At 34.8% G+C, this 72,089-nt stretch overlaps 3 protein-coding genes across 4 annotated transcripts in view; 1 reads left to right on the top strand and 2 right to left on the bottom strand.

The window, feature by feature from the left end:
* Positions 1–4,409, bottom strand: part of LOC129889332 (uncharacterized) — a 10,618-nt gene extending 6,209 nt beyond the window's left edge. For both annotated transcript variants that reach the window (XM_055964590.1, XM_055964591.1), the window contains exon 1: positions 3,906–4,409. In XM_055964590.1, coding sequence (XP_055820565.1) covers positions 3,906–4,317 — 412 coding nt within the window. In that variant the 5' untranslated portion in view covers positions 4,318–4,409. The remainder of the gene's footprint in view (positions 1–3,905) is intronic.
* Positions 4,410–45,401: 40,992 nt separating this feature from the next.
* LOC129888375 (potassium channel AKT1-like) lies at positions 45,402–50,781 on the top strand. Its single transcript, XM_055963361.1, has 12 exons — positions 45,402–45,660; positions 45,762–46,127; positions 46,458–46,515; positions 46,603–46,920; positions 47,338–47,583; positions 47,757–47,855; positions 47,964–47,996; positions 48,076–48,261; positions 48,677–48,871; positions 48,962–49,037; positions 49,418–50,008; positions 50,249–50,781. The coding sequence occupies exons 1-12, from the start codon at positions 45,509–45,511 to the stop codon at positions 50,515–50,517; spliced, it is 2,589 nt and encodes an 862-aa protein (XP_055819336.1). The 5' UTR covers positions 45,402–45,508; the 3' UTR covers positions 50,518–50,781.
* Positions 50,782–51,932: 1,151 nt separating this feature from the next.
* On the bottom strand, positions 51,933–63,326 carry LOC129889331 (UDP-N-acetylglucosamine transporter UGNT1). Its single transcript, XM_055964589.1, has 10 exons — positions 62,954–63,326; positions 60,873–60,949; positions 60,250–60,411; positions 60,010–60,143; positions 56,339–56,469; positions 56,216–56,260; positions 56,024–56,121; positions 55,242–55,349; positions 52,573–52,629; positions 51,933–52,493 (listed from the first exon to the last, which is right to left on the bottom strand). Exons 1-10 carry the CDS (start codon positions 63,102–63,104, stop codon positions 52,419–52,421), a joined length of 1,038 nt encoding a protein of 345 aa, XP_055820564.1. The 5' UTR covers positions 63,105–63,326; the 3' UTR covers positions 51,933–52,418.
* Between the last annotated feature and the right edge of the window lie 8,763 nt (positions 63,327–72,089).

Raw genomic sequence — 72,089 nt, 5'->3', positions numbered from 1 at the left:
AGTAATCAGTGATTGAACAAAAATAATAAATTAAAGTACAAAGACAATAAATAATAGGACAAAAATAATAAATTGAAGTACAAAGATAATAAATAAAAAAAGAAGAAAAGAAGAACAAAAGGAGCACTGATCCGTGCAAACTAAAGGGCATCTTGGATAAATAATTTTGGTCGTCTAGACATTTTCGAAATTAATATGGGAGGGGACAATTTCGCATAAATAGTTTAATTTTGATGTGTATTTGGTGTACTCTTTCCATAGATTTATCCATAGGGTCTTACCATCATGTCCAAAAATGCATTTATGTACTATGAATGTAAACTTGTACTTTATCTTATATATCACTTCACCTTTCTTTCCCTTTTCGGTTGGATTTTGTTTAAAATTTTCTCCATAGATTATACTAGTCTTAAGCATTGAAGGAAAATATTTTATTTATATACTCAAAAGTTTTTGAATCTTACTTCAAGATTTCTATATTTTTTTTATTCTGTATTTTTTATATTTTTCTATGTATAGTCTATATATTTCTATGTATTCTTGTGTATTTAAAATAACCTAACAACATTCCTATTTATAATAGTAAGAAATCAAATTAAACTAGGACTAGAAAATCTATTCAATATAAATTACGATAAATAAATTCTAACTAGGACTTAATTAAATAAATAGCAAATAACAAATCATAAACAGTTTAGAATTCCTACTCCAACTTTGAATGCACTATGGCATGTCCTTATGGGTATATTTTTTGAAAAATAAATCGAATGCATTTGAAGTTTTTAAAGGATTTAAAGTTTATGTGGAGAGGTAAAGTGGATATTTTGTTAAAATATTAAGATCCGATAGGGTAACTGAATTTCTTGTTTGTGATGACTATTTGAAGAAGTTTGGCATTAAACATCAATTGACTGCTAGATATACTCCTCAACAAAATGGTGTAACTGAAAGAAAAAATAGAACAGTAATGGATATGGTCAGATCAATGATGCATTCTGAAAATATTTCCAATTGGACAAAAGCTGTCGCCTGTGCCATTTATGTTTTAAATAGGTGTCCTACTCGATCTAATTTTAAAAAAACTCCACAAGAGGCTTGGACAAGTAAGAAACCAAATATTTCTCATCTAAAAGTATTTGGTTGTCTTGCTTATGCTCATGTTCTTGATGTTTTGAGAAAGAAATTGAACGATAAAGCATAAAAGTGTATTTTTATTGGATATAGTCATAAGACAAAAGATTACAAGTTATTTAATCCAGATACAGGAAAGATAATTGTTAGTAGAGATGTAACTTTTGATGAGCAAAGTACTTGGGAATGGTCAAAGAAAAATCCTGAATCATCTGGGTCTCAACCAATAATTCCAATTATGGAGGAAGGAAGTTCTAGCAGACATCAAGAGGAACAAGTTGCTCATCCCGTTCAAACAGAGACATCCATCTTAAACAACTTAGAATTCCTACTCCAACTTTGAATTAGAGAATTTTTTTTACCTCTTGTGTGTTTGTGCGCACTTCTTTAACTCTGCAATATTTTTGTAAGTCCTTCCTTCTAGCATGATGTTTTCATGCATATATCATTCGTCCGATGTTTGTCATCATAATCATTGCCCAGACGGACGGCATATATGGGTCATAACCGCCCGCCGATAGTGGAAACTCTATGATTCTCTACCAGGATCGTAAAAGTTCTGATACCAATTTGAATGGAAATGTTTTATTTATATATACTCAAAAGTTCTTGAATCTTACTTCAATATTTCTATATTTCTTTCTATTCTGTATTATCTATATTTTTTAATGTATTTCTGTATATTTCTATGTATTTTTGTGTATTGAAAATAACCTAACAACATCCCTATTTATAATAGTAAGAAATCAAATTAAACTATGACTATAAAATTTATTCCTATATAAATTACGACAAACAAATCCTAACTATAAATGAATTAAATAAATAGCAAATAACAAATCCTAAACAAGTTTGAATTCCTACCCCAACTTTGAATTATTATTATTCTTCCGTAATTCAAAGTTGTATGCTCTTGTTTTTTTTCTTGTTATTATTGTTGTATTGGAAAACACTTTTCTTCAATCTTCAATTTCATTCTTGTCGTTGTTGTTGTTTTGGAGAACTTTTCTTCAATCTTCAATTCTTTCTGTCCGTCTCATAAGTACGGTCTGCCCGATCTGTAGGATCAGTCTATCCAGCCCATAGGCTCGGTCTACACGATCTGAAGGTTCGGTGTAGCCGGCCCGAAGACTCGATCTACCCGACCCGAGACTTGGTCTATTCAGTCCATAGGCTCGGTCTAGTGTTCGAACACCTTGTCTCCAACTCTGTTGATGTCCTTCTCACCAATATCTAGCTACCCCACCTTTGCTTTTAATCTACTAACAATACGATATAGTAAAATTTATCAAATAGCATTGCTCCTTAATTAGTCTAGTCGGTAGCGGGATACAACGATCTATGTCTCAAAGAGTAGTTATTATACCCCCAAATCTCATCTTACCACAAATCATGTTATTGATAAACATAATTAAACATGAAAAAAAAGAGTGTAGATAGTGGAAAGTGTACCTATAAGTTGTGGGAAAAGCGTTACCGTTTATTACACATTTGCTTTACTTTTATATTTTTGGGTAGAATGTCTTTTTCATATTTTCACTTTTTCATCATTTTTTGACCAAATCATGACTAATTATTACTTCATTCATTTGTTATATTTTATTTTTTGAAAGTTAATTTGATTAATTTTTAATGTTAAATTATATTATTTTAATTCAATATTATAAAGTAAAAAATTAGATATTCAAAAACTATACGAAAAGTACTATAAGTTATAATTTTTTTCATATCAATATAATAAAAAAACATATCTTAAAATGTTAGTCAAAGTTCATATAATTTTACTCCTCCAAAAAAATCATGACAACTAAAATGAAACGGAATACTTATTATTATGCGGAGGCAAACAATTTGAAGCTTTCAACAAAAGAGTCCATGGATCGATCTAGAGACCGTTGTCAAAAGATTCAATTTTTTGTTTTGTTTCTTTGGTTAATTTTTTTGGTAAGTAAGATGCAATTAAATAATTGAACAAAGTTTTTCAATAATATATATAATGTATATTGTAATAATAAAATAATCGTTAGTTTAACTTTTTTTTTCTTTTTTCTGATTGAAGAGGAGTGAAAGCTTCCTTTGAATGCCAAAAGTAATACTAGTAATGATGAAATGGTCCATGCTTGTCCTGATATCATTATTCATTCCATTACTTTAACACTTTAAGATCTACAACAACGTTAAACATGATAGCAATTAATTGTCTCCACTTTAAAAGTAATTGTTATTTTATTAAAGGTAATTTCATTCTCATGATCAATTTTTAAATTCGAAACATTTAATAATTGATATTTAAAATAAATAAATACTTACCATGCACCCTATCATCACAATCCTGGCGCGGTAAATCTCAATTGTTTTTAGTTTCTATGTTATTCCGTTAATAATCCCCCAAAGTAGTTATTATTATCAATCACTCAAGGGTTATTTGCTTTTGCATATAACAAATTTATACTTTATTCCTAATTTTATAGTTGTCCTATCACATCGACCAATTAGCTAAAACATACGGAAGAAATCAACTTGCGTTGAAAATTTATAGTGCTCAATCCAATTCATTGAAGATTATTTTACATATTAAAAGAATATATAATATTGAATTTGATGATCAAATTTAATTATATCATATGAAGATACTCGAGTTCACATATTATTTTTTAACAAAACAAAGATATTTTCATGGATTAGAAAGCGAGATAATAATGGAAATATGGCCAAAAAATAAATGAGAGGGAAATATTTTGTAGAGCAAGTAAAAATGGAAGAAGAAAACTGACCATTATGTTTAGATTTGGCGAATTCGTTGGGGCTCTTTTTAATATCGCTAATTTTAAGGGAGTTTAGAATGTTCCTGATGGACTGTAAATCGTCATTGCACTTTTCCAATGCTTCTAGAAGCTTCCTTCTCTTTACCTCTGTACTTGACGGAGGGCAACTTATTTCCTCCAGTGGATCTTTTTTATCTTGTTGCATTTTGAAGCTTCTTGCTGCAGATACCTTTAGCTCATCATTTTCCCCAACTACTACTGCTGCTTTACCTTGTTTTCTAATGCCAGAGGTAAGGCGTTTGGTCTTTTTTTGATATTTGGAGATTAGTTGAATGATGCCTGACATGCAACCAATAGACTTATTCACAAAATGTTGTTGATTTTCTGGCCGGCGAGCTAAAGAATCTTGCCTCTTTAGCATTATGTCTACTTTCTTTTTCTTCGTAAGAGTATTTTTACAATAACACAAATGATGAAAGGAATTCTACAACTCCTTGTGTTATAAAGGCTAGTGGAAGAAATAGATATATATATATATTTTGTTACTTTGGGTGAGACAACCAACATGTTATAGGTCCGTCCCATCAGTAAATTTTGCTTTACCCACCTTTTATTCTTTCCTTTCTAATTTTTTGTAATATAAATTCTGTATACGTAAAATTTAATAGAGAGTTTTATCCATGAGGATAGATATAAATATGAAAAAAATTGACAAAATGTTAATTGGGTCAATTTGTTTTTTACTTGAAATAATATAAATTACAATTATTGCTTAAAATGGTCATTCTACCACATTTTCCTAAGGCGAATTGCATTTTTGGTACTTCTCCGTTCTTATTTTCTTTAAAATATACTCCTCTCTCCTAATGAAATAGAGAGGAGCATGTTTTGAGGAAAATAAGAAAAATATTTTAAAAATATCCCCCATCCATCTATTGATCTAAAAATACCCTTCTACTTTTCTTTTAGTTTAAAAATACTTCTTCATTCACTTTTTTGGCTTACTATAACCTTTGAAACTAAAAATCCTCTTTTTATTTTTTTAATTTTTAAAAATATTTATCATGTGTCATTTTCTAATTGGATAAAATAAAAATCCACCTCCACTAATTTTTTTCATAATTTATTTAAGCCAAAAATAATATACCACTCCAAAAAAATTTTAAAAAAATCTAATAGTTTTTTGTTGTTGTAGCTTTTTCTTCTTATTTTTTTTTCAAGTTTGTTTTGGGATCATGAAGAAGGATATTTTTTTGATTTGAATAAATTATGGGGGAAAATATAAAATATAGTTTTTTTTTTAATTTGCTGTAGTTTTTTTTAATTTATTTTTTTGTGGTCATCAAACATGTATATTATCTTGGTTTGTATAAATTATGAGAAAAAAATATTTTTTTAAAATCTTTTAGTTATATGTATTATTACAAGATAGTTTTACAATACTATCTTGTAATAACTAAAAAAAAAGATATTTATTTATTTTTAACTATCTTGTAATAACTAATTTAGTTTAAAATAATTTTTCACTATCTTGTAATAACTAAAAAATAATTTAGTTATGCGTATAACTAAAATCTTTTGGTTATTTTATTTATACGTGTTGTAAAAAATCAGTATTATTAAACAGAAAAGAAAAATCAAGCGAACTAAAACAATCTAGTCTTTCTTTTCTGGTTAACCGTATAAAAAAATTTCTAGTCTTATTTATCAATGTAGTTTATTTTAAAAAAAAAGTTGGAGGGGGGGGGGTGAAGAAATAATTTGTTTTTGGCTTAGATAAATTATGAATCTTTTTTAGTGGAGGTGAAATTTTTATTTCATCCCATAGGAAAATGACACATGATAAATATTTTTAAAAAATAAAAAATAAAGAGAGAGTTGTTTGTTTCAAGGGTTATAGTGAGCCAAAAAGGTAAATGAAAGGGTATTGTTAGACCAAAAACTGAGTGAAATATATTTTTAGACCAAAAGATGGATGGAGAGTATTTTTAAACCTTTTTCTATACTTCAAGGATATTTTTGGCCCTTTTCTGAAATAAAAATAGTTTGGTGATATTGTGGTTTAAAAGAAACAAAAGTGATATTACAGGGCAAATTTCCAAATATGGGTAAGGAATTTACTCCCTCAAAGATTGTGATTTTTTTTCTTCCAGATTTTAGGATGCAGGATTATCTGAATATTGATTTTGAAATGTGGATTAATGAATTGAAAAAATATAAATATTTTGGAATTGAAATCAAGTCAATGAAGAGGAGAAGGAAACTAAGAGAGCTCAAGCTCTCACTGTTGAGAAGCTTCTCAATCAAATGAACTTCAGAGACAACATTGGATCTATATCTCAGTTGGTTCAAGTACAAAGTTTTCAACCCAAAGTTAATGTCTCACCCCAACAAATGAAGGCCCCAAATTCATATTCTGGACAACCTTATTTGAGAGATGATTTGGACAAATAAATGAGGACAGATGGATGAAAAATTAGGGCAACAAATATCTAGATTCCTATATAACAGATTTGTGTATTTCTTGTTAAAACTAGTACACACAAAGTTGTATATTTTCTTCTTCTAGATATTCTGTATATATATGTCACGATCCAAGTCTAGGGCCTAGACGTGACACAGCAAATGAAACACTCGGAGGCATCTCACCCATGCCTCTTAGCATTCACATAGCTTTTCATAGGTAATGACATTCAAGAATAAGCGAAAGTAAATAGGAAATAATGAGACTCAGGGAAACACATAACATAAGGGTAATTAATAACATTAACATCATCTATTTGTCCAACAATACCTCTATTTTTTTTAGATTTGGTGGGGGCTAAGACATGTCCCTAACTCACCCTCAAATAAGTGGAAATAAGTGTCGTGATAAGTATCCCAAAAGACTTTACATGACCAAGCTAGAAAGAAAAAGGATGTTGTTCCTGAAACATAGGAACGCACCAACAAGTAGCCTTCAACATAATCAACTAGCCATGTGGAGGTGAGTGTGGAGCAACGCTGGTCCCTACATGTTAATATCATTTAGGCAAATAGAGTATGCGTTACTACTTTGAATGTACTAAGTATGTAGGCATTTATGGACATTTAAGAAACGTTAGAACATTAGATAGTAGAAACCATAATGCAATGCATGCATGATCCATCATATAAATAACATTTAAAACATTGAAGATGACCTTAACCGACATTTAAGACCATACGAGCTATTACGTGAAATCTAACATACCCCCACATTGTCACAGAGAGACTACTTGCCAGGTAGAACTCCGTCAACTTCATTCATTTTTTAACTTTAACTTTAAAGGCTTTTGTGGATCTACTAGCCTAAGCCAACAAGGGCTCCTATGTTGGCGTATAGTTAATGCAATATGAGACTTTACTTAAGGACCCCTTAGGTCGAGTCCCATATATATGCTATATTCGGTGCTAAGTAAAATACCACGAAATAGCTATATATCATAAAATACAATCATTTGCATACCTTTAGATCATCAAAACATCATTCGGTAGAATAGCCCATTAAAACCTTTCATTTGATTGCCCTTTCATCATCATTCATATCATTTCATCGTTCAGTTCATTTCATAAGACTCCCTTTTCATCATAAACATTCATTTTGGAGTCAAATCTTTCAATTCAAACTTCATTGAAACATAGTAAAACTAGGTGGGTTCATTTCATTCAACTTTCAATTTATTTAAACAATGCTAGCATGCATGATAGTAATGGAATGCATCACTTAATACATCTTTAAAACAACCCACCACTATTATTTAAAACTACTTTCATGCCTTCATATAAGACCCTTGATAAATCATCCATTTCATGTAAATAAGAGTCAATATAAGACAATATGGGTAAATAAACTTCAAATATTCAAGAATCTATGCATTTGAAATCATATCATGAAAACCCATAAAATTCATCTCTTGAAATTGAAATATTGAATTTAAAAATCATTTGGGCTCCATGGGTGGAATAACCCAAGAATGAGACCCATATACCTTGGGGAATGAAACCCTAATGCAAGTTTTAAGAAAATGGAGACTTGATCTTCTTGGAATGAACTGTAGCTTTCTTGATGAAGAGGAAGACTTGAGGGAACTTGAGAGGTTAGGGTTTTTGTTTGAGGGAGTAAATGTGAGGAATGAGGGCTTTGGAAGGTTTATGGCCTTTAGATAGGTGAATTATCCCCCAAAACGATCTCACTTTGTCTTAAAACACAGAAAAAGACTAAAATGCCCCTTTTTAAAATCTGGTCGGACTGGGCTTTACGGGGACCCGTTACGACCCATGGTGCTCACCATGGTCTATGGTGGTGTCCCATGATGATTGACTTGGAGGAAAAAAATTTGGGGTTGCAGGGAAAGTCTCTGAACTTTTTCCACAGAGACCTTCAAGGTCTGTGGAGGGCATCACGGTCCATGGACTGCGGCCGTGGTGTAGCTCCTGGAGGAGGGCCTGCAGAAGTGAACACCACGGATCATACCAAGGTTCGTGAAGATCTCCATGCCCGTGGTGGTCGGCTGTGGTCCTTGCCTTGGAATGTTTTCTATGGTCTTAGGGGAGGGGTCACCACGGAGGTCACTACGGTCTATGGTGCTCACCATGGTCCGTGATCCCTCGTTGTGGTCTCTTCCTTGTAGGTTTAAGTATCTGAATTAACACTATGGTGGTTCACCATGAGGCGTGGTGCTTACCATGGCTCGTGATGGACTTCAGTGGTCATCAATGGTGCCATTTTTTGCATTTCTTCTGAGATTTCATCCTTTGTTCCTTGTTTTAGGACTTTCCAAATTTCCAGGGTCTTATAATATATCCCCCTTAGAAACATTCATCGTCGAATGAGAATCATTAGCATAGAAGAGGACTCGGTACGAGGACTAGCAACCAAAAATAAATACAATGACACTTTAAAATGCATAGAATATGAGCTCTTTAAACTTAGCATAAAACATTACTTTAAAACTCACTTCATTAACATGCATACATATGAAGACTTAGAAAAATCTGAAACATAGGAATCTTAAACAATTCATGAATAGCTTAGTACCTTAGGCTTGAGTAGAGTGAAAGAGATGAGGGTAGCGTTTTATCATATCAGCTTCTGCTTTCCATAAAGCGCTTTCAACTTGTTGATTCCTCCAAAGTACTTTAACAGATGCAACTTATTTGTTCCTCAATGTCTTAACTTGTCGGTCCAAAATTTCAACCGAGACCTCTTCATAGGTCAAGTTTCCTTCGACATTCACTACTTCCAAAGGCACAATGAAATTTGGATCACCCACACATTTCCTCAACATAGACACATGGAACACCGGATGAACCATGACCCTTTCCAATGGCAACTCTAACTCATAAGCAACCTTACCAACACGTTTCAAGATTTTATAAGGCCCTATATACCTAGGGCTCAATTTACCTTTCTTACCAAATCGAACCACACCCTTCATGGGTGAAACCTTCAAGTACACTCGATCATCCACATTGAACTCAAGATCTTTTCTCCTTGTATCAGAATAGGACTTTAGGAGACTTTGAGCCATCTTCAAACTCTCTCTAATGACTCTTACCTTTTCTAAAGCATCGAGCACCAACTCGAGACCCAATAAGGTCATCTCACCTACTTCGAACCAACCAACCGGTGACCTACATCGTATTCCATACAAAGCCTCAAACGATGCCATTTCAATACTTGAGTGGTAGCTATTATTGTAGGCGAACTGAATAAGTGGTAGATGATCATCACAACTTCTCTTGAAATCCAACACACAAGCCCTTAACATATCCTTTAGTGTTTGAATTATCCGTTCGGCTTGCCCATCGGTTTGAGGATGGAACGCAGTGCTTAGCTTCACCTTGGTACCAAGACCTTTTTAAAATGATCTATAAAAGTAAGAAGTGAATTGGGTACCACGATCCAAAATAATTGACAAAGGCACGCCATGCAACCTTACCAATTCTCCAATATACAACTTACCATAATCTTCGATAATATAAGTGTCATGACCCAACCCGTAGGCCGTGACGGGTGCCCGAACTGGACACTCCCGTACACCCCTGCTAACTATAAGTAAACATGTCCCCTATTTGAGTCATGGCGTACCAACAGGAAAGATAATATATAAGCCGACAAGGCTATCATAACATATAGGCACAACCTTACACGCATACATATACAACCCACATACATGTCTACAGACCTCTAAGAGAATGAACAGTAACATAAGGCGGGACAGGGCCCCCACCGTATCCGTAATCAAATAAATATATACATAAAAGGTTTAGTACCAAAACTCGGCTCCGATTCAATGGAGCTTCTTCCAACTTTACTGAGTGGAATTCTAAGCTAGCGGATCCCCAAAGCGTGCGTCTGTACCTGCGGGAATGAAACGCAGCCCCTCCGAAAAGAAGGGGTCAGTACGACATATGTACTGAGTATGTAAAGTATAAAACATCAAAAGGAGGGCACAACTAACATAGGGATGCAGGAGCAAGTATAACATTCAACAAACCACTGTACCTGCATCTCATAAAATAAAATCATACATACTATCATCGCATACTATACCCGGCCCATTCGGGGACCCGGTGTAACAACCACATCACTCTGTTATCATAAGCATCTATGTGCTATTAGTGCTATCTCATATAATAATGCCGAGGAACGTACGACCCGATTCATTTATCATATAGTAATGCCGAGGAACGTTCGGCCCGATCCATATATCATATAGTAATACCGAGGAATGTTCGGCTCGATCCATATATCATATAGTAATACCGAGGAACGTTCGGCCCGATCCATATATTATATAGTAATTCCGAGGAACGTTCGGCCTGATCCATATATTATATAGTAATGCCGAGGAACGTTCAGCCCGATCCATATATTATATAGTAATGCCGAGGAACGTTCGGCCCGATCCATATATTATATAGTAATACCGAGGAACGTTCGGCCCGATCCATATATTATATAGTAATACCGAGGAACGTTCGGCCTGATCTATATATTATATAGTAATGATAGCCGGCTCGGGACTCGGTGAAAGATGTATCACAGTATACATGAATAGAGTAGTGAGTAATCCTATGCAATTTAAACCATCATTAGAGACTTGTTGAACTAATCAAAATGAACTATCACTCAAAAATTAAGACAATAGCCATAACAAGTACCTTTGGAGTATCCTTATGGTTTGCATTAAAATAGCCCTTTTGGAGTCATCTACTCGTATCAAGGTGTAATAAAATATCTTTTGGAAGTCAAGAAAATGACCATCTTAGTGGCCTTGAGAATGGGGCTTCCTTGGGATCACCCATACTTCATCTATTTGTTTCATAAAGTTCATATAAAAAAAAGATTAACTTTACCTACTTACTACTTCCCAAGGTATAGAAAAAAACTTGAGAGGCCATAGTTCAATTATTGGAAGAGTTCTAGCTTAAAAGAGTGAATAGGAGTCATGATTTATACCACAACCTAAATTATACCAACTTAGGATGGTTGGATACTTTCACATGAATCGAGGCAAAAGGAGATAAGTTCTAGGAAATTAAAAACGTTAGCCATCTTAGTGTACTTAAGAATAAGAGCTTTTTGTAGACTTTGTGCATTCCTCATCCGTGGCTTTCTATGGGCCATGCCAAAAGAAGAAAGAGAATAGGGTTTACATACCCTCTACTTTCCCTCATAAAGTCATTATATACATATGTGCCATGGAACGTACGACCCGATCCTTAGATAGTAACATATATCATACTTGGCCCATCAAGAGACTCGGTACCATAAAAATTTCATCATAACATCATAACTTACGTCAAAGGCATATCAAGAGAGAAGAAGGGTAGCTTTACATACTTATGCCAAAACATGCCAAAAGAAGGAAAGGTAGCTTCACATACTTGCTACTCTCCATCGTATATAAGCCTTAAGAGGCAATAACTCAACTAGTATAGGAATTCTACCATCGAGAAGTAAATAAGACTTATGAGTCATACTTGGAGTTCTATGAATGGAATTATCCCCACATTTCGTATATCAATCACTTAAGGCTAAGACATGCCAAAAGAAAAGAAGATAGCTTTACATACCTTTTTCGGGATTAATAGAAATCCGGCTTGCCTTGATACCTCCTTAACCTATTGACAAGAAAGTAATACTAAGATTAATAGCCTTTCACTTTCCAATAGCCCACTCCACAACCAAATACTAATAGGAGTCATTTCCTTATCCATTACCCCCGACTAGTTTGTTACTAGTTCCGATGCTATGAAACATCGGGCAGCATTTCCCCTACAACTTCAACATTCCCGAGATTCCAACTCGGCCACAATATCAACAACCATACCAACAACAACAACTAGAAGCATATTTACAATTAAATAACTTCAACCTTACACAATACAAGCTCCAAACAACTAGCTCCAAACTATGATACAAAAATAGAGTTTCTAGTTTTCATTTTGCAAACCTTTAACCGTACGAAGAGGGGGTCGTGTGGATGCAACCAGAAGCTCCCCCACCTACTTTATAACACTTTTAGGCCCTGAAATACCCCACCACACGACCAGCAGCAGCCCCCACCCGCACAATGCCTCCTTTCGACTACAATTTAACTATAACGATTTCAATTTAGATTGTTTCTACCGTCGAGCATTTCTACGATGTTCTTCCAATTCAAGCAGCATAAAAGATGTGCAATACACCCTATAACAACACCATAAACTTCAAATTGAAAGGAAATACCTTACCTTTCCCGAAATTGGCCAAAACCCGCCAAAACTCGCCTCGGAACTTCTCTAGACGCGCTGAAATTGCGTGGACTGCTTGCTGTCCATTTTGGGCTGCACCAAGCCATGATTTTATACTACCAATACCTCTATATCATCGTGGTTCACCCTAAATAATTAATTCACGGAAAAAAATTGAGGAACTCACTTTTTTTCTCTCCAAATCCGTGGCCTTCTCCCTCTCTAGTTTCTTCTCTTCTCTTCTTTCTTGTTCTAGAATATTTGGATGAAGTTGTACTTAAAGGATAAAGATGACTAAAAGTCATCAACATATATATATATATAGGCTACTTTAAGGGGGACACGTGTCACCCCCTAAGTGGTGACACATGTCAAGCCCTAAGTGGTGACACGTGTCAAGCCCTCATTGGCCAACACACCCCTTTCCTCCGATCATGGGCTGCCACATGGAATGTGGGGTCCACCACCCTTGCTACAGCTGCTGCCATATGGCACTCTCTCATGCTGCCACGTGTCACTCTCTTTCCCCCTCGTGGGTTCATAATCTCGTCTTCTTTTACGAATCTATGTAATCCTTGCTACGTAAGCTTGGTACATACTCAAGTAGCTTAAGAATATAAGATTTTCAAGTTGGTAGCTTACGTACATAAGTCGACTCCCATGACTCATTATTCGGTCTCCAACTTCTTCCGGATTCTTATAACTTTATTTCCAATCTTCCCTGCCATGGTGTATCACATTCTCCTTTCTCAACTTTTCTTGAAAGTTCCACAGAATTGATGACTAAGCCCTTTTATTCATTTATCACATGGATAAATTACATGGGCTTGGGTCCTTCTTTATGGACCATGGCATGGTTGGGCCTTTTTTTTTTTTCCAAGCCCAATCACTTGGTTTCTATTTTTTTTGTAATTCATGAAACATTTTTTTGAAATTCCAATTTCGCCCTTAGCCTCTTTCAATATTTCCAAATTCCAAAATTTTCATAACCAACTTATGTGTAAAACAAGGTCAAGACATAGCATGGTCATTAACTCATTATAATTATCCCAAAATGTCCAAATGCACAAAATATGGGTTATAACAATAAGAATTCTTGACCGGTAGAAAGTGATCTAACTTAGTCAGTCTATCAACAATCACCCAAATCGAATCATGACATTTCCGAGTATGAGGCAAACCCACTACAAAGTCCATGTTTACCTCTTCCCACTTCCAAGTGGAGATTTCAATGTCTTGGGCTAGGCCACTTGGCCTTTGACGTTCGGCCTTAACTTTCTGGTAATTTGGACATTCGGCAGTGAACCTTGCTATGTCCTTCTTTATGCCACCCCACCAATAAAACTCCTTTAAGTCTCGATACATTTTAGTCTAACCGGAATGAATAGAGTATGAAGAATTATGAGCCTCCCATTGACACCCAATTTTGACCAATCCATAATTACTTTTCGGATTGCTATCTTAATAGATAGATATTTCTCAAAAATATTTCTTTGTTAAGTAAGTGAGTTTATATTTAGTTTAACCAATAAATCGTATGTTTTGACATTCATAATTTATAATATTTTTTGCCATTTATTAATTTACTATTGTCTTTATTATTTTATTTTTTAACAAGCTTCATATGTTCAAATATTTTTACATGTTTATTTAGTATATGTTATGTATATGTGTTTATTTTCTTTATATGGAAACTATTACTTAATTAAGTTTATTTTATAATTACTTATTCATATAAATATATACATATTACACACACACACACACACACATATATATATATACCAGCTTCGAAAAAATCTTTTTTTTTTCAAAATATTTATTCCAAGGCCAGTTCAAATTTTGGATCGGGAACAATCCTTTCTTATTCTAAGATGTCCGTCTAAAAATCCGTACTTGTTGACTAAAAGGCTTTCCAAGAGTCTCCGCTAGTTGAACCGCGTCCAGTAGACTCCCTTCAAAGAGCGCAAACTAGCCACGGAGCTTGGATACGGGTCAAAAGCCAGTTGAGTTTTACTCTTCAGTAAGAATGATAAAGCTCCCTTGATGGAAATCTAACTTCCTTTATTCAACAACTCAACCAGAACGGTTTACTTTATGGACAAAAATATTACTAGTTGATAAAGTGTATGATTTTACTTATTCAATATATATATTATGTTATTAATTAGATGACTACCTATTTAATTTTTTCTCCATTTTATTTAAAGCATAGTCCTTTTCATTTCAATTCTAGCCTAATTGAATTCAATATGGTCTATTTTTAAATCTCAATTTCAATCTCATCCATTCATTTGATTGATCAAACAGACCCCATTCATTCTTATCTCTTTCCTATTTTTAAATACAAAACACCCCAAACCTAAACTAGAGATTTTCTTTCAGAGATCTTCTTCTCCAAAGAGATGAACAAATCCGCCACAAACCTCCCCCGCTCTCCTTTGTTTCTTCTCCGGCGAGATCTCGTTGGCAAAACGAGTATGAAACAGAAGCCACAACGAACGTCTCTGGTGAGCTGCTGTTCGGAGAAGACGGTCACACCACCTCACGCTGCACAGCTCTTTCCCCCTCTTCTCTTTCCTTTGTTGCCCGTGCCGCTTCTCCTTTCTGTCTTCACGTCGCTGCTGCTTCCACCGGACAATAACAACCTGCAACCAACAACTGCTTCCACTAGAGAAGACAACAGCAACAACAACTGCAACAACCGGCGATTCAGCAGCAACCACCAGCTGCATCTTCAGTAGCGACCATTAGCTACACCTTCAGCAGCAACCACCAGTGAGAGACCCCTGTGTAGTAGCATCTGCGACCCCTCCCAGCCGCCATCCTCGCTCACCTCCATCTCTCCTTGCCACCGGCAAACCACCGAAGCAAACGAAACTACCTGCACTCCATTCTTCAACACAAAGAAGAAAAAATAAAAAGAGATATATCCAATAGAATGTAGTTAAACATTCAGCTCCTATGTTGGTAAAACTGGATCTCTACAGATCCTCTTCGGTATTATCATTCTAAATCCTTTGTTTAAACTTTATTTGTTAAGATTGACTTACCTAAAGATGTAACATAAATTTTACGGTGTAGCTTGTTATATAAAAATCATAAGTTGTTAAGTTTAATTTTGCCTACAGATCTAATATGAATTTCGTGATGATGTTTGCTATGTGAAAATGATAAAGTTGATGAATTTTGCCTTAAATTTAAGTTTAGTGATTTTATTTCATCTGTGATATAGATCTGTGAAAATATGACATAGAATTTATTTTAAACATTTATGTTAAAATTGTAATATTTTTACATTATGTTTGGATCCACACATTGATTTTGTTTGCTTGTGAAATCTAAAATATTATGACACTGTTGAAAGTTTGAAATTTTATTTGAATACCTGAACACTTCTTCTAATTAAGTTACATAGCTTCTTATCAATTATTAATAAACCCCTTTAGCATGAATTTTGAGACTTTTTGGCAGTATTGTTTGTCTTTTAGCTTGATTTTTCATCATTTTGAATTGATTTGTTTGTTGAAAATTTTCGATCTTAGTTGATTTTATTGTTGAAAATTTTGTCACTTCCCTTTGAAATATATGGCTTTCTTATGACTTTTGAAAAAAGAAAGTCTGACTAAAATGGGGATGAGCCATTATTTTCTAGATTTGCTGGATTTTCTTGTCTTTTTGGATTGTCTTTTTTATCACTATAAAGGGAGAAGACACAGACGGAAAGAGGGAGAGACACGTACACACACAGAAGAACAAAAAACACAGAGAGTAGAGAAAGAAGAGAAAAGAAAACATTTTTACTTCACAATTTTTAAAAACACCTCAAAGAAAAACAAAAGAAAAGCGTTTCTAGCATACTTTAATATTCTGTTTCTAGCTTGGCATCACGATTCAAATTTTTATTTATTTATTTTTTCTAACTAAAGTATGCAGGTTAGTCCCAAACTTTCTTTATAAATTAGTTTATTATTTTTTTAAAATATGTTCTTATCGTGTTTGTTTGCTTTGTTGAAGTAAATTTATATAGTCAAGATATAACTCCATGTTCTTTGTATACTGCTAGTATTTTCTTTATGATTTAGCAGGTTTTGAACTTCAAAGTTCGAGACATGAAGAGTTGCGAGGAAAAGTTGGGATGCCATTATTTAATTTTATATTTTTATATTATTTTATTCACTTACCTTTTATTTAGTTTGTAATAATATTGTAAACTCTACTCTATATAATAATGAAATAAATTGGGAACAGTCTAAGGAGAGGGGAATTGTGTGCTACTTATTTTTATTTTTACCTTAATTTGTGTGTATGTGTTATAAGAATTATTTGTTTGATCATAGCCATCATGTTTAGATTAATTTTAAATATGATTTTAAGTTCATTTCTACGGATATTTATTTGATTAAAATCGGCCTAAAATTAGTAAAACTAGTTCAATCTTAATATTGCCCATTGTAATGTGTAGCCTAACTTTTATGCGTTTATCCTTATCTAGTTTAAAGAAAAGTCACCTCTGCATATCTTTAAAACAAATGTTTAATGATTAGTTTATATTAGAACATATCTTTAATTAGAAATCATGCCAATAGAATTTAATTATATTTTAGCATGTTGAAATTATATAAATTATGCCTATTTAATTCAACTATATTTTGATCATGTTATAGAAATCATGTCCATAGATTTTTTTTTTATATATATTTTTGCATATCAATTTATATGAAAATCATGCCTATTTAATTCAATTATATTTTGATCATATTGTGTTATAGAAATCATATCTATAGGTTTTTTCATATATTTTTGAGTAGATCAATTCACATAGAAATCATGCCTATTATCTTCATAAATATTTTCAACATGTTATTTCCTAGAAATTACATTTCATAGGATTATTTAATATTCTTTTAGTATGCTAAAATTAGCTAGAAATCATGTCTGTAGGACTTGACGAATATCTCTATACTTTATAAAATCATGTGTATAGGATTTAATAATAATTCCAGCATGTCATTTAGATGTAAAAATTATAAGAATATTATTTTATGTGAGAATCATGCCTAATATCGGTGACGTTATTTACTATTTATAGAAATCATGCCTATACGAATTGATAAATAATTTCTAACACGAAGGCATGCTATTGGGGTATAGAAATCGTGTATGTAGGCTTAAATTAATATTTTGGTACATCATGTGAATGAATATCATATTCATAAAATCGCTTAATTTCAGCATGTTATTAATTAGAAATCATGTCCATAGGATTTTACTAAAGTCTTCGGTTAATAATTAAAGGCCAAACCCATCGGTGACCCCTTAAAGTTGGCACCAACTTTCTCGTAGACACCTAAACCAGGAGATGTTCATTTTAGAAACCTAATGTAAGGGTCTGATGTGTCATCTTGACACTTTTTAAATAATCTGAAGTTGGAGTCAAGAGCGTGTATTATACTTTCGTCCACATGGATTAGTTGACCAATTATATTATGCCAACACTTTCTTCTTTACACATCATATAGCTTTAAGATTTAAAGGGTCAAAAGTTGATCTTCAACTCCATTTTCTTTTCTTCAGTTCAAAAACCCATTTTCTCTTCTTCATTTCACCGATCAAAATCCTAGGTAAAAATATGACAGTTCAATTTTTCTTGATTTTCATTCAATTCTTAGTTAGTACTAACTGTTATGTTAGTTTATGTTGCCAATTTCCAGGTTTAAATGTTGAAATCAAGTATTGGAGATTGCATTTTTGTTCTCTCCGTCACCACTCTTAGTCACCATCGGTGTAGTCATCGCGATTTTCTCTGACTATTTGGTGATTACAAGGGTTGTCATGGCGATTTTTTCAAGTTTAGCATTTTGGGGAGTACCCAGTAGTCCGATGTAATTGACTAGTATCTCGAATCCGGTGTCTTTGTTGCCTTTGAACTGGGTCGGATCGTATGTGATTTGAGCTATAACAACTGCTAGGTATTTTCGGATTTCGTAATCACTTGTAGATTGAATCAATTCATATTTGGGTGTTTCAACATAGATCTTACCGAAAACCATGCCCATGTTCATAAAACTTAATTATTGCAAATGAAATTTGAGAATGTTGAGAGTAAATGTTGGCTGTGAATTGTTACTTTTAAAAAATTAATTACTAATTAACAATGGAAGAAAAATAAAAACTAGATCTAGGCAATGACAATGAAATTACAAAATCAAGGTCCAAAGCTGTAGAGGAAAATGTTTAGAAAATGAAGAAGAAGAAGAACAAGAATTTTTTTTTTAAAAAAAAGCTCTTCACGCGCTCAAAATGGGTGTAGCACATGCAATATGTCAAGTCAGCACAAAGTATCAAAATGACACATCAGGACCTTACTTGAGGTATCTAAAATGAACATCTCCTGATTTAGGTGTCTAAGTGAAAGTTGGTGCCAACTTTAGGGGGCCACCGATGGGTTTGGCCATAATTAAAGTTATCCAGAATGCTCTCATGATGTTATTTTTTTATGTTATGTTGTAGTCATGCTTATAGAGTTCAATAAGTTTTCAATATATTGTTTTTATTTAGAAAGCATGCCTAGTCTTTTAATAAATTTTCAGCATATCATTTTATTTAGAAACCATGCTCATAGTATTTCAATAAAATCTTTAGTATGCCATTAACTAGAAATCGTGTCCATAGAATTTTACAAATACTTTAGTTAATAACTAAAATTGTCAAGAATGCCTTTCTTTTATCATGTTGGAGTTTTGCATTAAGTCTCGTATATCTGATCGTATGCACACACATAATTTTTATGATTTTCTACTATTTATCTGTGTTTTCAAGCATAGCAATTAATTAATCCAAAAGCTTACTTGAGATTTTATGTGCTAACTGTTCGTCCTATTTATTTTGTTTGACTTTGTGTCCAATTAGAATGCTTATATTTTCTTTAATCTAAAACCTACCCTAATAGTAGGTCCGATGCCTCTTGGACATTAAGTTGGGACGTTAGACACCTTTTAGGATATTAGTTTTTTTTTATTTCTTTAGATTGCTTTAGGATTATAATAAAAAAAATTGAATGGTTCTTTTTCCAGGCATCACTGATTTTATTACTTTTGCTTACCTTTACTCTCATTTAATTAGTTGGTGATATTTATTTATCTTATATTAATTCTGACGTTAATTGCTTAGTCATAACTTAATTAAATTCCCTAAAGAGAAACCATACTTTATGACCCTTTGTTCCATTTAAATAATTTATTTAAATTGTCCATCTTTTATTTAGTCATTTTCATATCAAGTTTATTTTTCTTTATAAGTTACTCTAAATCTTTAAGTTTATATTGCTTTTAAATAACTTTAATGTATTAATTATTTTTAATCGTATTTTCTCAAAAAATTATTCAAATAATTTTTAAATCGCTGGATAACCGCACGTTAGCGGCTACTTTGAATGCCTAACACCTTCTTAACGTGGAAATAAGAACCTAGTACTTTTTTCTCTGAATTTTTAATACTTAAATCTGTTAATGCCTTTTAAATTAAGTTTTCTTAATTTCTTTAAAAAATTAAGTGGCGACTCTTCTTTTCTAAAATTGATTTTTCTCTATAAAGTTAAAATTAATTTTAAGCCGTCTTTTTCCGACATAACGCCTCCTTCAAGATCAACTCCCTTAGGCCATCCACATCCGAAACACATAACCGACCTTGGTAGTGAAGTACCCCATCTCCCCCTTGCGAAAAGACTTCTACCTTCTTTTCTTTCACCAACTTCTTTAACTCTACAAATGTCGGGTCAAGGTCTTTTTTTGACTTAACATCCACCATCAAGGATGATTTGGACCCATTGTGAACAAATATACCACCATCATTAGAACTACTCAAATTCACCCCTAATCTAGCCAATCGATGAACATCCTTCACCAAAAATCTTTTCCCTTCATCAACATGAGCCACACTCCCCATAGACACCCTACTAAGTGCATCTACAACCACATTGGCTTTACCCAGATGATAATGCACACTCATGTCGTAGTCTTTGAAAAGTTCTAGCTACCTCTTTTGTCTTAGATTGAGGTCTTGTTGAGTGAACACATATTTGAGACTTTTGTGATCGGTAAACATATCCACGTGTACCCCGTAGAGGTAGTGCCATCAAATCTTTAGAGAAATACAACAACCGCTAACTCAAGATCATGGGTAGGGTAATTACGCTCATGAACCTTCAATTGCCTAGAAGCATAAGCGATAACCTTACTGTTTTGAATCAAGACACAAACCAATATTTGAAGCATCAAAATAAACCACAAAACCTTCTAACCCTTTCGATAGAGTCAAGATAGGAGTGGAGGTAAGTCGATCTTTCAGAGTTTGGAAACTTTTCTCACACTCATCAATCCATAGGAATTTTTCCTTATTTTGAGTCAATTTCATCATAGAAGATGAGATAGAAGAGAACCCTTCAAAGAACCTTCTATAATATCCGGCTAGACCCAAAAAGATTCTAATGTTTGAAGGAAAAAATAGTCAAGGACAATTCCTTACCGTCTCTATTTTCTTGGGATAAGCCTTGATTCCATCACCGGATAATATGTGACCAGAAACGCCACCTCCTTCAACTAAAACTCACATTTACTAAACTTGACAAACAATTGTCTATCCCTTAAGGTTTGAAGCATAACCCTCAAATAGTTCTTATGTTCTTCCTCACCCCGAGAGTATATCAAGATGTCATCAACGAAGACCACCACAAAAGTATCAATGTAGGGTTTGAACACCCTATTCATTAAGTCCATGAACACCGCCAGTGCATTCGTTAACCCAAATAACATTACTATAAACTCAAAGTTACCATACCTTATTCAAAAGGCCGTTTTGGGAATATCACACTCCCTCACCCTTAGTTGATGATAACTAGACCGAAGATCAATATTTGAGAAATGACTTGCCCCTTGCAGTTGATCAAACAAATCATTTATTCTAGGGATCAGATATTTGTTCTTAATGGTCACCTTGTTCAATTGATGATAATCTATACACACTCGAAGCATCCCATCTTTCTTTCTCACAAATAATACAGGAGCACCTTATGGTAAAATACTTGGCCTTATGAACTCTTTCTCCAATAAGTCATTCAATTATTCCTTTAGCTCTTTTAATTCTATCGGGGTCATTTGATAGGGAGGAATAAGGATAGGTTGGGTATCAGAGAGAAGATCGATATCGAAGTTTCTTTCGGGAGGAACACCTGGGAGGTCATCAAAAAAGACATCGGAAAACTCATTAACCACGGGAATCGACTCAAGAGAAGTACTTTCTGAGTCGACATCCGTAACCCTCACAATATGGTAGATGCAACCCTTAGCAATTAACTCTCGGGCCTTTAGACAAGAGATGAACCTATTCTTTACCACTGAATTATGAACCTTCCATTCTAGAATTGACTCGTTAGGTGATTGAGAATTGACTGGACAAGTTCTCCAATCTATGGAAGCATAAGAAGAATGCATCCAATCCATCCCCATGATAACATCAAAATCTACCATGTCAAGCTTTATAAGATCACAAGGAACAAATTTATGCAAGATAGACACGGAACAATACTTCTAGACCTTTCTAGCAACAACCAACTCACCAATAGGGGTAGACACCAAATAAGGCTCTACTAATATTTTGGATAACCTATCAAACCTATTAGCTAGGAATGGAGTAAAAATGATAAATTTGCACGTAGATCTAATAATGCATACATATCAAACTCAAAGACTTTTAACATACCGATATTAACCAATAACAATATTAGGTGCTTCTTCAACCTCTTATCTCCCATGTAAAGTATAAAAATGGTTGGTGCGTTGGCCACCTCCTTGAACTTGTTGACCATGAGAAATTTAGCCTTGAGGCCTAACACCACTACCTCTACAATCTCTAGTATGGTGACCCAACTTTCCATACTTGAAGCATGCATTAGAGCCGGCTAAGCATTCCCCTTTGTGTGTTCTTCCACACTTCTTGCAAGTGGTGAAAGCTTGAGCACCAATATTTTCTCTTGGAACCATCAGGTTAGTACTATTGTCCTTGTTGAACCTTGAAAGAGGAGTATCGGTGGAACCTTTCCCCCATGAATCGTTGCCCACCTTGGCCCTTTCCGTTACCACTATAGTCGGACCTTTGATTAAACCTTCCACCATCAACTCTAGCCTTTTTGAACCCTCTTAACCTTTCCCTCAACTTCTCATCCTCGATTTGTTCCGCATATGTCCTAGGTCTGGAGATGTCCATCTCTTTAACCAATATGACTGTCTTGCAATCTTTGGACACCAAACTTGAAATGCTAGAAATAAACTTGCTCATCTTGCCCATGGATCATAGACCATGAAAGGAGTATACTTGGACAATTTGGTGAATTTGAGGTCATACTCTGTGACACTCATACTCCCTTAGCAAAGATTTATGAACTCTTGGATATTTCCCCCCCTTAACTCTAAGGGAAAGAAGCGGTCTAGGAAGACACCCTTAAACTTTTCCCATTCGATAGGCTTCATGTCTTCACCCCTCTCAACAACCCATTGCTTATACCAAACGCTTGCCACACCCTTGAGTTGATAGGCCACTAGATCAGCCTTTTTCATTTGAAGGCACTCCCATGATGGCCACAATACGATAAACCTCATCAAAGAACTCCATATGTTCCTCGTCTACTTTAGATCCATCAAACTCAGGCGGATTCATTCTCTTGAAGTCTCAAATCCCAGAAGCTGGAGTAGGCACTTAAGGAGGAGGAGAAACAATGCCTTGGTTATTTTGGTTGGCTACAACTTGAGTCAACTATGTAATAATGTTCCAAAATTCCGCATGGGTCAGTCCTTCCTCATGATATGGAGCCTCGGGAACCAGAGGAGCTTGGTTCGCATCATCAAACCTTGCTTTAGGTGGAGGCACTCTTCTTGGAGGCATGATCTAGATGACATGAAATGATACGTTAGTTAGAGAAAGTTTTAGGACACTTTAGGGCACGACATAAATTTGGAAGAAGTGAAAATTTTCCTAAACATCTCATAGTCTCCTATTTATAATTGTGGGACACTTCATAATCATGAATAAGACCCCATTCAATGTGGTATGTTGGACTTCGATAACCAATTCAAAACCTCAAGCTCTAATACTAAGTTTGTCATTACCCAAGCCTAGGGCCTAGATATGACACGACAAATGAGACACTTGGAGGCACTTCACCCAAGCCTCTTAGTATACACATAGATTTTCATAGGTAATGACATTCAAGAATAAGCAGAAGTAAATAGGGAATAATGGGACTAAGGGAAACAACATAGCACAAGGGTAATTAATAACATTAACATTATCTATTTGTCCAATAATACCTCTACTTCTTTAGAATTAGAGTGGGATAAGACATGTCCCTAGTTCACCCTCAAATGAGTGGAAATAACTATCATGATAAGTATCCCAAAAGACTTTACATAACCAAGCTAGAAAGAAAAAGATGTTGTTCCCGAAACATGAGAACTCACCAATAAGTAGCCTTTAATATAATCAATTAGCCATATGGAAGTGAGTGTGGAGCAACGCCGGTCCCTACATGATAATATCATGTAGGCAAACAAAGTATGCGTTAGTACTTTGAATGTACTAAGTATGTAGGCATGCATGGACATTTAAGAAATGTTAGAACATTAGATACTATGAACCATAATGCAATGCATGCATGATCTATCATATAAATAACATTTAAAACATTCATTTTGTGGGAAGATGACAATAACTGACATTTAAGACCATACGAGCTATTACATGGAATCCAACATAGCCCCCTACATTGGCACGGGGAGATTACTTGTTGGGTAGAACTCTGTCAACTTCATTCATTTCTTTAACTTTAACTTTAAAGGCTTTTGTGGATCCACTAGCCTAAGCCGACAAGAACTCCTACGTTGGTGCATACTTAATACAACATGAGACTTTACTTAAGGAACGCTTAGGTCGAATCTCCATCTACATAATACATTCGGTGCTAAGTCAAATCCCACGGAATAGTTATATATCATAAAATACAATCATTTGCATAGCTTTGGATCATCAAAAAATCATTCGATAGAATATAGTTCATTAAAGCCTTTCATTTAATTCAAATATGTGAGAATTGTCCTTATCATATAATAATCCATTCTTTGGCTAAGAATCCCTTTCATCATCATTCATATCATTTCATTGTTCATTTCATTTCATAAGACTCCCTTCTCATCATAAACATTGATTTTATAAACATTTATTTTGGAGTCAAATCTTTCAATTCAAATTTCATTAAGACATAGTAAAACTAGGTGGGTTCATTTCATTCAACTTTCAAGTAATTTAAACAATGCTATCATGCATGAGAGTAATGGAATGGATCACTTAATACATCTTTAAAATAACCCACCGCTATTCTTTAAAACTACTTTCATGCCTTCATATAAGGCCCTTGATAAATCCCCGATTTTCTCAAAGATTAGAGATGTCACTGGTACATCCATTTCATGTAAATAAGAGTCAATATAAGACAATATGGGTAAATAAACTTCAAATATTCAAGAATCTATGCATTTGAAATCATATCATGAAAACCCATAAAATTCATCTCTTGAAATTGAAATATTGAGTTTAGAAATCATTTGGGCTCCATGGGTGGAAGAACCCATGATTGAGACCACATACTTTGGAGAATGAAACCCTAATGCAAGCTTTAAAGAAATGGAGACTTGATCTTCTTGGAATGAACCCTAGCTTTCTTGATGAAGAGGAAGACTTGAGGGAACTTGAGAGGTTAGGATTTTTGTTTGAGAGAGTAAATGTGAGGTATGAGGGCTTTGGAAGGTTTATGGCCTTTAGATAGGTGAATTTAACCCCTAAAATGACCTCACTTTGTCTTAAAACACAGGAAAAGACTAAAATACCCCTTTTAAATCTGGCCGTGCTGGACTTCACTAGGACCCTTCACAGCCCGTGGTGCTCAACACGGTCTGTAGTGGTGTCTGGTGATGATTGACTTGGAGGAAAAAATCTTGGAGTTATAGGGAAAGTCTCTGAACTTCCTCCGAGGACACCTTCAAGGTCCGTGGAGGGCATCACAATCCATGAACTGCGGTTGTGGTGTAGGTACTGCAGAAGGGCCTGCAGAAGTGACTACCACAGATCATACCATGGTCTATGAAGAGCTCCACGGCCCGTGGTGGTTGGCCATGGTCCTTTTCTTGGAATGTTTTCTGAGGTCTTAGGGGAGTGATTTGTCACGACCCAACCCCGTAGGCCGTGATGGGTGCCTGAACTGGACACTCGCGTTTATCCTTGCTAACTGTAAGTAAACCTGTCTCTTATTTGAGTCATAGCGTGCCAACAAGCAAGACAATATATAAGCCGATGAGGCTATCGTAACATAAAGGCACAATTGTTCACCCATACATATACAACCCACATACATGTCTACAGACCTCTAAGAGTAAGAACAGTAACATAAGGCGGGACAGGGCCCCCGTCGTACCCGTAACCAACGAATATATACATCAAAGTTTAGTACCAAAATCAGGCTCCAGCACAATGGAGCACTTCTGGACCGCTGAGTGGGACTCCTATGCTGGCGAATCCCCAAACTGTGTACCTGTACCTGCGGGTATGGACGCAGCCCCCTGGAGAAGGGGGTCAGTACGACATATGTACTGAGTATGTAAAACATAATATAGCATAACTGGAAACATATCTGAAACAGCGAAGCAGGAGATAACATATCATATGCAAAACCTGTACCTGTACTCTGTGAATTATAAAAACATGCATGCTCAAATTTTCAATATAGTCGGCCCTGTCAGGGGTCCGGTGAATCATATATGTAGTATCAGTATCAGGCCCCATGCCATCGTCACCTTATCACATCACATCATCATTATATATATATACATACGTACCCGGCTCTCTAGTGAGGGACTCGGTGAGTCATTCATGTCATTGCATTATCTTTTCTTCATATAGCGTACCTGGCCCTTTGGTGAGGGACTCGGTGGATAATGCAGTGAACTGCGCACGATTACGTACCCGACCTGGGTCTCAGTGATAGAAGGGTTACAGTATACACGAGTAGAGTAGTGAGTAACCATATGCATTTTAAAACATTGTCCAAGACTCAATGAAGTAGTAACGACGAATTGTTATTTGAAAATCAAGACGATAGTCATATCACTTATTCCTCAAATATTACTATTGATCATATCAAAAGAGCCATAAAAACCATAGGCATGAATCAAGACGATACAAAATAACTTATAAAAATCAAGGACATTAACTACCGGAGAATCTCTTAGAAGAGAAATCATAAATCACCCTCAAGACTTATGAATAGAATTACCCCCAAGGCTCATATTAATCCTTACTTAATTCTAAGCCATACCGAAAGAAAGAAGGGACGGCTTTACATAATCACTCCTTTCCTCATATAGTTATCGTATACATATGTGCCGAGAAACGTACGGCCCGATCCTTAGATAGTAATATATGCCGAGGAACGTTCGGCCCGATCCTTAGATAATAATATATATCATACTTGGCCCATCAAGGGACTCAGTACCATAAACATGTCATCATAACATCATAACATCATAACTTATGTCAAAGACATATCAAGAGAAAAGAATGATAGCTTTACTTACTTATGCCAAAATATGCCAAGAGAAAGAAGGAAGCTTCACATACTTACTACTCTTTATCGTATAGAAGCCTTGAGAGGCAATAACTCAACTAGTATAGGAATTCTACCATCGAGAAGTGAATAAGACTTATGAGTCATACTTGGAGTTCTACGAATGGAATTATCCCCATATTTCGTATATCAATCACTTAAAGCTAAGACATGCCAAAAGAAGAAAAGGATAGCTTCACATACCTTTTTCGGGATTAATCTTAACCACGTTCGCCTCGTCGTCTCTCGAACCTATTTAACATGAAAGTAATACTAAGATTAATAGCCTTTCACTTTCCAATATCCCACTCTCCAACCAAGTACTCATAGGAGTCATTTCCTTATCCATTACCCTCGACTAGCTTGTTACTAGTTCCGATGCTACCGAAAATCGGGCAGCATTTCCCCTGTAACTTCAACATCCCCAAGATTTCAACTTGGCCACAATATCAACAACCATACCAACAACAACAACCAGCAACATATTTACAATCAAATCACTTCAACCTTACACAATACAAGCTCCAAACAACTAGCCCCAAACTACGATACAAAAATAGAGTTTCTAGTTTCCCTTTTGCAACACCCTTAACCGTACGAAGCGGGGGTCGTGTGGCTGAAACCAGAAGCTTCCCCACCTCATTTAGAACACTTTTAGGCCCTGAAACACACATCACACAACCAACAGCCGTCTCCAAACCTACAACGCCTCACTTCGACTATAATTTAACTACGACGACTTCAATTTAGATTATTTCTTTCGCTGAGCATACCCACGATTTTTTTATACTTTCAGCAGTATAAAAGGTACATAATACACTTCAAAACAACCCCATAAAGTCCAAATTTAAAGGAGAAACCTTACCTTACCCGAAATTGGCCAAAACTAGCCAAAATTGTGCCTCGGAAACCTCTTTAGCGTGCTGAAAGTTGCGGACTGCTTGCTGTCCATTTTTGGCTGCACCAAGCCATGATTTTATACTATCAATACCTCTATATAATCATGGTATACCCTAAATAATTAATTCATGGAACGAAATCGGAGGCTTACCTTCTTTTTTTTCCCTTGGCCGAACCTATTCTTTCTCTAGCTTCAAGTTTCTTCTCTTCCTTTCTCTCTAGAACTCTCTTGAAGAAAATGACTTATGGGATAAGGATGAGGGAAATAAGTCATAAAACATATATATAGGCCACTTAATTAATGGGCTAAGTTTCCAAGACTTGGGCCCTTTCCTTGTGTTGGGCCTCTCTTGTTTTCCTTTTTTTTTTCAAGCCCAATCACTTAGTTCCTATTATTATTATCATTGTTTGAGCCCAACAAAATCATAAGTCATATTAGTAATTCACAAACTAGTTTCCAAAATTTCTAATTTTGCCCTCGGCCTTCCTCTGTATTTTCACACCAATTTTTCCATGAACATCACACTGGTACTAATTAAAATGAATAAAATAATTCACAACCTTATTCCTTGCAAGCCAAAAATATTTTTTTCCTCTTTCCGCATGCTCAAAAGTGCGGGATATAACATGATCACCACGGAGGGCACTACGGTCCGTGGTGCTCACCATGGTCTGTGGTCCTTTACCTGTAGGTCTGAGTCACTAAATTACCACCATAGTGGTTTACCACGAGATGTGGTTCTTATCACGGCCCGAGATGGACTTCCGTGATCATCACTGTTGCCAATTTCTGCATTTCTTCTAAGATTTCATCCTTTGTTCCTTGTTTTAGGACTTTCTAAATTTTCGGAGTCTTACAATATACATCATTGATAAATGAATGAATGAAAGCAGAGAAGTTTTTTGCTATTTTAGTTTTTGAATTTCTACATGGTATCAGAGCAATTCTAAGATCCTCTTTCTCTATTACCTTTTCTTCCTTTCCATTTTTTCTCACTAGTCTCCATTTCACTCTCCAATAATGGAGACATGTGAAATAGCTCCTGGTAACACTTAAACAACTCAAAATACCTCAAACCCTTTATCAGATCACACCCATCTTTTCTTTCTTCATGCTTCTGATTCTCCAGAAATGAACCTTGTCAACTCACCCTTCAATGGCAAGGGATATGGGGGTGGAAGAGGTCAATCTTGATAGCCCTTTCACTAAAAAATGTAAGATTGGGTTCATTGATGGTACTTAAAAGGAACTAGCTCCTACTTTATCTAATTTCAAACTGTGGAGCAGATGTAATGACATGGTGTTGTCATGGTTGCTCAACTCTGCCTCAAAGAAGATAGATGACAGTGTCATCTACTTTAAAATAGCCAAAGATCTCTTGCAAGAACTTGAGGATATGTTTGGGCAAAAAAATGGTGCTCAACTCTATCACCTGCAAAAGGAGTTAAGTGATCTCATACACGGATCAAATGATATTGCTAAGTATTTCAAAAAAAATCAAGAGGTTGTGGGATGAGCTTGATGCTTAAACACTTCTGTCACATATACATGTGAATACCAATATGGTGGAAAAGGAAAAATGGGCAAGCCTCTTCAAGATGAAAGATTGATTCTTTTTCTAATGGGTTTAAATGATGTCTATACAGCTGGAAAGAGCAATATTCTAATGCTCTCACCATTACCTTATGTGAATCATGCTTACTCACTCTTAATGCAAAATGAGAAGCAAAGGAAAATGTATATGAGTTCACACTATCCAAATAACTCTGCCTCCTTCTTGGCCACTAATTAGACCACTCTTGGTCAGAAATCTGGATATTATGAATCCAAATAAAGAAAACCAATTTGGTGTGTTCAAACTATAAGAAACACGGGCATTTTATGGACAAATGTTATTAGATAATAGGCTTTCCCAGTAACTTCAAGTTTACCAAAACTATGAGATTCTAGGGGAATGTGAAGAGTAATATTGTCCTCATGGAAGGAACACAAGAACAAAATGGGGTACATTTTGAGGGAGAAGGGTAGGGGCAATACTTCACCCAAGATCAATGCTCACAACTCATTCAGATGCTTCAAAATGTGAAGATGAATCAGCTAGAAGAATCACCAGGTGATGTAGCAGCTAATGCAGTGACATGTGCTGATAATGTTTTCAAATCACCTTATAAAATTCTCCAGTTCAAACACCAAATTTGGATACTAGATTTAGGTGCTACACAATATAAATGTTTTGATTCAAAGATTTTCTTAGAAGTTAGAACTCTTAAGTCCCATATTTTTGTTGATCTTCCTAATTCTTATAGGGTCAAGGTCACTCAATCTGGAAGTATCTCTTTAAATCCTAAACACATCTTAAGTTGTGCAAATAATTAAGTTTTTTACTCATTTTTTCTTCTTTTGGTTATTTTTTGCAAGGCTCTTCAATGAAGAGGCCTCTGAAATTTGGCGAAGTGAGGAAATGTCTATATCTCTTAGAATCAAGCTTCCAATATCTTAAAAGTTTTGATGGCAGAGCAGTGAATTTATTCAAACAAGAGAATTCTAATTGTCTTTCCTTTTTCAGTAGTTTTTCCATTCCTATAAAAAGCAGTTCTGATGTAAGGATATGACACCTTAGATTAGGGCATATGTCATTTCAATCAATGAAAAATGTTTGTTCAACTCTTGTTTCTCCTCTTCATTTTAATTTTGATTGCAATATCTGTCATTTAGCTAGATAAACAAAAATACCTTTCTGGTGTAGAGAAATTAGTACTAAGAAAATCTTTGAGTTGATACATATTGATACTTGGGGTTCATACAAAAATCATTCACATGATGGATACAAATATTTTTTAACTATAGTGGTTGACTATAGTTGATCAAAGGGCAGTGCTTTCGCTATCCTAAAGTATTTTCTTTTGATGATTGGCAGACAATTTAATATCAAGGTTAAGGTGATTAGATCTGATAATGCACTAGAATTGGGTGGAAGATATCTATCATCCAAATTTTTCGCATCACAAGAAACCATTCATCAAACTTCATATACTCACACTCCACAACAAAATGGTGTTGTAGAGAGAAAGCTCAGGCATCTTTTAGAGGTATCTAGAGCCTTGCTTCATCAATCAAAAATGCCTATTTCTTGTTGAACAAAATGTTTGTTGACTGCAACATACTTAATAAATAGGTATCCCTCGATAATTCTCAAAAAAGACATTCTATAAGATATTATTTGGAAAGCCCCCTAACTATTCCTCTCTTAGAAACTGTGGATGTCTATGTTATGCTGCTACTATTTCACATAACAGGGGAAAGTTTGAGCCTAGATCTATTTCTTGTGTCTTCATAGGTTATCCGTATGGAAAGAAGGGATATAAGGTGCTTAACTTGAAAACTAGAAAAATTAGTCTCTAAAAATGTCAAGTTTCATGAAAATAAATACCCCTTTTTCTACTGTTTTAACCACACAACTCACATTCTCAACTACTATATTCACTACAGATACTTCCATACCTCATGATTCCAACATGATAATGTGAGAACATTTCCTAACTTATCACATTCAGAGACATATCTTGCCCCACAACCTGTTGATGCAGGTTGAACGCTCTACAATTTCTAAGCAAAGATTCAAATCATTTTTCGTATGCGTATAAGCCAGAACCTGAAAATTTCTAAGTTGTATATTTATGTTAAGGTTTATTTATAAATAATTGAAGTGTATTAGAGGTGATTTAGGGTCATAAGGAAGCTCTAGCACTAAGCCAAGTTCAAAGCTTTCCTACCGACTAAGTTTTCGCATGAGTTCATATAAGGGACAACTTCTAATGACCATATATCCTAGAATATAAAGAACTAGGTATCCTATTAACTATAAAATTAAAGGTCCTTAAGTTTTATTTCCAATGCCGCCAATTTGCATCAATCCGAGTTTTGAGTAAAATGTTATGACCATTTTACCGAAGGCGCTACAAGCTGTCAGTGTCCACAAAAGATGTGACGGCCTGTCAGACCTGTGATGGCTCGTCGTACTTGGCCGTCAAACTTAGGCAGAAAGGTCTATTTTGGGGACATTTTTGATGGCCTGAGTGACGGCCCATCACCCAAGCAATGGTCCGTCACCCAAACGACGTCAAACGGCTAAATTTCATTAATTTTTATCTTTTTGAGGGTATTTTTATCTTAAAAACCTTTGGAGAGTTATCTAAATAGCTCTAAACGTGTAGGAAATCAGTTTTCATTATTAAAAACTCTCAGTCACTCCTAAGTTTCTACGCTCTCAACTCCTTCAACTCAGCAACTACCACAAGAGAAGCAAAAGCTGGGGTTTCAAGGTTTCCAAGCAAGTTCTTCTTATGCATCTCACTGAATTACTATGAACTATATATTTTATTATATGATTATGATTCTCCAAGCATGTGTCAAGATTATTTATGAAGTTATGAAATCTACTTTTGAGTATTTACAAGTTATGCATGATTTCAAGTAAGTTTTCTCGTATTTAAAGTCCTATGCATAGAAGTAAAGATATATTTATGAAAGAGACATTTGAGCACTGACTCACAACACTTATGATTCAAGATATGATTTTGGAGCTTAGTCTCACTTATGATTCAAGATATGATTTTGGAGCTTAGTCTCACTTATGATTTAAGATATGATTTTTGAGCTTAGTCTCACATATGATTCATATATATAGACAGTTTTTATACTTATGAGCTTTAATATGTATTTATGTTATTTTGGGAGGACTATTTAGCACCGAGTGAACTTTAGGGATAAAGATTTCTGTTAGCGTCCGTGAACCTTTAGTAGCAATCTCTAAGTCTCATAACTACGTACCACCATAGGACTTTAGTATACCGCTTTGTCGGACAACTCCATATGGCCCTGAGAGGCACACACTAGTGGATCCACATAGATATGATATGGCCCTATACCTTGGCAAGGTATAGGGCAGCCCGCCCAACTGGGTTAGCTTTTTGACATCATGAGCTCACATGATGTATGTTGGCTATAAAAAACTCCCCACTTTATGCATATTTTTATGATATATTCTTAACTTTATATGGTTCATTTAAGTATGCTATTTTATGAATATGATTATGCAAGAATACTGAATTAGACTCATTCTTACATATGCTTTTAAATGAAGGTTTAATTGGTGCTCATGCATGAACTACAACTGTTTTCCTTTCGGTTCTTTTATTATGCCTTATGATTTTGGAAATCCTATTTCACTATTCCTACATATGCTATTTAGTATCATTATTTCAGTGTTCCCTTACATACTCAGTACATTCCACATTCTGACGCATACTTTCTCTACGCTGCATCCTTTTATGATGTAGATTCTAGCACTCGTACTCAGACTTATGGCTAATGAGGTTGCATCAGTTCCCAGTCAGTAGTTGGTGAGTCCTCCTTATTCGAGGACTTCATGAAGTAGTTTTTGTTAGTTCTTTTACTAAGTTATGGTAGTCGGGGGCCATGTCCTGGCAAGCTTATTTCTGTTGATTTAGATATTAGAGGCTTGTTTCAAATATTAGTTTTCAGTCCTCATGGATATGTTATCTTCTAATAAGACCTTTAATACATATGTTCCAGCTTCTTCTTAGTTTTCTTATGATATGATTTGATGTATTATGCCAAGGGTTAGCTTGGAACCACTCTTGGTTCTAAGTACCGTGTCTCGGCTAGGGTATAGACTCAAATCATGACAGCAGGATTCATACAAGATAATTTGGCGACTGTGACTTTTTCTAACATATTGGAGACAAATACTTCAACCTCCACCATCATCCCAAGAAGGTCAGAGAGACCTCATAACATACCTACATATTTAGAAGAATATGAGTGCAATGCTATTTTCCTAGAAAACTTAACTGAAACTTGTTTCAGTCAGCCCATTGTCCCTAAAAGCTATTCCTTTGCTAGCCTCTTAACCTCAAACGAACAAGCGTTAAACTCTATTTCCAATATCATAGAACCAACTTCCTATGCCCAAGTATAGCTACATCCCATGTGGAAACTAACTATGGAGACCGAAATTGCAGCACTAGTTGAGAATGAAATGTGGGAGGCAGTAGAATTACCAAAAGAAAGGAAAGCTTTACCATCCAAATGGGTGTATGAGATTAAGCACAATTCTAATGGAAGTATAGAAAGTCTAAAAGCACGATTGGCGATTAGAGGAGACATTCAACAGGAAGGAATTGACTTTAATGAGACCTTTTCACTAATTGCCAAAATGACAATTATCAAGTGTTTGTTGACTATAGCAGTGAAAAAAGGTTGGGAAATTTCACAAATGGATGTGAATAATTCATTTTTACATGGAGAACTTGTTGAGGAGAATTTCATGAAGCTCCCAAATGGAATGCAATTAGTCAATCCACAACATGTATGAAGACTCAAAAAGTCCTTGTATGGACTTAGACAAATGTCGGGACAATGATACTCAAATTGGCAGAAGCTTTGAATTCAAAAGGATATTTTCATCATTGAATGGTTATTCATTTCTCTTCAAAACATCAGGTTCTAATATTTGTATGGTCGTAGTATATGTTGATGATATTATTCTAACATACAACAACACAACGAAGCTACAACATCTAAAGGAATTCTTGAATTCACAATTCAAGATTAAGGACTTGGGTGATCTACACTATTTTTAGGACTTGAAATCGTAAGAGAACAACAGGCGTGATAGTAAGCCAAAGAAAGTTTACTCTAGACCTTTTGAATGAGTTCAATTGTGATCCTTTACCTCTTGTGACTTCTCCACTCGATCCTTCTTCTAAACTGGATTTCTCTATTGGTGAATTGCTCACTGATCCAATTTCATATCGGAGGTTGCTTGGCAAGCTCAACTATCTCATTCATACTAGACCAAATCTCTCATTTGCAGTACATCACCTTAGCCGATATATGTAGCATCCGAGAGGTCCTCACTTTGCAGTTGCATTAATAGTATTGTTGTATCTTCTTCAAATCAAAGTCAGTGGTTATTCTTATCTGCTGATCCTTCATTCAAATTACTAGCTTTCTGCGATGCAGATTGGGGGTCTTGCCCCAATTCTCGTAAATCCATTAGTGGGTTCTTCATTAGCCTCAGAATATCGCCAATCTCAGGGAAATAGAAGAAACAAACATTTGTTTCTTTGTCTTCCACTGAATCAGAGTACAGATCTATGAGAAGGGTAGTCTCTGAAATCACTTGGCTAACTCGATTTCTCACAGACCTTAGAGCATCTCCCTCAATTCCAATTTCGCTTCACTTTAGTAGTCAGGTCGCAATTCATATTGCTCGCAATTTAGTATTTCACGAAAGAATCAAACATGTAGAAATTGATTGTCATTTTGTTCGACAACAATTTCTCTCAGTATTGATATCTCCTCAATTTGTACCCTCTTCTTCTCAGCTTGCAGATCTCTTCGCCAAACCCTTATACAAGTATATTATAACGAAATAATGTTACATTTACCAATTAATTGTAACAACATTGTATCGCGTCACTTAGATCTCATATATCACTCAGTGGATCATATATACAATTACTATTATAAAATGAGATGATTACTTAAATCCCAAAGTGAAAAAGACCAATTATAATTTATTCCGATTTTTTTGGTAATTATCCGAATTTCCTTTTTTTTCCAGATTTCTGATACATACGAATGACGCTGATACATCGCGATTTGATACATAAATCATTTTTATGATACATCGCTAATTGATACAAACCAAACATTATAATATCAATAAAACTTATGAATCAACTTATAATACTTAATATATCATGAACACAACAAAAGTAACAGTAAAACTTATGTTTTACTTATACATTGTGTGTTTGATTTGTATCAACTAGCGATGTATCATGAAAATAACTTATGTATCAAATCGTGATGTATCAGCGTCATTCGTATGTATCAGAAGAGGAATTTTTGAATTTTTTACAAATGGTAGGGGACAATTAAAAATATAGGAATATAAGGTGTGTAATTTGGTAATTGTTTCTTACAAAAATGACTCACATATACCCCTATCATTATAAAATAACCCACATATACCCTTTTATCTAACGAAAGTGAAAAAAAATTATTTTTAAATTTAAAAAAATTCATATAGTGGTATATATGATCTTTTTCACACATGATATTTTTTACTTCTTTAATTATCAATATTTGAGTTTCTTATTCTTATTTTTTTTTTCTTTCATTTTTAGTGTGAAAATATGAGGAAAAAAATTGAGAATGGAAAAAGAGGAAAAAGTAAGAAAAAAAAATTAAAATTAAATTTTTTCGGGATGTATGTTGTAATTTAGTTTTTGTATTTGAAAGTTAGTAAAATTAAAAGATAAGTGTCAAAAGCACACTCGAACTATCCTCATTTTTGAGTTTCATACCTAAACTATTGAGAGTGTGAGTTTTATATCCAAACTATCATTTATTAGTTTGAGAAACACAACTCTCTCTTTTATTCCACTTTCATCATGGTGTGTATACTACATTCTCTCTTTAATTTAAATTTTTTTATCACATCATACTCCACATGGACAAAAGATTCCACCTTAACAAAAATTAAATAAATTACTAGAATTAGTTAAAATTAAAGATTAAAGTATTACTATCTCCTGCCTCAAAATAATAAAAAAATTCTTACTTCATCTCCCCAACCCTCTTCAAATAATAATTTAGGTTTTTTTAAATATTTTTTTTACCCAGTCCCACCTAACTCTCCGCTTTCAATTTTTTTTTCGTTTTGTGTTATATATACATAAGAGCGGAGGATAGGATTGTAACTTTTCATAAATTTTCCATTTATCACTCAACGACGGAGCGGTCTGAGCTAATGAAGCTGGGGGTCATTTTGGATGTTAGATGCGGTGGGTGTAATTTTATTTTTTAAAATAATTAAAATAATAACATTTTCAGGAAGGAGTGAGGGAGGGGGTGAAGTGTAATTTTTTTTAAAATACTTAATAAAAGAAATTTGAATTTTTTTTTAAAAATAAAATGGCGGAGATTGTGGGAGAGGGGGAAGGTGGTGGAGTGTGTGAGCAAAATATTTTAAATTTTATTTTTTAAAAAATAATTTATTTTTTAAAAAGTAATTTCTTTTATAAAAAATAATTTATTTTTTAGGGGATAGAAATACTTTAGTCTTTAACTTTGAACTAATATTAATAATTTATTTAATTTTTGTCAGGTGGAATATTTTATCCGTCTGGAATGCCATGTGGCAATGTTTTTTGTTAAAATAGAGAGAGTGTATTACACACACCACTGAGTTGTGTTTCTCAAACTAATAAGTGACAGTTTAGATATGAAACTCACACTTCCAATAATTTAGGTATGAAATTCAAAAGGGATAATTTACATGTGTTTTTTACACTTATCTCTAAAATTAAATTTGATCATCAAAATAATAATTCAAATAAACTGTTGAATCAAACAAGCCAAAAAAAATGTGTGAGAAGTGAGAAGGATCAAATATATACCCTTACTTGAATATTTTTTAAAAATAAATTTAAAATAATTTCTTTCACTTTCGTTAGAGAAAAAGAATACATGTGAGTCATTTGTGTAAAAATAGAATATATATAAACAACTTTTATAACGAAGGATTTATCAGATTCTTTTCCCAAAAAATAATAATGATATTTGTAGTAGGAGAATGCAAGTTCTATAAACACACACAAAAAAAACATATAAATAGTAGGAACATAAAAACATACATATAGTAGGAATAGGAATTGGAATGAATTAAAGAAAAAGATGAGGGCACTATATTTTTTCATTAATATTTTTTTTGGCTTGTAATTGTATATTGGAGTGAAGCATATTTGACTCGTCTTTAAGTAGATTTTACTTATTTATATCAGTTTAACTTTTTGAACCTGTACAAATTTTATTTGCAGATTTGTGTTTAGGTTCAAACATATTTGTAGCTTTTTAATGTAGTTTAAAATTATCATGAAATTGACGAAGTTTAATTACGTTAATTTTTCTTGTGCATGAGGAAGCTAAAGTTTCAAGAATCTTTAGCTTTGTAATAGTCTAGCTTACACAAAATTTTCATATACTCAGATGTATACACATTGAAGGCCTTCGATTCTATTTAAGACATTATATAGTTAAATATATTTGACTCTTTATGAGTATATTTTAACGAAATAACGTTACATTTACCAATTAAATAAATTATCACTTTATTAGTTCATTTAATATCAAGAATAATAGTAGGAAAAAAAAGAATATATATATATATATATATATATATATATATATATATATATATATATATATTTATGTACGTTAAAATCGAATCAAAATTGGTAACAACTAAATCAATAAATATTTATTATATTTAATTTAATTTAATCTTAATAATTATAAAATCTACTAAACTAATTTGATTTTGATTTAAATCAAAAATCGATCCAAACTGAAACATAATAACCCTAATGCTATGCTAAGTAGGGGGAGAAAATGCCATAAATAGTCCCTTAATTATAAGAGTAGGTCTAAAATGGTCCCTTAACTATATACTTATCAGATTTAGTCCTTTAACTATTCAAAAATTTATCAGGTTTGGTTCCTTAACTATACACTTACCGATTTTAGTCTCTTAAATATACACTTACTGGTTTTAGTCCTTTAAGTATTCAGAAGCTTATCAAGTTTGATCTTTATCCATTTTTTTTATACAAATAGCTTAGGTTTATATTAATAAAATTTATGTCTTCCTAAAATTAAATCTTTAATCCATTTTTTGAGTTTAAAGGACCCTATTCTTATAACTTGAAGAGAGAGAGAGAGAGAATAATGGGAATATATATATATATTGTTATAATATAAACTAAATTTACCAAAAATAAGATGGAGGGTTTGAGATTCAAAAGCTATGATACTTGTAGATGGTCCCTTTGGGACATCAATTCGGATAGGCACATTCACTGTAGGGATATATGACTTAGTTATCCGTTTCAAATAAATAAATGCATCTGGCATTTGATTTGCTATTTTCTGTAAGTAGATGATCTTCTAGACCTCCTGTTCACATGTGCGGGTACGTGGATCAAAATGTGATAGTGATAAAATTTTCCACGCAAGTTCTTTGTCTTTTTTGGGTTCCTTTTCTCTCTCCCTAATGGCGGGAAAATTATTTCATCAAACCGACAATCTACAAATCGAGCAGTGAATAAGTCTTCAGTCAACGGTTCAAGCTATCGAATTATGGAGGGTGATTCAAACTCAACATAGATGTCCAACCTTCGTTGAGGGCCCATTTTTGTACGTTGTAGTGGTGCTACAGGCACGTATACTGCACAATAAAAAATTCTTAAATGGGCTATATTTGGTTCATGACCAAATACTAATTGTGACAGAGAGTATTTATTATAATGTGTCGGTCTAAGACGTACAAGTGCTGCTGCATGTAAGATAGCATGACCCCAAACAGTAATTGACAATTTTTTTCATTAGTAGAGGTCTTGTTATCAATTGTAGGCGCTTTATAAATGACTCTGCAAAATTATTTTGAGTATGAACATGAGCAACATGATGTTCAATTTTTATCCCAATTGATAAGCAATAATCATTAAATGCTTGGGATGTAAATTCTCCAGCATTATCAAGGCGAATGACCTTAATTGGATAATCTGGGAATTGCGCTCTCAATCTTATTATTTGTGTTAACAACTTCGCAAACGCCAGGTTGCGAGATGATAACATGCACACATGAGACCATCTAGATGATGCATCTATCAGGACCATAAAATATCTAAACAATCCACTAGATGGATGAATATGTCCACATATATCTCCATGTATAGCTCTAAAAAGCCAGGAGATTCGATGCCAACTTTCAGAGTCGATGGTCTGGCAATTAATTTGCCTTGATAACAAGCAGCACATGAAAATTCATCATTTGTAAGAATCTTCTGGTTCTTTAATGGATGTCCAATTGAATTTTCAAGAATTCGTCTCATCATTATTGAGCCAGGATGACCTATTCGATCATGCCATAGCACAAATGTATTTGGATCAGTAAACTTCTAGTTTACGATCATATGTGCTTCAATTGCACTAATTTTTGCATAATATAGGCCAGAGGACAAAGTTGGTAATTTTTTCAAAATATATTTCTGGCCTGAGACACTCTTGGTTATACCAAGATATTCAATATTCATTTCATTTAGTTTCTCAACATGATATCTATTTCTGCGGATATTTTTAAAACTTAACAAGTTTCTTGGGGATTTAGAAGAAAATAATGCATCTTCTATACCAATTTTTGTCCCCTTAGGCAGAATTATAATAGCTCTTCCGGAGCTTTCTATCATATTTGAATTACCAGAAATTTTAATAACATTTGCTTTTCTTCTAAGTAGGTTGAAAAAAATATTCTCGTCTTTAAATATACCATGAGTTGTTCCACTATTAATTACACAAATATCCTCGTGATTGATCATTGATTCAAATAAAATTTGAGGCATATCCATATTCTTCTTCAAAAAAGAAAAAAAAGTGAATATTATAATTATTACATGATTCATTACACAAATTTTATTCGGATTGAAAAATATAAACATAGTATTTAGTACAAATAAATAAAAGAAAATTACATATTATTAGTCTTATCAATATTCATATTGTCATCTGAAAAATTAAAGAAGTCAGCTACATCAAGGTGCATAGGCTCTATATTATCTTCAGAGATAAAGTTTGTCTTTGGATTATTTTCTACCCTTTTCAGGAAAGCCTGATATAGATGACCAAGGTGCTTTGATGACCGGTAAGTCCACGACCAGTGCCGCACACCTCCACATCTATGACATATGCTTTCTGAATTTTTCTTGGATAAAACTTCAGGCTTTTCACTCTTCTTTTTATATTGCTGATTATTTTTCGGTGCCAGTCGAACATCATAATTAAAAATTCTTCTTTGACCACGACCACGACTGGGGCCATGGTCTCTTTTTCGTTGGTTATATTTTGTCTGATTCAGTTCAGGGAATGGCAAAGAACCAACTGGCCGACTATCATAATTTTTCACTAATAATTCATTGTGGCGTTCAGCAATCAAAAGGTGAGATAGTAATTCAGAATATTTTTTAAACCCTTTTTTGCGATATTGCTGCTGCAGGAGCATTTTCGTGGGTGGAAATGTGGAGTATATTTTTTCCAGTTTATCTTGCTCAGTGATTTCTTTTCCACATAAATTTAACTGAGCTATAATTCTAAACAGAGCAGAATTATATTCAGTTATATTTTTAAAATCCATTAATCTCAGATTTAGCCAATCATGACGAACTTGTAGAAGCATGACCAACTTCAGGTGGTCATATCTTTCTTTTAAATTTTTCCACAATTTAAGAGAGTCTTTTAATGTGAGATATTGTAATTTTAGCCCCTCATCAAGATGGCGGCGGAGAAATATCATGGATTTATCACGGTCTTGATTGGATGTCGTATTGTCATCTTTAATGGTGTCTTCCAGACCCATTAATTCTAAATGAATTTCGGCACCAAGTGCTCATAATGAGTAGCCTTTTCTAGAAATGTACAGAGCCACAAATTTAGGTTTTGAAATATTTGTCATTTTATAAAAATAAAATTAAATAAAACTCTTACCACTTTTTGTTACCTTGAAAAAAAATAGCCGGAGCTTCATGCTGATAACGTGTTATAATATAAACTAAATTTACCAAAATAAGATGGAGGGAACCTGCTCAGTGATTTCTTCTCCGCATAAATTTAACTGAGCTATAATTCTAAATAGAGCAGAATTATATTCAGTTATATTTTAGAAATTTATTAATCTCAGATTTAGCAATCATGACGAGCTTGTAGAAGCATGACCAACTTCAGGTGGTCATATCTTTCTTTTAACTTTTTTCACAATTTAAGGGGGTCTTTTAATGTGAGATATTGTAATTTTAGCCCTCGTCAAGATGGTGGCAGAGAAATATCATGGCTTTAGCAGGGTCTTGATTGGATGCCGTATTGTCATCTTTAATGGTGTCTGCCAGACCCATTGATTCTAAATGAATTTCGGCATCAAGTGTCCATGATGAGTAGCCTTTTTCAGAAATGTCTAGAGCCACAACTTTCTTTATTGAACTGTATCATCGATCTCAACCACACACAATCTCTACTTGCTTCATGAATTGCTATTATTTCAGCATGATTTGAAGAAGTAGCAACAATGGACTGCTTTGTAGATCGCCATGATATAGCAGTTCCTCCGTGTGTAAACAGATAGCCTGTCTGAGATCGAGCTTTATGGGGGTCTGATGAATAACCTGCATCTACATAACCAATAAGGTATGCGCAACCTTTGTTAGTATAAAACAAACCCATATCTATAGTACCCTTTAGGTATCGCAAAATATGTTTGACACCATTTCAATGCCTTCTCGTTGGGGATGAACTATACCTTGCCAGCAAATTAACAGAGAATGTTATATCAGGCCTGGTTGCGTTAGCAAGGTACATAAGTTCACCAATAGCACTGAGATATGGTACTTCAAGACCAAGAATTTCTTCATCCTCTTCTGGAGGTCGAAATTGATATTTTTCCACTTCAAGTGATCGAACAACCATTGAAGTACTTAATGGATGTGCTTTGTCCATGTAAAATCTTTTAAAGATTTTTTCAGTGTAGGCAGATTGATGAACAAAAACTTCGTCTGCTAAATGTTCAATTTGCAGACCTAGACAAAGTTTTTTCTTTCCAAGGTCTTTCATTTTAAATTCTTTCTTTAGCTATTCAATTGCCTTTTAGACCTCTTTAGGGAATCCAATGAGATTTATGTCATCAACATAAACGAGGAGTATAACAAACTCTGATTCCGTTTTCTTAATAAAAACACATGGACAAATAACATCATTAATATAACCTTCATTTATTAAGTACTCACTTAGGCGATTATACCACATGCGCCCTGATTGCTTCAGACCATATAATGATCTTTGCAGTTTCATTGAGTACATCTCCCGAGACTTATTACATGCTTCAGACAATTTTAATTCTTCTGGAATTTTCATGTAAATTTCATTATCAAGTGAACCATAAAGGTAAGCTGTAACCACATCCATTAGATGTATATCAAGATTTTTATGTACAGCTAAACTGATGAGATATCAAAATGTTATTTCATCCATAACAGGTGAATATGTTTCTTCATTGTTATAATATAAACTAAATTTACCAAATAAGACGGAGGGAATAAGGGAGAAGAAAGGAGACAACAGAGGAGGTAAGTATGTTTTTTTCATGTGTATCTGCTCAGTGATTTCTTCTCCGCATAAATTTAACTGAGCTATAATTCTAAACAGAGCAGAATTATATTCAGTTATATTTTTGAAATCCATTAATCTCAGATTTAGCCAATCATGACGAGCTTGTTGAAGCATGACCAACTTCAGGTGGTCATATCTTTCTTTTAAATTTTTTCACAATTTAAGGGAGTCTTTTAATGTGAGATATTGTAATTTTAGCCCCTCGTCAAAATGGTGGCGGAGAAATATCATGGCTTTAGCACTGTCTTGATTGGATGCCGTATTGTCATCTTTAATGGTGTCTGCCAGACCCATTGATTCTAAATGAATTTCGGCATCAAGTGCCCATGATGAGTAGCCTTTTCCAGAAATGTCTAGAGCCACAAATTCAAGTTTTGAAATATTTGCCATTTTATAAAAATAAAATTAAATAAAACTCTTACCACTTTTTGTTACCTTGAAAAAAAAATAGCCGGAGCTTTGTGCTGATAACGTGTTATAATATAAACTAAATTTACCAAAATAAGACGGGGGGAATAAGGGAGAAGAAAGGAGACAACAGAGGAGGTAAGTATGTTTTTTCGTGTATTCAGAATGTCCAGAGCCACAAATTCAAATTTTAAAATATTTGTCATTTTATGAAAATTACATATTATTAGTCTTATCAATATTCATATTGTCATCTGGATAATTAAAGAAGTCAGCTACATCAAGGTGCATAAGCTCTATATGACGGAGGGAATAAGGGAGAAGAAAGGAGACAATAGAGGAGGTAAGTATGCTTTTTTCGTGTGTATCTGCACTTCTTTACATTGCATCTTTGGGCTATATTTATAGCCAAAGAAATGATTAAAGAAACAAGTGGAGCAATTAATTAAATGGCAGTGGACTTACTTTACAATAAAAAAAAGCTATCAAGTGGACATCCACTTGCCTATTAACACTCCCCCTTGGATGTCCACGTGAAATATGTCTCGTTAAAACCTTACTAGAAAAAATTCAGTGGGAAAAAGCCTAGTTAAGAAAAAGAGTACACATATCTGTTAATACGCTTTGAGTGTTGCCTCATTAAAAACCTTACCAGAAAAACCCAGTGGGACAAAACCTTGGTTAAGGAAAAAAGAGTGCAGAGCGTATTTTACTCCCCCTGATGAAAGCTTCATTTGATACTTTGGAGACGGCGCATTCCAATCTTATATCTTAGCTTCTCAAAAGTTGACGTTGGTAATGCTTTTGTGAATAAATCTGCAAGATTATCACTTGAACGAACTTGTTGTACTACAATATCACAATTTTTCTGGAGATCATGTGTGAAGAATAGTTTTGGTGAAATATGTTTCGTTCTGTTTCCTTTTATGAAGCCACTTTTCAATTGAGCTATGCACGCGACATTATCTTCGAATATAACTGTGGGTACTTTGACATCATTTTCTAGGTCACATCTTTCTTTAATGAACTGTATCGTCGATCTCAACCACACACATTTTCTACTTGCTTCATGAATTGCTATTATTTCAGAATGATTTGATTTAAGTATTCAGAAGCTTATCAAATTTGATCTTTGTCCATTTTTTGATACAAATAGCTTAGGTTTATATTAGCGAAATTTATGTTTTCCTAAAATTAAATCTTTAATACAATTTTTCAGTTTAAAGGAGCCTATTCTTATAACTTGAAGTCTTGATGAATTTTATGGAAATAGCTAGTCCCAATTGTATGGCGCCACTACAATCTCTAGAAGAGAAAGAGAGAGATAGAGAGAGAATAATAATAATAATAATAATAATGGGAATATATATATATATAGTAAGAAGCATATACATAGTAGGAAACAGAAATAGGAATGAATAAAGAAAAAGATGAGGGTTATAGTAATCTATAAGAAGGAGAAAAAGAAGAAGGTGTGCGAGCCCGGCGGCCATTGTTGGTCGGGCAAAATTCATACTTCTGGCGTATTCGATGGAGAAGGAAATGGAAAGAGCGTATTCCATGGATGATAAAAGCTCTCATTATAGTATTACTAGTGCCATTCTTCCTTCTCTTGGCGCACATAGCAATCGCAAAATCAAACTCCGTCGCTACATCATCTCCCCCTCTAATCCCCGTTACAGGTTCTACATTCTTTAATTTTTCAATCTGCTTCCGAGCTATTGCATAGAAAATAGAGGGTTTTTATATTTTTAACAGATTCTGAATATATGTTATCATGCAGGGCTTGGGATACATTTTTGGTGCTACTTGTATTCTACACAGCATGGGCGTCACCTTTTCAGTTTGGATTTCTAGACAAACCTCGAGGAGTTATTGCCATCTTAGATAACATAGCTAATTCATTTTTTGCCATTGACATTTTCCTCACATTCTTTGTTGCCTATCTTGATAAATCAACTTACATTATGATTGATGATCCAAAGCGGATCGCTTTGAGGTACACAAAATCCGGGTTTGTGTTTGATGTGATATCTACCATCCCTTCCGAACTTATTCGTAAAGCATTGCCCTACTTTCTTCAATCATATGGATACTTTAGTATACTTCGTCTCTGGCGTCTCAGAAGAGTCAGTGCCATGTTTGCCAAGTAAGATGCTTTATTCGCAGAACTACTTAAATTTCCATGTTTGATTTGTTGTTAATGATTTTTCGATGTCTTAGTTTATTGGATCAATTCCTCAAGCTCTTTGTTGGTGATCCAATCTAAATAAAAAAGAAGGAATTAATTGCATATATGTGTTGAATTCTAGGATTTCTTGATCAAACAAATAGTGAATCGTTCTGTTTCAAGTCTACTGGAATTATGCATTGTTATAATAGTTTGGGTGAAGAAAATTAGAGAAACTATCATGATTACCTATGCTTTGACAAAATCTCTTACTATAGCGATAAATAATTTGTTTTTCTTTTGCTGTAGATTGGAGAAAAACAGGAAGATCAGTTACTTTGGGGTTCGAGTACTGAAGCTTATATGTGTAAGTCTTTCAAGCAATAAGTGGTATTTGCATGTAAATTACCTCAATGGCGATTTACCATAACACACTTTGGGGTATTTTTTTCAGGTGACTCTTTTTGCTGTTCATTGTGCTGGCTGCTTCTACTACTTTCTTGCTGCTCGGAAAGAAGACACAAGTAAAACATGGCTTTCACTTGCCATTGGAAATTCTCATGATAGGAGCATCGGAGATCTCTATGTAATGTGTATGTATTGGTCCATTACAACGCTTACAACAACTGGCTATGGGGATTTGCACGCTGTAGCTACAGAGGAAATGATATTCACCATGATTTACATGTTATTCGACCTCGGGTTGACTGCATATCTTATTGGAAACATGACCAACTTGGTTGTCCATGGAACCAGTAAGACTAGGAAATTTGTGAGTTAGATTCTCTCTTTAACTTCTTGATTTGATTTAATTGAAATTACTATGTATTTTCTTTTCAGGACATTTAGATGGAATTTGCACAATATTTTTTTTATCATTTGTATTAAACCTATATTTACGGTGCTATCGTTTCACCACTGTGCCCATATCTCATTTCATCATTCACTAATTTTAAGTCTTCAGTCCTCTTCACAGATTTTGCATCTAGCATAGGATTAGATGATGAAATTGCTATCATTTGTCGTTCTACAACGTATTTAGGTTTTGGCCTAGTATTCTAAATCCCTGAACAAGTACCACAAATGAATTGGAAAATCATTTCTAGAATATCAGTGACACTCTCTTGTGTTGCGACAATTTCTGGTTTTTTTCTAAAGGATTTATCTCTGATGATTGTTTTGCTAACAGAGGGATACTATTCAAGCTGCCTCAAGCTTTGCACAAAGGAATAAGCTGCCGGTTCGCCTTGAAGAACAGATGATAGCTCACTTGCGTTTGAGGCACAGAACAGATTCAGAAGGTCTTCAGCAGCAAGAAACTCTTGAAACACTACCCAAAGCTATTCGATCTGGCATTTCACATTATCTATTCTATTCACTGGTGGATAAGGCGTACTTATTCCATGGGGTATCAAATGACTTACTTTTTCAACTGGTAATTCCCAGTTATGCTTAATTTTGTTGATTGATCTTAATGTTCCATTAAATTTCACCCTATTGGCGAATAGTCTTTTGTCTATAACAAAATGTTGTTCGGTTGTTTCACTAATTTCCTTAATAATACATATAGCAGATTTGATTTCTTCTCGGTGTTTTTATACTGTGCAGGTTTCTGAGATGAAGGCCGAGTATTTCCCTCCAAAAGAGGATGTCATTTTGCAAAACGAAGCACCTACAGATCTGTACATTCTGGTATCTGGAGCAGTGGTAAGGCGCTCTTTCTCGCTCTCCCACTCTTTTTTTCCGGGAAAGGAACGGAGAGCAAAGGAAAAGAATGCTTTGAGAATGAACTAATAACATCTTTTGTTCATGCAGGATCTTATATCACATAAGAATGGAATGGATCAGGTAAGTTACTCTAGTATAGGACTTAAACATCACTGTTTCCCTGAGCTTAAATGCTTATTTAGTGGGTCATTTTGTGTAGGTAGTTGGCGAGTTGAAGATGGGGGATGTTTGTGGAGAAGTTGGTGTCCTTTGCTGTAGGCCTCAACTTTTTAATGTTCGAACCAAAAAAGTATCCCAACTGCTACGCTTGGATCGTAGTTCATTTTTCAACCTCGTTAAAGCAAATATAGGAGACGGGACAATAATCATGAACAATCTCCTTCAGGTGAATCTACTACTTTGATGTTATTTAGGACACTATCTAAATAATTTTCATATTTACAGATTTACTAATGTAGAAATCAGGTCGCTAGTAATTTCTTATGGCTATAGAAAACATTTAACATCCATTTTTTCTGAACCTTTCATCGTAAGTCCTTTGATACAGTTACACTGTTATGATGTCAAATTCTATCATAATACTCAGCTATGGATAAAATTCGATGATTTTCATCGTTCTTCACTCTGTGATTATTTATTTTATTTTGGAATCTCAAGTGCAAAATTTTCCTTCTGGAAGTGACTTGGCGAAGATTTTTCACCTATATGAGCTTTATTCTCAACTAGAATAAATGACCCTTTGAAATATTTTGATGTGGGGATGTTATTCTAGCTTTAAACAATGATCTTTTTGGATGCAGCATTTGAAAGAGCGAAGGGACCCAATGATGACAGCAATATTAGCAGATATAGAACATATGCTGGCTCAGGGAAGAATGGACATGCCTATTAGCTTATGTTTCGCAGCAAACAGAGGAGATGATCTTTTGTTGCACCAATTGCTAAAAAAGGGTATGGATCCTAATGAATCTGATAGCAATGGACGTACGGTGTTGGTAAGACTCCTCCCTATTTTGCATTAAATGCTTGATGTAAATAACATTTATGTTTGGATGTTGAAAATCATTATGCATATTACGATGCAGCATATAGCCGCTTCAAAAGGAAGTGTTGAATGTATTCTTCTACTTCTCGACTTTGGAGCAAATCCAAATAGAAAAGGTACTCTTTCCATTTCCATACCATAGGAAGTCACACACTGTTTCTTTTGGGAAATCATCCTTTATGTTTGGAAAATTATGGATGTACATTAGTTTACAAAGTTAAATACTTAATACAAGCCATTAATTTGCGTGTGCCTTCAATTATTCCAATGAACTCGACTAAGTATCTAAGAGGCAGTTTTATCCTTAGTGTCTTCAATTTCTTTTTGAACCTTTCAACAAGAATAACTTAGTTGCATCTTCCCTTGATAGTAAATATTAAGAACTATCACCAGTTGTGACTAGAGCATCACTCCCAAATTTGCAAGTGTATCCTTAATTCAACTTAAGATTCTGTACTTCTCTCTCTGACAAATAGCTACTTTGTTATGAATGCAGATTCTGAAGGAAATGTCCCATTGTGGGATGCAATGGTGAGGAAGCATGAAGCTACGGTAAAATTGCTTGTGGACAATGGTGCAATGATATCTTCAGGAGACGTAGGTCAGTTTGCTTGCTTTGCAGTGGAGCAAGGCAACTTAGACTTGCTTAAGGAGATCATCAAGTATGGAGGTGATGTCACCCTTCTTAACAGCCTAGGCACGACAGCAATGCACACTGCTATATCTGAGGAGAATGTGGAAATAGTTAAATACCTGATGGAACAAGGAACTGACATTGATAAACCAGACGTTCACGGTTGGACACCTAGAGCATTGGCTGAATATCAGGGCCACGAAGAGATAAAGGAGCTTTTCAACTTGATGCAACCAACTAGTAAAGAAACCAATGTCTGTCCTCCTGAAGCTCCTGGTGCTCCCTACCTTACCAAGTATCAAAGTGATCCCACAATTCATCTCTTCACTCCTGAAGAAACAACATCACTATCTAGAGAAACTGGCTCCTCCAATGGCAGATTGAGGAGAAGGGCTAGTTTCTTTCAGAATTCACTGATAGGATTTGTGTCTGCACGCCAGAGACACCATGAAGGTGAGCACAGCTTTAAATTTTGAAGCGTCTAGTTCTCAAGTACACCTCCAAAGTCATAAAGATGGTCAACTCTACAATATACATCGATGTTACAAAATAGTCTTTTAGTTATAAAAAGGCACTTTTACCTCCTAAGTAGGTCTTGTCTTGATAAAGTTTTGGACGATTTTTGCTTAGAAGTTATTGTGGATCTTATAATATTTTGTCTGGAACTAACTGTGCACTTTGGAAACTTGGCAGGAGGAGGTGGCCCGGATTATTCTTCAACTAAAATTGCCAATTCAAGAATTCCAAGCAGAATAACCATCGGTTGTCTAGAGAAAGCTTATATAGGTAGAAGGGTTGTTCTTTTGCCGGATTCCATTCAAGAGTTACTTGATATCGGTGCTGAGAAATTTGGCATCTCTCTCGCGAAAGTACTAACAGAAGATGGTGCATTGATTGAGGACATTGCAGTAATAAGAGATGGAGATCATCTAGTTCTTGCTACTACTTCAGAACAACCTTAAACACAGCTCAATCGTACATATTACAGAAATGACTCTGATTTGACCTGTAAATTTTGTGCTCGTCATTTTGGATAGTAGATGATAGATCACTTACAAGGCAATACAGAGATATTTTAGTCATTGGAAAGTTGGAAGAAAAAGGACCAGAGGGTGTGGGGGGAGGAGAGAATATGTATAAAATTTTACTTTACAGATAACAAATTTCTCTTCAATTATTCAGAATTCTTATGCACGTAATATGCGTCAATAAATTTGATTGATTTCACATGTGGTCGACTAAGTTTTGTTTTACTACACAATTCACTAACCTATTTTCTATAGCATGAAAGTCACTCCACTTTGCTCAAGTATTATATATTACTGCTATATAAACAAGTCTTAAAAGTAAGCATCTCTTAAAAGACATAAAAAATTCAATTGACTTTCAAAGTTTTATCGGTGACACATAAATTGGGACAGAAGAAGTAACATATATTATTTGAAAATGACGTAAAAAACACAATAATTAACAATTGAAATATTTGAAATATATATATATATATATAATTGGTTGACTCTTGAATATATGCACCATGTCAATTGGGACATAGAGGGTAATATATATTATTTAAAAATTAGTAAAACATACTAATAAATCACAACACTTAACAACTTAAAATATTTAAAATTATATAATTTCTTTTTTGAATAATTCTCCAAATTTCAAGTGTGTTACATAAATTGAGTGTAACAAAGTAACATGTATTAGGTCCGTATTGGCACATATTTCCATATCTAGTGTGACTATAATCCTTTTGGAACCGACATTATTTAAAGTGATGGATGAAGATATAGTTTCTAACGCATGGATATTGACAATTAGTAAGGAAGGAGGTAAATCAGGATAATTAATTTGATTTTAAGAGATAATTTGTGTACTTAACCTATTTTTTTTGGTCAAGTAATGGTTTGATCTAGATTAATGTTAACTCGTTATAACAAGTTATTTGTCATTTTTATCCAGACTTCACTTTGTTATAGTCTTATAGATAGTTATCTGTAATTGTTTGATAAAATAACAGTATTTTGCACTTTAAAAAAAATACACAAATTTGATGATCTGTTGTTGCCGTCTTCAAAGTCGTTTTTTTTACCTTCTTTTCCCCATTGTTCATCTGACAGCAAGGCAGCCAATTTGGTTTCACCTAATTTTTTCTCCTAGAGACGTGGTTGTTTTATCCAGTGTAAATACCTAGAGAATATGATATATTACATAAATGCAGCAGTACAAGAGAGACTCATCAGATGGACGTGCAGAGAAGTGTGATAAATACTACTCCCTCTCTGTTTCATTTTATGTTTCATTTTATGTGACACCATTTGATTTGACACAATGTTTAGGTAAAAAGAAAAGAATACTTATAAAACTTATAATCTAAAACAATCCTTAAATATTTGTATGACTATAAATCATTTCATTAAGGATAAAAGAGTAAGGTGACATTTATTTTGGGACCAACTCAAAAGAAAAAGGTGTCCAGAGGGAGTACAACAATACATGCATTAATTGCAAAATTTGCATAACATCGTATATACAGTTCACATACCTAATTGCCCATGAAGAATCTCGTCTTGCAATAGGTATAAATTACAGATTTGTTCATTATAAAGAATGTCGTTAGTGTGTGCACATCTTTAACTAATAAAGTTTTCCTCGTCCTTGTCGGGTAATTCTTCTTTTCTAGGGCCCTGCACTGCTGGGACTCGGTCATCCATCAAGCTAACATTAAGTCAACTGGCACTTTTACAACCCCGATGTTCGTCTCTTCAAGCATCACATAATTGCCAATACAAAAAATGGGCGTAAAAAAATGCTGCAAATTATAACTCTCCTGGAAAGATCATATGGACATTATCAACAATCACTTTCCCATGAGTTTGTAGTAGGCGTAGAGACCAGAGCCAACAAATCCCAGAAGCTGTCCAAGGACATTCAACTGAAAGAAGATATCCATCTACAAGGATTAGTAGACAACAAAGAACAGCCAATCACAGGAACAAAAATAATACACTCACCAAATCAAATGGAAGTCCGCCAAATATGAACCATCCTAGCGAGATTGTGAAAAGATCCTGCATAAAGGAAGAAAAAGCTATAGTACTGATAGAGACTCATCAAATACTGATATTTAACCTGTTTCTTACTCAAGAATACATAACAAGTTGAATGGAAATCTCGCAAGCATAGGACCTTGGTTAGAAAGTTTACTCTACAGCCACTTCGCAAAGTCCAACTTACCTCTTCTGGGAAAAACCAGAAAGGTGTTCATCTTAAAGAGAATCTTATATTTGCAAATGCAGTGAGAGGATTGACAAAAGCTACCTGAGCTTTCAGCTGGCTGCAGCTAACACAGCTAACTAGCTACGTACAAAGGAGATAAAGATCGACAGCCGGACCAGTAGAGTGAATAACCCTCCTTTCCTTTTCAATTTCATATGAGAAATTATGCATATTTCCTATTAACAGTGCCACCGGCTGTCTCACAATAAACACAGGGAGTAGATGAAAAATTGAGGGTATATACAGATAACAGAATCACTGGGAAAAGAGGTTGTGGGCAGTGGAAGAATAAAGACTCTGAATCATGTTTATTGGCCCCAACAGAGTTTGGATCACTTTTCTCTCTCTTCTTTAGAGGGGGTCAGAGGTTGGTAGACCTCCTCTCTAGTTTGCAGCCTAACTTTGACTGAAAGTGCAATCTGTCATTTTCGAGTAAATGCTCAGATATTTCAGCATCACAAACCTCAAGGACGTCCTATCAAATTTCCTATCAGCTCTGTAAAGGTGCATGTTGCTTCATGCTCAATTCCATCCAAATAAAAATGAGAACTTTTGACAAAGGACATTGGTTTTTTCTTTCAGTGTGCTGTGAAAACTATATCTGCAAGCTATCAGTAACTGTAGCCTAGTGATATGAGGCAACTCTATAAGTTGGCTTCTGAGGAACAAGGTGATAAGTTCAAGTGATTTTTTTTTCTTTTTTCATAACAAAATCACTTGAACTTACAGCAGGTTGAGATTATGGCAGTCCCAAATAGTTTCAACAGCACAACACCTAAACCCATACATTAGAAGCTTGTATCTTTTCTGCTAGGTATTTGGTCTGCATATGCTGTGTTAAGTCTACCATTAAAATTCCAAGGATTCAATTCAAATGAGAAGTTATAAGACCACAGTACTCTTTGATTTTTAAACAAGAAATCAACAATTAACATGAGAATGAGTAGATTTACTTGCACCTGCACGTATGAGATGAAACTAGCATTGGATTGCTAGTACTATATCTCAAGATGAAGGTATGATGGACAAAATACAGAATGAAGCAGAGATAAGGAAGCAATTTCTCAGAAAAATCAAAAGGACAAACAAAAATATTAAGACAGCAAACCAGATGCTCGGGAAAATGCCAAGGAGAAACACACACAAGGAAAAACTGCAGAGAACATATTGGCACATCAGATGTTCAAGAAAACGACAAAGTATGAGAAGAGCATGCTGGGACTTTGAATGTTCAAAAGGATGCCCAAAAGAAAACAACAGCAAAATCTACTAGAGGAACTAAACAAGCCTCCAAATTGAAAAAGAAGCATGATGATCAACAACAAAGACACAAGGAGCCAGATACAGATCAAGAGAAAGGAGACTGAGAATCAACAGTAGGGAACGTAGAATGAAGTAATAGTCATTGGGGATACTGCCAAACATTGTGAGCAACAAGACAAGCCCCCAGAAAGCTCTACAAATAATCCAAAGGTAATCGACTCAATTCATATACAGATCCATCAACAGAAATGGCAAAAACGGAGGGTAAATAAGGAACATCTTTATTTAAGATAGAAAGGAATTATTTCACTATAAACTAGATCCATCAACTATAAAAAGATAATGAAGAAGGGAGTGGGAATGAAGACTCAAAAGACAAAGTGACACAAGACTTTATCGCACCATTTGAGAATAAACCATTGAGGTTACAATAAGAACATGAGTCGTACTATGTGCGGGAATATATGCAGGATTTGACCATAAAAGGTCATTTGTCCCCAAGAGGTGCCTCAAAATTAGGGAAGAGGGGAATTAGAATCTTCTTACATTCCCTGAATAGACAACATAAGAAGTCCACACAATTCTATCTAGATCACTTCGGGTGACTAGTGGAGTATTTGATAAGGACTTCAGGTGACAAAATAGAGATGTGAACTTTTCCATTTTATAGTAGGTAATGTCAAAGTGTACTAACCATAAACTTGTCTCAGTTGTCATTTTATAAATAGGAATCCTCCTCATACACTATTTGAAAGAATTTAGTATTGCAAAATATATATTGTAGGATAAAATTATAAGGGAGTGGGCATGTCCACTCTTAGCTTTGCTTAAGGAGGTTAGGCATACTTGTCTTTTTTGCTTACTTATCAAAAGGAAGGCATGTGCTCCCTCTGCTATGAGCCTTATGAGAGCCCCCAGGTACTTTAGAAATGACTGTTCTCCAGAAACTGAATAACACAATCACTATTCAACTCCAATTGCAACAAAGCAATGCATTTGACTACCTGAATTATGGACTTGGGTTCCTCCACAAACATCGTTTGCCATTTAACAAACTTTGTACTTTCTCCAATTGGAGTTTTGACCTAGTTAGGTGAATCAGAAACTTTAATAGGATAATCAGATTCATCAGAGAACAAACCTTCAAGTTACCGCATATTGTCTGTGTGACAGCTGAATTCAGAGTTGTGTTGAGAAATATAGAGTAGTTCAAGAAAAATGCCAATATGCAAGACATAAGCATTACAACCTGCTCATTCACAAAGTACCAAGAGTCAAAACACAGCAATATAACATCCCGTTCAGAAAATTCTAAGTAGCAGTTAAATGTCCAGTACTGAAAAAAGGAGTTAAATGTCCAGTAACAGTTGGAAGGAACCATGTGATAGTATTTCTTTTTAATCCCTCCCTAGGAGCTCCCACTCTTTTTACTCCATTGGTGACTCGATCCCACTACCTTAGGGATGGAGATGGAGAGTGCTTACCCTCCGAGCAACCTCCTCTTGTCAACCATGTGACAGTGTGCTAGTATGAACAGAGTAGGACATATTTAAACTGAACCAAAATTACTGTTTGGACTTTGGAGCAGAATTCACTCTTTTCACTTTTCCTTTTTAGCCCGGCCCCCGGGGCAGTAAAAATACTGTCTCATGCTATGTTGCTCGGACTCTCCAAAAATGTTGTCGCACCCGTGTCAGATTCTCCAAAACTGTACTATTTTTGGAGTATCCGACACACCTGTTGATATTGTTGAAGAGTCCAAGCAACATAGGTCTCAGGATGTGGGGAATGGAAAAGAACACCATATGAGTTTGAGCTCCTCTGGAAAATGTGACAAAACAAATTTGACCATCACATTATGGGGTGCAGGAAGAGATAACGAGATAGTAAGGTACCATACACCAAGTTAATCATGAAACTTACCAGGAAACCTGGAGAAAATAAGTAAGGGAAATCCATTGTCAGTGCCAGGTCACCTCGAATAAGTGACCAAACAAGTAAGAAAGGTCCACAGACGATTCCTATTGGAGGTAAGATAAATCAGGTTTAATAATAATCAGATAACAATAACTATAGCAAATGACAAGGATGAGTAAAAGAGAACAAGAGCAATACCATTGCACCACATTAGGCCAAAGCTATTGAGGCCACTTGATTTTCCTGGATTGATGGAAGTATTAGAAAGGTCCAGAAAAGATATCAATCTGAAAAGATTACATGACAAGGAAAAAACACTACCAATACGCGCTATGGTGGCAAGGTATATTGCCGTTGTGATGTTGGATAAGAAGACAACAGCATAGCCATAAAAGTCAAATGACAAGTCCCGAGCTCCAGCAACAAAAGCACCGAACACGATTATCACCACACTGGTAATGTTAAGCAACATTGTGTTAAAAGAACGAGCAAAAGTATGTTCACAGTATTATTTAATCTATGTGCTTGAACGATGTGTAGTTAACAGAGTCCTTAACAGAAGAAAGAATAGAGCTTACGGAAGGCAGGAAAACAATGAATTATTTTCTTATTGGTCGATTTAGATGTGTGAAAGGAAATTTTAAGGGTCGTCTGGTCACCAGGATTAGGAAAATAATCCAGGTAGAAAATTCGGGATTATTGTTGATCGTGTTAATTAATTAGCATGATTTTACGAGATTTTATTTTTTCCTTTTTCTAGCTTAATTATAGGAATATAATATTTCCTTTTATTGAAATTGAGTGGCTTTCCTTATTCAGTTAGGATTCACTTGTATAAATTCCCATTCTCATGGGAAGTAAACAAATATTGATTTACAAAGAAGCCTTTTTCTTCTTTTTCAAATTCTACAATTATTTTACACCGCATTTTGTTGGCACGTTTGTTTCTGAAATAAGCAATACCAATATATTTAATACTGGAAAGTTCGGTAATCTATATTAAATCCAACATGGGAACTTATACCGGTATTAACTTTATGGAGATAAAGCATCTAAAGAAAAATAATCTTGATTTCATCTTCTAGTTTTTATTTATTTTAAAATAAGGGTAAAATTGTAAGATATTATATTATACACCACATATCCCACTTTTAATGCAATGAACCAAACATCTGCCGAAAGAAGCGTAGCTACTACATAATCCAGTGATTATAAATCCCTGTACCAGAATCTCTGGATTATAACCGTGCATAACTTTGTCCGCGAACCAAAAGACTCTTTTGGTGTTTAAATTATAAACCCCTTAATAGCCTCTTAAAACTAATTACTAGAAATATAACAGAACCGAGACAAATGGAAAACAAACTTTCTATCCTTTCTTGTAGCTTTCAGACATGCACGAATGAAGCAACAGAATAAAGCCATGTATTTGGCTCTCATATATCCCATACAGTAAAAATAGGAATAGAAACAAGAATAGCATATAGAATCCTACTTGGAAAAGAATTGTAATATAGTGTCTATAAATAGGGTCTAAGTGTAATAATGTAGTTACACAATTCCATTATATTTTTCTCTTATATTTTTCACACATGCCATTAGGATATTTAAGGCTATTAGGTTAAGCAATCAGGTTTTAACTTTATGCATTTTGTCAAATCTCATTTTCCCAGAGTAATAACCCTAGTTTCAACTTTAAGCATTATAAGTTGAAGAAACTTAAATTTCCCAGCGTTATAAGTCTTGTTTCCATAACCATAATATAGGAACAAGTGAAATATCAATCCAGTTCCTCTAGGTACTATTTCCATATGAAATTTTTCTTCTTTATGGAAAATTGTTTAGTTCATACAGAAGTCAACCATTGGTGAACCAGAAGATTTAATAAGAAAATTTGGAAAGTGTGAGAAACATAGGAGGAAAATATTATTGAATTGTGTATCTACATTATCACATAGAGACCCTATTTATAGACACTACAATACAATCCTTTACCAACTACGATAGTATTTACTATTTCCATTTCTATTACTATTCATATTCCTATTCCTATTCTAAGTAGGATTGTATATACCTATTCTTATTCTAACACTCTCCCTCGAGATAGTACATACAAGTCATATATACCTAGCTTATTACAAATGCAATTAATACGAGGACCAATGAGGAGCTTGGTGAGATATCTGCAAGTTGATCACTCGACTTCACAAAATTGATAGTCAATCTCAATGTGCTCGGTCTTCTCATGAAATACTAGATTTGATGCATAATACCAGTCAATCTCAGTGTGCTTGGTCTTTGCATGAAATACTGGATTTGGTGCATAATGTCGATAAAACACAGAGTGATAAATTCCTGAATTGCAGTGTTGAACTTCTCAAACCAGGCTTGAGAAGACTGTTTCAGACCATAGAGTGATTTACAGTCGATATACAAGGCTACCAGACTCCCCCTGAGCAACAAAACTAAGTTGTTGCTCCATCTACACTTCTTCACAATGCAGCGGTCGCCGGAAAGTGCTCAAAATCTAGTATAAGATATATGGATCGACTTGGAATCAATAGACGAGTCGACATTAAACAAGAAAGTCACAAAAATACTAGTTAGAACATACTTATGCGTTGGAGTATTAGATTTGATGGCGGAAAGTAGTCACAATTTGAAAAATATTACATGGGTAGGGTCGGAATGATGCATGACCCTACTGAAAAATGGAAAAATTATATGTGTAGGGTCGGATTGATGGCACGACCCTATTGAAAAAGAGAAATTATATGGGTAGGGTCGGAATGATGACACGACCCTACACAACTAAGAAAGTAGTCATCGGAAAGATGGCACGGTGCAGCGCAAATTGGATATGAAAAAGTAGTCACCGAAAAGATGACATGGTGCTACACAAATCGGATATGAGAAAGTAGCCACCGAAAAGATGGCACGGTGCTATGCAAATTAAATATGAAAAAGTAGTCACTGGAAAGATGGCACGGTGCTACACAAACACTGACGGATATGGGGTTGACACACAGTGACCTGTCTGGCCGAGTTTTTTCCCCTTGAATATGAGATTCATACATATATCATTGACACCACTTTTGTTCACATAACCATTGGCCAGACGGGCGGCATATACGAGTAATAGCCGTCCACCGGCAGCGGAAGCTCTTTGATTCTCTATCAAGATCGTAGAGGCTCTGGTACCATGTGAGAAATATATAGCCCGTTTGGATGGGCTTAAAAAGTAACTTTTATGTATGAAATGCTTTTAGAACTTTGAAGTGCTGAAAGTTATTTTTATAAATAAGCAGTTGAGTGTTTGGATAAAAGTGCTTAAATGAGGAAAATGATGTGAATTTTAGGGTTAAAAGAATAAAAAGGATAGTTTGGAAATTTAGTTAAAATATAAGGAATATAAAAGTAATTTCCATGGTCAAAGAAAATGACTTTAAGCACTTAGAAAAAAAAAGTTAGGAATCCTAATTTTTCATTTTTGACCGACTTTAAGAACTTTATGGCTTAAAGTTAGCCTTAGGCAAACACGTCCAAAAGCTAAAAGGATAAAGCCCATCCAAACGGGCTCATAGGAGAAAAATATTATTAAATTGTGTATCTACATTATTACACAGATATCCTATTTATAGACACTACAATATAATCCTTTACCAACTAGGATAGTACTTACTATTTCCGTTCCAACTACTATTCATATTCCTATTCCTATTCTAAGTAGGATTGTATATACCTATTCCTATTCTAACAGAAAGAAATTTTAATTCATAAATTGAGAATACGAGAGAGAATGGAATGATTAGGAAGTGAAACATTAGTCCAAATATTCTCTATTGTACAAACTTTTAGAAGTTATTTCAAATATTATTTCCTAATATTCTGATTCCCGAAGGAACTTTTCTTTGTTGTCTATCTCAAGATTGCATAGTTTGTAGACATAGCTTCTGCAACAGAACTAAGTAAGAGAAAAAGGAAATGTTTACCTTCCAATAATAGGACGACTGTATCTCTGACCTGCAAGAATGGATTCCATAATCATTGTAAATACAACAGTTGTCCTTCTAAGGGTTGTGTACATGGGTACATTTACTCCCCGAACAGACTCCATCGTGACTAGCTATCACGGAGAACCAGAGACCACATAAAATCTTTTGGTGAGATGCGAACTCCTGACTTTGAGGAAATAATAAGCATAAGAGTGCAATGCTAAATGAAGCAATTACCATGTAGAGAAGATAGGTCACAGCAACAGGTAAAGTATCAATTAGTGTCTTCAGTGGCACAAATGTTTTAAAATTGTCAGGCGTAGCCAGAGATTCACTCAAATGAAAAGAAATCAGCTTCAGCCGTCTTAAAAGATAAAGAAAACAACACGAGCATATTATCTGCAGATGACAAGAGGTTACATATATCATTTCAGCGATGCCAACTGATACAAAGAACTGCTTTAGAAAAGCACAAAAGCAAATAACTCCTGTCAAGCGCAAGTTTCTTAACTCACTTGGAAATATAAAAATGTTATATGGAGATATTAATAATGTAAAATACTACATTTGGTAACTATGTAAGACTTAAGGAATAAGCCATAGCTTTTGCATGATGAATTGACAGTCTATTTAAAGGTCGGAAATAGCCTCTCTACCCTCAGAAGGTAGGGTTAAGGTTTCCGTACACTTAAGAAATAAGCCAGACCCCACTGGTGGGATTACACTGGGTATATTGTTGCTGTTGAAAATAAATTTCTTTAGAATAAATGTCTGTAACCAGCCCAGGAAAATGAACATATGATGTGTGGTACAATGCTGAGACCACCAGGCATCCCTGCTAAAACAGAGTCTCTAGGTACCTGACAGAGTGTGATGACATTTGCAGATGGGAAGTTGTATGAAGAAAGAGCTGCTTTATTGAACAATACCAAGAGAACTGCAAGTCAATATCAGGTAAATTTGTAAGCATCGAGCAGTTTATAAAACGACTATGGCGAGCTTCTTAAAAATAACATGATTGAAACGTCCTTGAACGCAAACAGAAAACAACAAGTAGATAGAAATTATGGAGCAGTATTATCAAAAGCAAAAAGCACAAAAAAACTCTAAGGTCCGTTGGGGCTTTAAGTGCAAAGCACAAATAAATTGTGGGCTTTAATTGAAAAAGGCGTAAAGGGAGAAAACATACAAGTATGTGTATATATATATTTAGTCCAAGACTAATAATTATAAACATGAATGAAAAATATATGAACAAAGAAATTGATTTTTTTTAACAATAAAATGAAATATCAATTGTTTAGTGTCGCCTCTTCAGAAGAGACTGATTGGCAAGGAAAAGTATGACATTGAAGCGCACATTAAGCGAGGCAAAGCGCTCAACACGTTTTGAGTCGCTTCGAGGATTAAGTATTTTCAAAGCGCATTTGGAAACACTGTTATGGAGAATCAAAAGGTCCTTCATAAGCAATAGGAATAGATCAACTTAAGGACTTTGATTCTTAGAAAAGGTGAAGCAAAGGGTTAGAGCAAAGAAAAGGAAATTCCAATATTCCTCCCAAATGACCTGAAAAAATCAAAATTCAAGACAGGAAACTATACTTCGGCACTTGACTTCAAATTTGAGATTCTTGTATGTTAGCTGATGCTTAATGGAACCATGCATCATTCCTAGTTATCAATGGCTATGCCTTAAGTTCTTGTCATTGGGGTCACATTATTAGGTGTTTGGTTTCTCAACTGGCTGTCCTAAAATATAGACTAATTCACAATTTTTTTAAGAATAGAGTGGAGTCCTCAGACCCCAATGAACATGAACAAACATTGACAGTGCATGATATGGACAAAGAATACCATCCTGAAATGGACATTAAGCACAATGCAATGACATGCAATGGGGTCTCATTGAGTCTTTATCTGCATTCTAATGTTTTCATTCAAGAATCGAAGTCAAAGGTATCCCCTAAATTCTGGATGTTGGACAATGGAGTCACTAGCCAAAACTGAAACTAATTGGCTATTCTTTTTCAAGTGCATGATAAAGAACATAGACTATTAGTTTGTTTGCAGTAAGTTCTAGAATATCATTAATATAATGGCATTTACACATGGATTTACCAAAAAGAAAAGAAAAAGAAAAACATGTTAATTTCCCACTAAGCTAGAATAGCATATATGGACAATAGTCATATCCACAAAGACAAATGTAGTCTATTCATCTGAATCGGGTAGCATAAGATGTGGCATAGACACAACTCAGTACTTTTATACATTTACTACTGATTAATTGCTTATAAATGTCTACAAAGACAACTCCAATGGACATAAATGCTATGATTCCAAGTAATACAAGTGTCCATCCTAAGTTAATAATTTAACAGTAAGTTTGACCTTCCTTTTCCACTTACTTTTATCCCTTTTTACAATAATCAAGAGCACAACTTTTAAGACAATTAGGGAAGGCTACATCTTAAAATACTTCATTCCATGAAGAATTAATCAACTTTCCATCAACAAAAAAAAAAAAAAACTTTTTATTTGAATCGAACAGAAAGAACAGATAGAAGCAATTCCCATGCTAGATCTAGTGATTGCAGTACTAGTTTCTTCAAAGTGATGAAGAAGGTCAAAATTCAACCATTTAATTAACTAACGCCGTAAAACACTTGATTCCAAGATGAATCACTCAACTCACGATCAACAAATAACGTCTGATTTTGAATCAAAAGTAATGAACATATACTATTGCTAGCTCTAAAATTGCAATTTCAACAAGTTTTAAAGTATAGGGAGAAAACTGGAAAAAAAAATGCAAACAATTATAGAGCGATGCAAAACCGGAAGCAGAATTTAGAAAACGCAATTTGGCAATTGAACAGGAAGAGATAACGCAAATAAGGAGAAACATTACAAAGGAAGAAGAAAGAGGAAACATCTATACCAGCACATGACATATAAGATGTAGCAGCATAAGCACCGCGTTTGGTCATGGCCGATCCTTTGAAGAGCTTCTCCTCCGTCCGGGGCGGTGGTGAATCGATCGTCGTCGTCATGGGTAGTAATGGATTGTTCTTCGTTGAAGTGGAAGCCATGATTTCCAGTATCACGAAATTCAGATCTTTCTCTTCTCTATGAATCAGTATCTTTTCAACAACTGCAAGTTGAAGAGCATATTGATTTTAAACAAGGTCTAATTAAACATTTTATAGATTCCTTTTTGAAGTTTCCATAGATTCAAAAACAACCCTTTTATCCCAAGAAGCTTCCTTTTTCCTAATTATGAGATTTTTATTTTTGAGAAAAATAACATTTCTTTTCCAGAAAAAGAAGCAAATGGCCTGTTGCTTATATTTGCATCATTTATACCCGTTTTAATTTATCCTTACCCTGTAAAAGTTGAATTTTACTTTTGTGGCTTAATATGCTTCTTAAAATATTTTATTTAAATACTCAAATTAAGTCATATTCCAACTCTTAATAAAGCGTTCCAACTAAACACAATAAGAAAATAGCAATTCATATGAGTCCAGATTCAAATTACATTAACATCACAAACAAATTTAGGTTCCTGGGTTTCTGTCTTATTGATTTTCAATCCATTAGCTCGCTAGACTTTTCTTCACTTTTTTTATCCTCTCTTTTAATAGCTTTGTACACATGTTAAATATTCAATAAAAGCAGCCTTGTGGCCTTGAATCTTAGGGCTGGTTTGGAAAGCACAATGGAATTGAAATGTAGTGTAATTGATGTAATTACATTTTTCTCACATGTTTAGTAGGCTTAATAATTACTTGGCATAAGAGAAATTCGGTGTAATTGAGAGAGAGTAATTATACTCCTCAATTAATTGAAAAAGGTAAGAAATTAATGTAATTACATGACATTTTTTGATATTATTTTTTAAAATATATTTTTATTTGAAATACAAAAGACATTCTTTTTTTTTGTCTAGTCATTTTCACTTCTAACAACGACACAACAACAGATCCTATACTTCTTCTTTCAAGTAAGATTTCTTTTTTGATTCATTTTTTTTATTTTCATAATTTGATGTCTTAGTAAATTATTTGTGTATTTGATCTTTGTATTTTCTTTTGTTAGTTCCTTAGATTAAAATAAATATGAGAATTAAAAATTTTCTTTAATTTCTGATAATAATAATAAATAAATAAAATTGATTCTAACAATCAGTTATACATATTTCCAACAATGACTTATTCGGTTTCAGTATAATGCTTTCTAAAACATCATCTGGGTATGCAATTTCATTATCTGTTTCGTTTTAATAAATCATGTTGGTTGATGAAACGGGGGTGATTTTTTTCTCCTCAAAATACCATCGTTCGACAGTCAGCGTCGCACGCCAATTTCAGCCTACCAACACGTTTGACACTTAGTTTGATTTCGTGACAAACACACACACACAATATGAACAAAGACACGCAGCATACAGGCAATTGCCTAACCTTTATTTATCTCTTACTCAGATATACAAAGGACCTCACGTATTTGGAAAGGCTTACAACTCTTGCTACTTGCCTTAGCCAACTATGCTTATATATATACAAGCTGTCAGGGGCAGTTTACAAGCACTACAAGGGTAGGGACGTGCATGGTCATGTGCCAGCATTACAAGGGATTATGGGGAAGTATGCTAGGAAACGTGCCCTTAAATTTCGGCCTCATGGGCGAAGTCTTCAGAAAATTTGCCAACCGTCGCATGTGCCTCACACACTGCTCAACCGATGCATGTGCCACGCGCGTACCTTGCTCACGTGCTTTGCACCTGTCTGGTTCCTTTGCCTTAGCCTATTTTCCCTTCACAGCTTCTCCCCAACACTTAGCGAAATTGCCTATGCCATTGTCTTGCAAACACCATGCCAACGCTTGACATGTCCCTCTGCCTTGGCCTTAGCACGCCCATGCCAACACGCATGTCTGCCGATGCCAACCCCATTTCCTGCCCGCCCGGTGCCATGCACCTATCGCGCGCATGCCTGCCTGGTGCCATGTACCTGTCCGGCTGCGCCTGGTGCCATGCACCTATCTCGCGCATGCCCACCTGATGTCATGTGTCTGTTTCGCGCATGCCCTTCGCCAAGCTGCTTGCCATCACCCAAGTACCTTGCCATAGTTGCACAATATGCCATTGGCATACAACTCTGCACATTGCTTGTCACAGCCGCATAGGCCCGTGCCAAGGGGCAATGTACAAGCCCTTGACACTGCCCTCTCCCACCATACGCCTAAGTCCGAACTTGGGGGTCTAACAGCTGACTTGCTTCTCCTCTGTCTTAGTACTATTTATGACTTTGTGAAGTTGGTCTCAGTAGATTTATGTTTTATCTTGAATTTTTATCTCTTGACAACCTTGGTGATACCTAGATTTTGGAATCATTAAGTCGGGTAATAGCCAGAACTCCATCCAATACATTACAACTGAGTTACAAGCTCTTTTCATATCATTTAAGTTGGGCAGACTCCTATAGTGTTTAAGATGTTATATGCTCTTACTTGAATTGAATATAATGTTATGAGCTTTTGACAAAACAACACTCTATGTATTTAAAATTGTCTAGCTAGTAGTTATAATGCACAAATGTTATCACTGATAGCAACAATAAGTAGCAAAACAAAATATCAACTCCTAGCCAGCCTATCAAGCAAACTTTAAATGGGCTAATAGTTCAGGTTAGCTATCCTCGCTGCTAGCTTGAGCTTGAATCTTACCTAGTATATCTGAAGGTAAGTATGAGCTGCAAAACAAAAAAAAAGAAGGAGAAGAGAGCAGATGCAGAAGAGAGAAGAAGAGGAAAGAAGAGAGAAGAAGAAAAGAGAAAGAGTAAAGTTACAATGTAGATATTTTGTATTTTTTCAGCTCAATGTTTTCCTAATTACACTTAGTGTATATATATACACTTTGTTAGGCTAACTAACCAAAATTAATTACTCTAACAACTTTAACAACTTGTTAGTTAGAGACCTTAAACTGATTCTTGGTAAATGACTAATCTACCCTCTTTCTAACTAACTTCTCACAACACTCCCCTTCAAGCTAGGAGGTGCAAATATATTCAAAACTCCTAGCTTGGATAGAAGATGTTCATGCTGCATTCTGTACAACCCTTTAGTTAATATATCTGGAGGTTGTTCTTGAGTCGGTAGATAGTCCACCTTGATCAAACCTTATTGTAACCTCTCTCTAATAAAGTGACAATCTATTTCTATGTGTTTTGTTCTTTCGTGATAGACTGAATTTGCTGTAATTTGAATTGCAGCCTTGCTGTCACTGTATACTTGTACTGGAAGCTCAACTGCAGCTTCTACTTCTTTCAGCATTCCAAGTAGCCACACCAACTCTGACACAGTGGAGGCCATGCTTCTATACTCAGCCTCAGTTGAACTCTTTGATACTGTGGTTTACTTCTTGGCTTTCCATGAAACCAAAGACTTTCCAATCTTAATCATGTACCCTGTGATAGATTTCCTGGTGAGTGGACAAAAGGCCCAATCAATATCACAAAATGTAGTAACTTTGTGATCTGAGTTTCTGGACAGTAGTATTCCTTGTCCAGGTTGCTTCTTTAAGTATCTCACCACTCTTAGTGCAGCTTTCATGTGAGATATTTTTGGTTGACTCAAGAATTGGCTTAATGTCTGAGTACTAAAAGTTATATCTGGTCTTGTCATATTGAGATATAAGAGCTTCCCTATGAGTTTTTGATAGCTGACCTGATTTATCAAGGGGTCATCAGCTTCTTCTTGCCTTTTCTTCACATGTTGATCATACTCCCTTGATGTTAGTTTGACATTAACATCTATAGGTATTCCTACTAGTTTAGCTGCTCTCATTCCAACCTCTACTATAAGCTCAAAGGCATATTTCCTTTGATGCATTAGTATTCCTTCTGTGGACCTTGTAAATTCAATTCCCAGAAAGTATTTAAGCTCCCCTAAATCTTTCATCTTGAAGGCCTTTTGTAGGGACTCATTTGTGTCTTCTATCAACTTCAAAGAGCTTCCAGTAATCAGCATGTCATCCACATACACAAGTACAATTATAATTCCTTCTTCTGATTTGATGATGAATAGTGAGTGATCATATTGGATCTGTTTAAATTTAAAAGAGACAAGTGCCTCAGTAAGTTTATGATTCCATTGTCTTGGGGCTTGCTTCAATTCATATAAGGACTTTGTCAGTCTACACACCTTCTCCCCTTGACTGAAAAACCCCTAAGGAAGGTGCATATAAATTTCATCATCAAGATCCCCATGGAGAAAAGCATTAAACACATCCATTTGATGGATATGCCACTGTCTGGAGGCAGCAAAAGCTAGGATAAACCTCACTGTAACCATCTTCACAACGGGAGAAAATGTTTCTTTGTAGTCAATACCTTCTTGCTGACTGTAGCCTTTGGCAACTAATCTGGCCTTAAACCTTTTTACTTCACATGTGGACTTGTATTTAATTTTATAAACCCACCTGCAACCAATAGGTCTTTTACCTGCAGGTAAGGTAGTGATCTCCCAGGTATGGTTACTCTCTAATGCTTGGATCTCTGCTTGCATATCATCAACCCATCTTGGATCCTTGATGGCTTATGCATAGCTAGTAGGTTCTGTTATAGGAGAAGTAGCAGCAATGTAGCACTAATAGGTGGAAGAAAGATGAGAATAGCTCACATAGTTAGACAGAGGATATTGAACATCAATGGTTATATTTAGAGAAACAAAATCCCTCAGCCATGTTGAAGGCTATTTAGATCTTGCAGATCTTTTAGGAACACTTGGAACCTCAATAATAGTTTCTTCTGCAATAGTTGATGCCTTAGAGCCAGTACCATCAGCAGGTACCTGGTCTTCAGGCTGCTCTACAGTAGTATGATCACACCCTACATCAAGACTTGGATTCTCATCTGGTATGACAGCTTGATCAGTGTTGTTAAATAGTATGAGAGCCATAGGAGATAAATCTTGACTAGCCACATCTGACTTTTGTAGATTATCTAGAAACAGTTGTTGTGAATCAACACCAGCATTAGTGGCAAATGGAAAGATAGCCTCCTTAAAAATAACATCTTTACTGATAAAGAAGGATTTGTTGAATAAGTCAAATAGGATATAGCCCTTATGCACCTCAGAATAGCCCATGTGAATTGCTGACCTTGACCTGGGCATGAGTTTGTCATGTTCAGTGAGGTTCTTTGCAAATGAAAGACATCCAAAGATCCTCAAATGAGATAGCCCTGGTTTGATGCCATATAGTCTTTCATAGGGAGTTTGAAAACCAATTATACTACTAGGAAGTCTGTTAATGAGATAGGCTGCAGCTAGAACATAGTGACCCCAAAACTTGATAGGTATTTTAGCTTGAAATCTCAAAACTCTTGTCACTTCCAGCAGGTGTCTATGCTTCCTATTAGCAACACCATTTTGCTGAAGAGTATAAGGACATGATCTTTGATGAATAATGCCCCATTCTTTGAACATATGACAACACATAGAATTAACAAATTATGTACCATTACCAGATCTGATAATCTTCACCACTCTGTCAAACTGAGTTTTTGCATATTGCAAGAACATTTGAAGAGATACACAAATATCTAACTTTTGTTTAAGTAAAAATAACCAGGTTATTCTTGAAAACTCATCCATAATTGTAAGAAAGTATTTATTGCCATCAAAAGTAGTTGTATTACAGGGTCCCCAAAGGTCAACATATATCAAGTCAAAACATCTACTGCTTTTAATGCTGCTAGAAGGAAATACAGGTCTAGTTTGTTTTGCAAATGGGCAAACTAAACACTTAGACACCTTACACACAGTGGCTTTATTGTCAGTAAACATCTTTGTAAGTACTGTTGAAGAGGGATGTCCAAGTCTGTGATGCCATAACTCCATGTCTGACTCCTTGCCATTTGAATGGACTGTATCAACAACATGAACATATTCCTTGGTATTATTAGCACTACTTTGAGTTAAATGTTTCCACAACAAGTATAGTCCTTCTTCTTCTTTACCAACTTCCTTCACCTTCCAGTGTAAAGCTCTTGGAAAATACAAAAATCAGGGAAGAAGGAGACTGAAAAGCCTAATTCCTTTGTTATTTTGCTGACAGACATTAAGTTATACTTGAACTCTAGTTTATAGAACACACTAATAATCACACTTCTAGCTGATAGACTACAAGAGCCAATATGAGTTACTTGTGTGGTACCACCATTCGGTAAACATACATCCTTAGGAGTGTCAAGCTTTAGCACAGATTCCTTTTGTAACATATCCAACTTAGACACCATATGGTTTGTTGCACCTGTATCTACAATCCATACATCACTATTTTCAGTTATAAATAAGGCTTTACCTGCATTATTTGCCTTATTACAATCAGATGTAGTAGCTCTTGAGTTTGACTGTTGACTCATCATCTTAAGAATGTGTTCATATTGATATTTTGTGAATGTGCAACCTTGAAGTAATTGTTTGATATCTTTCTCAGCTTGACTTATAGTCTTATTGGAAGCTTCAGCTAGTACTATATCTATAATGTGTTGTGCTGTGATATTCCTACCCCACACTGATTCATCAGTTATATTTGTGTTCAAGCCATAAAAAAATTTAGCTTGACCTGATTTCTGAGGTTGATTAGAGAAGCTAGAAGTATTAGCATAGGCAATGTTTGCACTTTGTGCCTTCCTCTTGGACTTGAAGTCTGGTGGATATCCAACAACCTTATAGCAAAACTCTTTGGTATGACCTCTACACTTATAAAAGTCATAGATTAAAAGTGTATTTTTCTTGAATCTGTTACTGACAACTGAACTACTGTCACCTTTAGAGTACATAACAGTTGAATCTAAGATGGATGAATATAGTCCCAAATTATTAATGCCTGTAATAACAGATTTTTGGCTTTCATCTCCTACTATTATGGCATATGCTTGATTGATAGTTGGTAGTGGATCTATCATGAGAATCTGACTCCTAGCTTAATGGTATGAGTCATTTAATCCCATTAGAAATTGATACAACTTTTGTCTATTCATGTGAGCTACAAATCCTCTGAATTTCTCATAGTTACAGTAGGGCGAGGGCATTAACACCTCAAACGCATCCCATAATGCTTTCAGCTTCGTATAGTATACTGAGACAGAGAAAGTACCCTGCTGTAGAGTGACAATCTCTTTGTGTAAACTGTAAGTCCTTGATCCATCTACTCTATCAAACCTCTCTTGTAGATCAGTCCTTACCTGCAACGCACTTGAAGCAAATGCGATTCCACTAAGTAAGCTTTTTGAAACTGAGTTTATTAACCACGACAAGACAATTGCATTCACCCTTTCCCATTGGCACCACAGTTCTTCACTATACATGTTTTTTCTGCATGTTCCATCAACCAACCCTAACTTGTTCCTTCCTAACAAAGCTAACTTGATTGACCGACTCCACAAGGTGTAGTTCTCAACACCAGTCAACTGAAATGAGATGATGCTAACTCCACTTACATCTGTAGGGCTAAGGAATAAGGGATGATTATAGTCAATATCTTGTCCTTGAGTGAGATTGCTACTCAGAGAGAAGGCCACACTGGCTTGTTGATGATTTTGGTTGAGATTTTGAGATGAACCTGTTGTTGCTGCTATGTCACCTGTCATTTCTTCAAACAACAACAAAATCACAGAATTTTAACTCTGACGAAGCTTCAATTTGTAGATCTGTCTTAAAAATTAGATGAATCTATGAATCTCATTTCGATTCTTTGACTCAAAACCGAGGATTAGCTTCTCACAGTAATAACTGTGACAATCCGCTCTGATATCATGAAGGTAAGTATGAGCTGCAAAACAAGGAAGAAAGAAGAAGGAGAAGAGAGCAGATGCAAAAGAGAGAAGAAGAGGAAAGAAGAGATGGAACTCATATTCCTGCTCTAATACCTATGGAAGAACAACCGAGATTTAGAAATGGTAAAAGGATTTCTTTCTCAAAATGTCCTTGCTGAGTAGATTTTGATATGAACTTTTAATACGTGCTTAGTGTTTGGGAAGGATCTGCTTCGAATTCTAGAGTGTTAAAAAATATTGTTTGGAAAAGATCAAAAAATAGATTGGAAATTCCGGATGGTAATTTACAAATAATTCAGATGCTAATATTATTTATTTTTCTAAAGAATTCAAGTTGATACTTGTAATTTTGTAGGAAAATATTATATTGTTGATGCAGGCTATGCAAATACAAAGGACTAGAACCTTATCATGGTGCACGATATCATTTGAGAGAATGGAGTCAAACACAAGAACCACAAAATGCTTGTGAGCTCTATAACTTGAGACATTCAAAACTCCAAAATATTGTGGAGAGGACATTTGCTGTTTTGAAAAAAAATATCCTATATTAACAACTCATCCTCCGTATTCCATCAAAAAACAAGGCTGAATTGTGCTATCATATTGCATACTTCATAATTTCATTCGTAAGTGGAATTGGCAGGATTCATATTTTGAAGAACACATGGAAGAGGAAATACAAGATTCCCACAGTTTGAATGATATTGACTTTGATTCTGATGAAGAAGACCGACAGATATTGATAAAACAATATATGTGCAATCTTAGAGATGAAATAACTCAACAAATGTGAAATGCTAGAGCAATTAGGTGAATATTATATCTTTACTGAATGACTCTCTTAGTTTTGTTGTGACTTTACCGGATAAGAAGGGTTATGTTGTAATATAAAAATATACTTCTCAGTACGTAATTGCCCCATAGATCCTATAACTATATATATGAAGAAAAAATCATGTAAATGAGGGGACGTTAATAATATTGTTCTCTTGGGACTGTCACGAACATTAATCATGTGGAAAGCTAAGTTGTTTTATTTTTTCATACAACTTATAGTATTCAACATACATTTTACTCTATTTCTAGTGTATGATTTGTTGAGGTGATGGATGGATGAAGAGTTTGTACTGAATGTCGATACAGAGAATATGGAGGAAGCAACTGAGCTTGCTTGAATGGTCTATTTAACAGAAGCCTTGTTATGGTCTCTAAGAGGAGAGCTAATGG

The sequence above is a fragment of the Solanum dulcamara genome, chromosome 5 (genome assembly GCF_947179165.1).
Source record: "Solanum dulcamara chromosome 5, daSolDulc1.2, whole genome shotgun sequence".
Classification (NCBI taxonomy): domain Eukaryota; kingdom Viridiplantae; phylum Streptophyta; class Magnoliopsida; order Solanales; family Solanaceae; genus Solanum; species Solanum dulcamara.
This window is presented reverse-complemented; position numbering and strand designations above follow the sequence as displayed.

What these genes read in the sequence shown, in the direction of transcription:
- LOC129888375 (XM_055963361.1), top strand. Translation starts at nt 45,509, where the DNA reads ATGGAGAAGGAAATGGAAAGAGCGTATTCCATGGATGATAAAAGCTCT. An exon ending in ATAAGAATGGAATGGATCAG is followed by an intron (nt 47,997 to 48,075) that starts GTAAGTTACTCT and finishes CATTTTGTGTAG; the next exon opens with GTAGTTGGCGAGTTGAAGAT. An exon ending in ACGCCAGAGACACCATGAAG is followed by an intron (nt 50,009 to 50,248) that starts GTGAGCACAGCT and finishes GAAACTTGGCAG; the next exon opens with GAGGAGGTGGCCCGGATTAT.
- LOC129889331 (XM_055964589.1), bottom strand. Translation starts at nt 63,104, where the DNA reads ATGGCTTCCACTTCAACGAAGAACAATCCATTACTACCCATGACGACG. An exon ending in ATCTTATATGTCATGTGCTG is followed by an intron (nt 60,950 to 62,953) that starts GTATAGATGTTT and finishes ATTGACTTGCAG; the next exon opens with TTCTCTTGGTATTGTTCAAT. An exon ending in TGCCACCATAGCGCGTATTG is followed by an intron (nt 56,261 to 56,338) that starts GTAGTGTTTTTT and finishes CCATCAATCCAG; the next exon opens with GAAAATCAAGTGGCCTCAAT.